At 42.2% G+C, this 71,454-nt stretch overlaps 1 protein-coding gene and 1 long non-coding RNA gene across 2 annotated transcripts in view; both read left to right on the top strand.

Moving 5' to 3' along the window:
* LOC132673818 (uncharacterized) overlaps window positions 1–3,400 on the top strand; it is a 3,995-nt gene extending 595 nt beyond the window's left edge. The window contains exon 2 of the long non-coding RNA XR_014138123.1: window positions 2,470–3,400. This is a non-coding gene — a long non-coding RNA (uncharacterized LOC132673818). The remainder of the gene's footprint in view (window positions 1–2,469) is intronic.
* Window positions 3,401–16,381: 12,981 nt separating this feature from the next.
* On the top strand, window positions 16,382–69,126 carry CDC42 (cell division cycle 42). Its single transcript, XM_078452236.2, has 6 exons — window positions 16,382–16,499; window positions 47,522–47,676; window positions 49,996–50,068; window positions 62,227–62,336; window positions 62,461–62,658; window positions 67,573–69,126. Exons 2-6 carry the CDS (start codon window positions 47,572–47,574, stop codon window positions 67,660–67,662), a joined length of 576 nt encoding a protein of 191 aa, XP_078308362.1. The 5' UTR covers window positions 16,382–16,499; window positions 47,522–47,571; the 3' UTR covers window positions 67,663–69,126.
* The last annotated feature ends 2,328 nt before the right edge of the window (window positions 69,127–71,454 follow it).

Below are 71,454 nucleotides of genomic sequence, written 5' to 3'. Positions count from 1 at the left end.
CATATGGTGGGAGGAGCCCGACGCAGCTCCCCGCCTAGAAGCCGGGAATTTTCTACGCGGTTGAGTAGCCCCGCCACCTCCTGGCCTTGTGATCTTGGGCAAATCCCTTCTTGTCGAGCCTCCGTTTGTTTACTTGCGAATGAAAATGTCATCCTGGGTTATCGGGAGGATTGCTTGGATGAGGGACAGCTTCCGCAGAGCGTTTGGCCTGTAAAATTCAACAAATAACATCGGCTGCTGCTGTTGCTAACAGAGACGGCCGGGGCAGTAGAGAGTCGTGTGGAGAGTTGAGAGTGGCTAAGAGGATCACGTAGAAGAGAACGTGAAATGCTCAGCATAGTGTCAGCTAGGAAGTAAGTGCTCAGTGAATAGGAATTATTAACTGATGAGGGTAAGCATTGTGTCTGGTCATTGGGTTTCTAAAACTGATAGGATTTATAAGCGGGGTGAGGCGTAGAGTTGGTCCATGTTTCAGAGCCAGCCTTGGGAACTGGCCTGACAGTTGAGACTATTCTTAGAAGTCCGGGTCGTAAACACCTCTGGTGCTAAGAGCTAGAAGAATTAGTAAAAGGGTGTTTTCCTAAGTGGGTTAGGGGTTTTTTACTCAGAAAGGTTTTGGGCAGGAGGGGAATGTTTGCTTCCTCTTGAGTTGTTATGAAAGTAAGACGTGGTTGTAGTTAAAAAGAACGCAGTATAGAAAGCTATGGAATGAAAAATGTTTCTGTCTTCTGTCCCTGCCCCTAAGAAGTAAATATAATTGAAGGTGTTTGTGGATAGATCAGGCCATGTATGCTTATGTGTATGTATTTTAACTTCCTCAGGTGGGGTCATATTACACGTAGTGATCTGCATCTTGGGTGACGTGTGGTGGACGTGTGGATGTATCAGCACTCACAGGCTGACTTCATTCTTTATAAGGCCGCACTGTATTTTCTGCTGAATGGTTGACGATACTTTAATTATTTCCCTGTTCATGGTCAGTTAGGTTGTTCCCAGGATTTTGCTTTCTCACATTCCATCCAACCTTTCTTTGACTAAATACTTCCTTTTTATCCAAGGCTCCCCTGAGTTATGGGGATACTTTGCTTTGATCCTCATTCACTCTAGGTTAGTAACAACTTACTTTTGGGGAGAGTCCATTCTGTTGATTGAACAAAAACCCAGATAATACGGGAAGAACAGGTGTCCTCCAGGAGTATCCAAACTGCAAGGTCTAGAATCAGTACGAGGCTCCTAGAAAATGGGTCATGGAACGTTTAGAGAAGAGGTGACTAGGCTCTGAGAACTAGTTAATGCGAAGCAGCTGGTCAGTGTTGGTGATTGTTGGCCTCTGTCAGTTGTTACCCAGGAAACTGGTTTGAGAGACTGAGGTGGGAGGGATTTTAAACATGGACACTTCTGCCACGTGGACTAAGGAGGGATTCGTTCTTGGGTGAAGGAGTTTGTTCATGAAAAAAGAGACGGTAAAACTGACCACTATTCTAGGAGTTACACTCTGTGATTGGACATACCCTGATACAGAAATTAATTTGGTCATTTCTGTACTGTCACTTGAAGTCTCTCTCTCTTTAAATAACATAGATTGCGGTTTTCCTGTAAATAACCCTTCTCTTGGACTGGGGCCCTAACCCAAATGAAGCAAAGCCTTTTTTTTTCCTGGCATTTTACAGGTATTTGGTGCGCCTCTCCCCCCTTCCCCACTGCATCTGGTTTGCTAATCGTAGAGCTGACAAGCATCCCAAGAGTTGGGAGTCTGCACTACCAGGATTCTGACTAGGTCAGTTTCCTGTACACTGATTAGAGGAACTTAAGATCTTAATCTTAATGTGGAGGCTTTTCTTTTCTAGTCTTTTCTTTCTTTGTGAAGAGGGGGCTTAGGCTCCATCCTGGGTAGCTCCCAAAGTGCTTTTAAACCCTTGTTACTCTTTGATCATGAAAGAGATGGGGAGGTGGGGTAGAAAAGACCGCAGAGTAGATGTAAATGAAGGGTAGATATACATGAACAGACTTTTATCTCTTACATTTTAGTCCTTTCTCATAACTTGCTTTTAGTCATAACATAACTCCATAAAAGACATTGGAGGACGCAAACACCCTGGTTTTAAAGATTTTTCCCCCTATAAAACATATGCATACATAGTTCTCTGTTTTAACATAATGTAAAATACTTTGTATTGAGGGGAAAATGGATGAAAGATTGTCTAGAAGGTTCTCTAGCTAGTGAGGCCAGTGTTCTCCATCCTTTGTGCTTTGAGAATCTACATTTTGGTAAACCACTGACATATTTTTCTCCGTTGTGTCAATTGATCCAAAAGAAACAAAAATAGAATTTCTAGGACCTTTATTAAGAAACCCTGTTAAGATTGGAAAGTGGATGGAACCTGGATCTGGACCAGATCCGTGAGATCAAGGTGGTTTTAACAGTCTCTGGGGTCTGTTTCGCTCAGCCTGTCTTTTCTCTGTGTTTAGGAGTCGGAGACATCCTTTTCCAGAGTCCCAGAATGGAGACTGAAGGGTACTTAGAGACACAAAGAAATAGAGAAGTCCAGAATGATAAAATAAGGCCACCGTCAAATGAGACGGTGGCCGAGGAGTCAGAAGTTGTCCTCATATCGGCTCCCCAGGTCCAGGTTCCGCGAGAGCCTTCCGGGCTTCCACCAGAGAGCCTCGATGAAGACTCCGCCGAAGACCTTGAGACCATGCCACGAAGGAATCGTCCCAACGCTGCAGCCTCCAGGCAGAGGTTCAGGAAATTCCGCTATGAGGATGCAGCCGGGCCCAGGGAGGTCCTCCGACATCTGCAGGAGCTTGCTGGACAGTGGCTGAGACCCGATATTCACACAAAGGAGCAGATTGTGGAGATGCTGGTGCAGGAGCAGTTCCAGGCTGTCCTGCCCGAGGAGCTCCGAGCTCGGGCCCAGAGATGTCAGCCTGGGGTCAGAATCACCGGCTGAGTCCTGCCGCTGGGTCCTTGCTCAGCCTGCGCGTGAGAAGTCACCGGAGGTGCTCGTTGTTGTTGCAAGAGCCAGTCGCGGTCATGGGGAAATGGGAGCCTCGGTTTTTTTGAGCTTGGCTTTGACTAGTTGTAATAATCCGTCAAAACCCATGTCTGGACCTCCCTCTGGCTGAGGCAGCTCTAATTCCGGGGACTGAGCTCCGGAAAGAGCTTCTCTACCCTCCTGTTAGGACAATCAGCCTGTTGCTTGTTTTTGCTCTGCCGAATGCCTCCTTTTTTGCACTTTCTGACATGCTTTAATATATTGTTATGTATCCAAAGAGCTAATCGCTTCAACTTTCAGAATTCTTGATTCTTGCTGTGGTGGCATGAATGGAAGCTTCTGTAACCCCATCCAGTAAACTCGTTTGAGACGCCCTTGAAATATTAAAGTTTGGTCCTTAATCACAGTGTCCTGTGGTGATTTACCAGTTTAGCTCTTACTCAGCATTTGAGAAAGGTGAGACAATTATCAGGAGTAGATGTGAGCTAGACATAAGATAGGAACAGCTCATGCCTTTGTGTTATTCAGATTTTTTTTTCTGTTTTTTTTTTTTTCTTAGAGAGAGTGAGCCAGGGGCACAAAGAGAGAGGGAAGGGGAGAGAGAGAAAGCGGGGCTTGTGCTTACCCGTCGTGGGACTCCAGGCACCCCAGAATTTTTTTTAAGTTTATTTATTTTGAGAGAGAGCCCGAGAGTGCACAAGTGGGGGTGGGGAGCAGAGAGAGGGAGAAAGAGAATCCCAAGATCATGACCTGAGCTGAAATCAAGAGTCAAGACGCTTACCGGACCGAGGCACCCCCAGTCAGAATTTAAATTAAAACTGAGGGATCGGGGCACCTGGGTGGCTCAGTCCGTTGAGCGTCTGGCTTCGGCTCAGGTCATGATCTCACAGTCTGTGGGTTCGAGCCCCACGTCGGGCTCTGTGCTGACAGCTCAGAGCCTGGAGCCTGCTTCGGATTCTGTGTCTCCCTCTCTCTCTGCCCCTCCCCTGTTCATGTTCTCTCTCAAAAATAAATAAACTTTAAAAAAAAATGGATAAAACAGGGTCCTAAGAGGTAACTCTTACACGGATCTGTTTGATTTGTTCTTGATCCATTTCCGTCACTGTTGTTCTATAGTTTGTCTCCCCTCAGAACTCACTCTACAGCCGTTTGACTGTTCTCTTCTGCTCTTCCTGAAACAGGGCATCCTGGCTTTGTGTGTGTGGAGACCCGTGCCCCAGCTGACCACTGAGAGAGCGGTCACTGTGGTTGGGACAGGCAGACATTAAAGGGCAGTTGCTTTTCCTGAGCATGACCCAGTCTTGAGGAACCTTTCTGCATCTGGCCTGGCTCTTGGATTTGTACATCTGCTCCTGGAACCAACTTGGTGCCAATTCAGAAACTAATCTTTGGTCGAGGGACCCGTTAGCTCCAAGCTGGAAATCCTGTTTATTCTGCTGGGGTTTTAATAACTTGCTGAGCCCATGGGACTGGTCTAGAAGCTAGGATACAACTATAAAACCCAGAATTAAGGAAATGTATAATTTTTGAGGGGAGAGGAAGACCTCGAGCTATATTGGTAGGGTCGCTTAAGTAAAACTAGTCTTCCCTTTTTGGTATCTGGTTTTGAGATAGCACTAAGAAGACACGTTTCCTATTTTAAAAATACGCTAACAGCAGAGGAGGGAGGAAATAGCCAAGTTAGGGAAGTGAGATTGTAACTGAACTTAAGCAGATCACTGGATGGAATCCCACCTTGAGCAAAAAAGCCTGGAAATGCTTGGGGAGTAGAGAACATACAGAACAGTGAGCTGTGCCTTTTATTGACTAAATTAAGCTTTTCTCTCTTTTTAAAACTTTTAAAGTAATCTCTACACCCAATGTGGGGCTCGAACGCACAACCCTGAGATCAAGAGTCGCACGCTCTGCTGACTGAGCCAGCTGGGTGCCCCTTAGGTTAAGCTTTCCTACCTCTAAGTTGGCAAAGGAATTTGTAACCGTGACAGGGTCAGAATATCTCCAATATTTCAGTTTGTTTGGAGCATCATGAAGGTATTTCTTTTAGTCTGCAGGGATCAGGGACTCCCGATGTTAAGAATTTCCTGGCCAGTACCAATTTCTCAGCTGCTTCGATCTAGAATACAGTGTGTAAGTAAAGCAGCCGACTTTACAGGAGGCCCAAAAAGTTACCACCTTAGGGATTTTATGGCCCTGAGGTGTCCTGAGTTGAGTGACCTTAGCACAGATTTTCTCAACATTGGCAGTTTGAGGCCAGACGGTTCTCTTTTGTGGGGGCTTGTCTTGTTTATTATAAGATGTTTAGCAGCATCCCTAGTCTACTCACCAGATGCCAGTAGCACCCCACTGATGAAACAACCAAAAACGTCTCCAGACATTGCCAAATGTTCCCTGGGGGCAAATTTGCCCCTAGTTGAGAACCACCGGTTTAACAGGACGGTTCGTCACAGATTTGCCACAGATGACCCTTAATGTTGAATTGAGGAAACTGTGGGAAGAGTGGTATAAATTTGGTTTCATATTGGGGTGTCTGGCTGGTTTGGTTGGTGGAGCATGTGACTCTTAATCTCAGGGTCTTGAGTTCAAGTCTCACGTTGGACGTGGAGCCGACTTTAAAAAAACAGGGTTTCGTATCCCTGCGTGTGTTTGGATAAGGTCACCTACTCTGACAAATCTTAAGTTCTTTGGTACAAAGATTAATATTACACCTCCAACCCCAGCCATGCTACTAACATGGTTTACTGTGTACCAGGATCTGGACTAGATGCGTTCATGATTCATTTAATCAATTCGTATAAATACACCTGCTTTATAGATGAGAGAACTGAGATTCACCAGTAACACAATATGGCCGATAAATGGTGGAGCTAGAATCTAAGCCTTGGATATCTGTCCCCCTAGTCTTGGGCTCTTTACATCATGTCTGCAAGTGTGAATTTAACAAGCATCTCTTGAAAATCTCCTGCATGCAAGATGTTTCTTCTTTGACTTTTCAATTTATCTCACAAGGTAGAGTAACATTTTTTAAGTTTCATTTGATGCAGGAAAAGTATGAAAACAAAAATGGTCCATAATCTCACTTCCCAGGGAATTCCCATTTTTCAAAGCAAAAGATATATTTGCATGTGGACAGAAAAGTCCAACAGTGTAGAAAGGGACAAAAGGAAATTTGATTTGATTGGATAGCACCTGCGTGTGCCAGAGAGCATGAGAAGGAGGGGCAGAGGGAGGGAGGGAGGGAAAGAGAGAGCGAGAGAGAGAGAGAGAATCTTAAACAGCCAGTGTGGAGCCCGACCTGGGGCTTGATCCCACAACCCTGGGATCGTGACCTGAGCCAAAATCAAGAGTCGGATGCTTAGCTGACTAAGCCACCCAGGCACCCCTAAAAGGAAAACTTAAAGTCTCTCCCCTAAATTAGCAGTTACGTATCCTTCCAAAAATATGAATTCTACAGATGTAAGCACATACCAGACGTATGTGCATAAACACATACATCCTTTTTTTATTTACACAAAATGCAGACCATGTCCGTTTAGGCTATATATATTTTTCTTACCCAATAAGTCTTGGGGTCTTTTGCTATCAACGTACAGAGATTGGCTTTATTTAAAACTAATTTTAGCAGCCACTGAGTAGTTCCTTGTATGGCTAAAACCTAGCCTTACACTGTCAGTAAAAAAAAATGTAAGGTCAGGGATTTAGGTATGTCGTCTAACCTCCAAAGCAGAAGAGGTTGAGAGAGGTAAGTGACAGAGCCATGACTCAACCTCCATGTCCTGAAACCGGGACTGATACAGTTCACAGTTTCCCAGCACTGTCTCCCAGCAACCCTGCGGTACCAGCTCTTTCCCATGGAAGCGAATTTACAGAGGAGATTCTTTGCCCCAAACAAACCCAGTAAGAGGAGAGGCTGCAGTTCATCTCCGTTTCATCTGGCTCCGGCCCCACGCCCTTGCCATGAGGTCACGCTGCCCGGATATCAAAGAGCAGACTGAGTCCAGTGTGTTAAGGGCTCTGTGGGGATTGGAGAGGACAGCAACTCCCTATCTCCGCTGCCACTCCCCAGGATGATCCCCACGCGTTCTCTGTGCAGCGGCACGACCCAGCTACCCCCAGTGCCTGACGTTGTAGTTTCTTTGAGTCCATTTAGAGCCAGGTTCCAAAGAACCCTGAACACTTTAATTCTGTGAGAGGAAGGAGGAGGAAAATGCAGAGCAGCCAGAGGGAAATACTTGTAAACTGTCTCCTGTGCCTAATTTTCCCACTGGGATTATTTGGACTCCGAGTTCCACAAAAGAATAATTTCATCTAGTTATTGAAAATGTTCCTGCCAGGGGCACCTGGGTGGCTCGGTGGGTTGAGTGTCGGACTTCAGCTCAGGTCATGATCTTTCCGCTCGTGAATTCGAGCCCTGTGTCAGGCTTTGCTGACAGCTCAGAGCCTGGAGGTTGCTTCAGATTCTGTGTCTCCGTCTCTCTCTGCCTCGTGCTGTCTCTTTCTTCTGTCTCTCTCTCTCAAAGTAAGTAAACATTAAAAAAAATTTTTTTTTTAAAAGAAAGAAAAGTGTTCCTGCCAGATGACTGCTGGTGAAAACGAGTGTTGGGACCACAAGGTAATTCGAGATTCCTAGCAACTGGCTGGTGCCATGGAAAAGTATGTCCTCTATTGGGCAGCTACTCCCTGAGCAGCGTGTGGGTGCCAGGGCCTGGCTGCTGGAGAGGAGGCCAACTCTGCAAGGTGTGGGGGGCCATGAGGAGTCCACCGTGATGGCGGTGCTGGCTGGAGAATTCAAGTGTAACTGGCCCTTCCAGGAGCATCACGTGTGGTCAGTTTCCACAGGCAGCTTAGTTCAATGCACTTGACAATGGCTTAACTATTTTGCTAAGCATTTTCCACCCACTGCCAGGCATTTATTGGACATTTTCCCTTGGTCTGGAATGCCTCTCCCCATGCCTCCCCCGATCTGCCAACCTACTCCTACTCATTCTTTGTGACATAGATAGGCATGGTCGCCTTCATGAAGCCTTCTTTGATTTCTGTCTTGAACTGACATCAGAGGCCCTCCTTCCTGTGAGCTCCTTTAACACTCTGGCTTTAGTTCTTTAGTCCCGTTCAGTCAGAAAATGTATGTTGTGTACCCCATATGTCATGTTGTATTCCAAGAATCACTGTGCTATAGCGTCCACTCTGTCCCCAGTCAGATCATGAGCTCCATCAAGAGGGAATCTCTATGTTCTTGGCCTCCAACCCAGGGCCTGCCCATGATGGATCCTCAAGGAACAGTTTGATTTTTGTAGGAGACACATGACTGCCGCCTGGTTGAAGGCTCTTCCTTCTAGTGAACACAGATAACTAGAATTCATGGGAGACAATGGGAGGGGGCAGGTGGGAGGGCTGGGGATGGAAGTAAATAAAACAAAACAAAAAAAGGAAAGCCTTCACCGGGTGGCTGGCTTCCCTCTCTGTTCTGCACCTGACCTTGCAGTGAGGCGAAGTTAACTGCCCTTGGCTGGCTCTGCTTGAAAGCTGGTGGGGCCCCTCCGGTGCCTAGCAACAACGTGACGGTCCAGAATGGTGATTTAGAAGCTGGGTGTGTCCCCTGGGCAGGAAGCCACCAACACCACCAAAGCTGGCTGCTTTCACTTCCTCTGAGCCAAAACTCCGCCTTCAAGTGGGGCCAGTGCTTAAGTGTTGGCCCTGTCTTAGCACAAATTGGAGGTTCTGGCAAAGATAACTCCAGCACTTATGAAGTGTGTGATCTCAGACCTCTCTGAGCTTCCGTTCCCACACCTGTCTCATTCCTGCCTTAGTCCCAGCTAGGCTCACCCCTTCCCAACACCAGAAGCAGAGAAACATCCAATGCATGCTATTGTGGCTGAATCTGCTAGGTTAGGGGAAGATTCAGTCCGTGATTCTCCCCTGTCCCTTTGAGCTTGTTCTGTCTTCTGAGCCCCTCTCTTGAACCCTCCATTTCTAATGTCTACACATTAAATCCTGGTCTTAGCTTCTCGTTCCTTCTATCTCTCTTTTCTGCTTTTTTTTTTTTTTAAGTAATTATGATTTTATTTATTTTTTTTAAAGTAATTATGATTTTAAAGTAATTTTCAAATAATCTCTACACCAAAAGTGGGGCTCGAATTCACAACCCTGAGGTCAAGAGTCACGCGTTCCACCGTCTGAACCGGCCAGGTGCCCCTCCTCTCTGCTCTTCTTTTTTTTTTTTTTTTTCATTTTTCTTTTTTTGTTAATGTTTACTTATTTTTGAGGGGGGGAGGGGCAGAGAGAGAGGATGACACAGAATTCAAAGGAGTATGACCGCTCTGAGCTGTCAGCACAGAACCTGACAGGGGGCTCGAACCCATGGGCTGTGAGATCATGACCTGAGCTGAAGTTGGATCCTCAACTGACTGAGCCAACCAGGTGCCCTTCTGCTTTTCTTATCTGCAGCCATTAAATCTCATCATCAAGACGCACAAAAATTCTACACCTCTTAAAAAAAAAATCACAAGTGGTTTGGTTTTTAGGTCAATACTATTGCTGAAGTGACCTTTAATTTTTTTTAATTTAAATATAACATGCATCCTGGAAATTGTATCACTGGATGAATTTGTACAAAGTGAGCATACCCCTATAACCACCTTGCAGATGAAGATACAGAGAATAACTAGCATCCCAGAAGACTTCCTAGGTCCTTTCCTAGTCAGTAATCCCCCGAAAGGTAAGCTATTGTGATTTCTACTGGCATAGAGCAGTATTGCCTGTTTCTGAACCAAGGGGAATCCTACAGTGTATATCGTTTTGTGTCTGTCTTCTTGTGTTCAACATTATGTGTATGAGACTCATCTACCCCCCTGACATCCTGCTTTTCCATGCCTGTGTACCTGCACATGCCTGTTCTTTCTGGCAGTGATCAGCGTGGCCTGCCCTGGCCCTTTAGATTGAGATCAAACCTTGCTCCCTTGGGAAACCTTCCTTTATCAGCTCTGGGTTTGAACCTCAGCTCTTTCACCTGCCAGCTGTACAACTTTAGGCAAGGGCTACTAACCTCTTCATGTCTTGTTTTTGTTGAAGATAATAGTTTCTATATTTCAGAGTTCTTGTGAATTTCCAGTGAGTTAATACATATTAAATACTTAGAACAATGCCTGGAGCATAGGAAGTACTTAGTAATTGTTAAGTATGTAACTTTTTTTTTTTAATTTTTTTTAATGGTTTTTTATTTATTCTTGAGAGAGAGAGCATGAGCGAGAGAGGGGCAGAGAGAGAGAGGGACACAGAATCTGAAGCAGGCTCCAGGCTCTGAGCTGTCAACACAGAGTTCAACATGGAGCTCGAACTCACGAGCTATGAGATCATGACCTGAGCCAAAGTCAGATGCTCAACCAACTGAGCCACCCAGGCGCCCCAAGTATAACTCTTTTGAATATTCTGCTTTTCTTGTTCTGCTAGATACTTGTGCATACCTCTGTCCTCGCACTTCTTTTGATTATTGCTTGTCCCGCTATGAGACCTTAACTCCTTGAGTAGAGATTATGTCTTCATTCATTGCGTTTCTTCAACAGGTAATTAGACTACATTCTAGCACCGAGGGTCCAGTGGTGGAAAGAAGACCTTGAATTTACTTTTTAATGGGGAGAGAATGATAGTAAGAATGCTAAAGGGGTGAGATTGTTTTGGATAGTGACGAGGCTATGAAGGAAATAAAGCAGCGTGGTGTTGTCATGGGTTGGAAGTGCTGCTCTAAGCTGCGTGGGGAGCAGGTCCTCTTAAAGAGGTGATATTTGAGCAAAGATGTGCAGGGTGGAAAGGAGCAGGCTTGTGCAGAGCAGGAGAGCTCAGGACAGCAAGTGCAAAGGCTCTAAGGCAGGCTCGGGAAGGTCAGTTCTGTCTGAGACGTTTCAAAGAGGGCAGCATCGCTGGAGCCCAGTGAGTCAGTGCATGGTTCTGAGGACATTGGAGAGGTGGACAAGAACCAGGAGAAAGCATTGAAGAGGTTAAGCAGGGGCATATCAGTTATCTTTGCATGCAAGGTGCCTAGCACATAAAATATTCACTGACTGTTGAATATTGGTCCCAACATGCCAACGTGAACCAATTGGCTCACGTGAGTGATTCTCCGATCGTTTTGAAATTAAAGCTTCACTGTACCATGGGCCTCTGGGTTCTGACTAAACCCTACCAATGCAGATGGAGTTGCTCAGTCATTTCTAGACTTTTCTCTCCCCTATCCCATCTCAGGCACCCTTCTTCAGTGACTCAGATTGTCTCCACCAGAGATGTGTAACAGAGATGAAGAGGGCAAGCCTGGGCCAGTTAGAGAAAAGGAAAATAGAAAACAGGTTTGGTCAGTTCCTCTCCTTTCTCTGACTCCAAGAAGGGTCTAGGTCCCTGTGCTGATGGACTATGGCTTCAGGTACAGCAGCCCTGGCCCCTTGAGGTGTGGCAGGCCAGATGGGGAGCACGTGCAGAATCCTAGCAGCAGAGTGGGGCTGCTGACATGACCTGAGCCATGGCCATGACCAGCCAGATGAGGGGAAGACCAACCGGTAAATCAGAAATGGAAGGGTAGGCCTGTGTCTTAAGGATAGGTATCTACCCCTTGGTAACAGTAGTGAGACTTCATTTTTGTTTTGTTTATTTCCAACCTTCATTTTTTATGAAATATGACACGTGAGGAAAAGCATGTGAAACAAATGTATAGTACAATGAATAATTACAAAGCAAACATCCACATGTAATCATCACCGAGGTCATGAAATAGACCACTGCCAACACTGCCCGCCCCCATCCCTCCCAGATTACAACCTCCTTTCGAGGCAGCCAGCAGCCGAATTTTTATAATAATCACTTCCTTACTTTTCTTTATAGTTTTATCACCTACGAATCACACGGAAAGTCTTAAATTAGGACTTTCTCATGTAAATCCTAAGACCGAAGACCACAAAGGAGAACCTCTTTAATGTGGATCCTCGTCTTCTTGAGTAAATCTTGGCAGGCCCCGGGGAGATGGTGGTGGATTTGCGGTCTTCGGCATTTGGCTGAGAATGCAGTTTCGAGACTCCTCTCACTCATTGCGTTTAAGGCACCTGAGGCGCACCGTGAGGGGCACAAAAGTGCACCCAGAACCGAGCGCGCCCCCGGAGCTTCCGGTAGGGCAGAGAAAGCACGGATAATGAACATGACAGAACAGGGCGAAGGCCTGAAGAAATCCTCAGGGAAATGCTACGGGGGTTCAGAAGCAGCAGACATCAGTTTTGCAGCACGAAGGAGGGCAGGCCCTGTGGAAAGTGGCAGTGTGCTCGTTCGTGCATTATTTATCAAACATTTTTGGGGGCTGGCAGTGTGCCAGGAAATTAGGTAAAAGGATACAAAAATGAATAAGCTAAGATCCTTGCCTGCTCATGGCTTGATGGTTTAGTTAGCACAGATACAACTGATTTTAATATAGTATGCTTTAAATACGAAGTGTAATAGGAACGATTGGTTGCCTGGGGTTGTCAGGGAAGGTGTAAGAGCTGAGGTCAATGGTGATCCTTGAAGGAGAGAAGGATAGGAGTCTGGCAGACGGGGAGGGGAACTGCTGAATCTGCCGAAGCACAGAGGTGGGAAGGGACACAAGGTCGCTGTTGGCAAAAGGTCCAGTTCATGGTGGGAAAGAGAGTGGGACTTGATAGGTAGGGTGGATGAGCGGGAAAGGTGTTCTAGGCAAGGGGAACAGCATGAGCAGGAGCACGGAGGCAAGAAATCATCATACCTGCACATATGATACTAGGTAATTCAGTCTTGCTTCAGCCCACACACAGACAAGGTGTGTGATTGACGGCGTGATGGTTAATTTTAAACGTCAACGTGGCTGGGCCCTGGAGCCCCAGATACTTGGTTGAACATTATTCTGGGTGCACCTGTCTGTCAGGGTGTTTTGGGGTAGGATTAACATTTGAATTCGTAGACTGAGTAGATTGCCCTCCCTGATGTGGTGGGCCTTATCCAATCCATTGAAGGCCTGGCTAGAATAAAAAGGCTGACCCTCCCTCAAGTAACAGAGATTTTTCCTGCTTTGAATTCAAACATCGGCCTTTTCTGGGGCTTGAGCTGGCTGGCTGTTGAACTGTCACAGAAACAGCAGTTCTTGTTCTCAGGCCTTAGGACTTGGATTGGACCTACATCATCAGTTCTCTTGAGTCTCAGCTTGTTGACTCATCCTACAATCAACTCATCCCGTCAATTTCCATAATTATGCAAGTTAATTCCTTAGAATAAATCTTTTTAGATAGATAGATATAGACCAATATAGATCAGTCTCTGTCTCCCTTTCCTTCTCCCCTTCCCCCTGCTTTTTCTGTTGGTTCTGTTCCTCTGGGCAACCCTGACTAATACAGAAGGGAAAGGGAAATAACTTTGGAAAGGCAAGCCTGTGCCAGATCACAGAGGATACAGAATGCCTGGCTAAAGAACTTTGAATCTTATTTTGAAGGCAAAGGAAAAAAACACCAGGGTTCCCGAGCCAGAAGGTGACTTAAAAGGAGCTGAGATTGAGGAAGACAAGAAGGTTGTGCTGTGTAAAATGAATTAAAACAGAGATTGTCAAAAGGAAGCATCTAGAAATTGGATATTACCTTTGTGGGTGTAGGACTAGTGCTGCAGAAATGTCGGGAGCCCCTGGGCGTACAAGGGTTCAGGAGTCCAACGCGGATGGAGGCACTGTAGGACCCGAAGCGGGTGGGGACTGGAGATGATTTCAGTGGTGCTAATGGGACTTCTGAGTAGCTGGAAATTTGGAAATAGGGATGGGAATAGGGGATGGAGGAGGCAGGGATTCGGGAATCATCTAGAAGATGGTGTCAACTACCACACCAGGGCAGACAAGGGGGAGTGGTGGTGGTGGTGGGGGGACAGAATCTTGTACTTGCAAGTGACAGAAACCTACCCAACTTGGCTCAGGCAGTAGAGGGAATTTCTTGGCTAATGTGACCGAAAATTGAAGTAAGGCTAGATCCAAGGGCTCAAACAATGCCACTGGGACTTGGTTTCACTGTCTATCTCCCTGCTCTGTGTTCCCCCTCTTTTGTGGTCTCCTTCTCAAGCAGTTTCTGGCCTTGCAGTGGGAAGATGGTTGCCAGCAGTGCCATGGTTACATCCTACCCTCAGCAGAGAGATTCATCAACCGGACAGTTCTGACCAAAGTCCCAGAATTGAGTCTTACTGGTTCTCATTGGGTCACATGCCTGTCCCTGAAAATGCTGCTAGAATTCTCTGATTGGCAAAGCCTAGGTCATGTGTCTCTCCCCACAACTAGGGGTAGAATCCTCTCCCCTAGAGCCACAGGGATTTGAGAATCAGGGAAGGGGCTGTTGCAGAAATGGCGGTGCTGTTGCCAGAAGAAGGAGGAATGGACACTGGGCTGGTAACCACAGGGGAAGGGAAACCAGAGCCCCCCAGGCTGCTCCTCTTGTTAGTATGGGGCGGCTGTAGCCAGTGGGGCGGTAGGGAGGAGGCTCTAGAGGCTGGGGTCTAGGCTGGCAGCAAGGGAAGGGATAGACTGGGGTCCAGTAAAAATGCTACTGCCTTTTGGGACCGTGAAAAGGTTGGGGAGGGTCATTTTAACAAAAACCTGACAACACAAAAGACAAAGCGCTAAGTGAGTTCTTGTCCTCAGAATAGAGGCAGGAAAAGCCAAGCAGTTGGGTGACACCCCATCAAGATATTGCTGCTCATGGAAAGGGCAGACATTGTCTGGGGACATTCATGGGATTGTGAGATGGGATGAAGGAAAGGTCACCGCCAACTAGTCTTGCAGAGGGAGAAAACACAACCAGTTTTCCTCAAGTTTATGAAACTAAGCTTATGCATTTACCAACAGTCAAAAGTTACAGTAGCCCCAAACAACCTAAATTCCAATAGCAGATTGATTAGATATATATTGCAATGCCCTTACAGGAGAATACAGCCCTTAAAAATGATGTTTCATTTGAGATGGAAAGATATTCACAATGTAGTTTTGAAAGGGAAAGGCAGAGCACAGTCTGTTTTGTGCAATAAATGTGTGTACATCTCTCTCCATCTCTATAAATCTGGAAAGATATACACCAAAATGGTAATAGTTTGTATCAGTAGGGATAGGGCTACACCTGAAGCTTATCTCTTCTGATTTCGCCTAACCTGCTGGGTAGTATGATAGTGTAGTGATCAATTAGGGCCAGTCTCTTGGGTCCAAGTCCCAGCTCTGCCACTGCCTAGCTTGGCAACCTTGGGCAAATCCCTTAACACTTCTGAGCCTCAGTTCATGCATCAGTAAATGGGGGTAATGGTTCTTCTTCTTCTTCTTTTTTTTTAATGTTTATTTTTGAGAGAGTCAGAGTGAGCATGAGCTGGGAGAGGGGCAGATAGAGGAGACACAGAATCCGAAGCAAGCTCCAGGCCCCGAGCTGTCAGCACAGAGCCCCAACTGTGAGATCATGACCTGAGCTGAACTCGGATGCCCAACCGACTGAGCTACCTAGGCACCCCTGGGGGTAAGTTCCTAACTCATAGAGTAGTTGTGTGTATTACATTAACTACTATTACATGCAAAGCTGTTAGCACCATGCCTATCATAAACACTGAAAAATCTAGTTATTCTTGTGCAACTGAAAGGCTCAAAAGAAAATACGACTATTATATCAGACGTATTGGAAATAGGTGTCTTTTTTGGCCAAATAGCTGTGGTGGTCACCGATAAATGAACGATTATTAACATAAGCGATTTCCCGTTAACACTGGGAGACATCTGAGACTAAGACACAGAGTTTCTATTCTCCTGCAGCTTGCACACTAGCAGGGAAGACAGATGACAAACAGGTGGGGTGATCAGGAAGGCAGTGACATTCGAGGGCCGAGAGGCAACCAACCAAAGGCTGGTGAAGAGGAGGCAACCACAGGAAACAGGGAGTTCGAGGCCTTGCGTCAGGGAGGAAGTCCCGAAGGCAAAAGACTGCAGATGTGGCTGGAACGAGGGACAGTGTGGTATAGTCAGATGGAAAGCGCGGGCGCGCCATGGAGGACCTGATGCAGGCCTGGGAGGGAGGTGGGCAGGAGACCACCCAGGCAAGACACTGCCCCTCAGGCAAGCCATAGCCTCCGTCTTTTTTGCAACATAGGAAAAATACTTTGCTTCAGAAGGTTGAAAAGATCAAAAGCATTGTCAGTGGCAGCGCTTTGCAAACGACTGTTTATAGTACCATTACCTACACGACCATCGGAGAAACAGGGGCAAAGCTTAGCAGGGAACCAGCAGCTAGCCAGCCGCGCTGGCCCGCGCGTGCGCGGTGATCTGCCCGAGCCGGGGCGGCTGATGAATGCAGGCCCCGCCTCCAACCGCGCGGCCAGGGCTCGCCTGCGGGTCCCTCCCACTTCCGCGGGCACCCAACCCTGCGTCGCCTGCGTGTTGACGTCAGGCGCGTGCCCCTGTCCGGCAGCCGAGGAGACCCCGCGCAGTGCTGCCAACGCCCCGGCGGAGAAGCTGAGGTGAGTGCGGGGCCCGAGGCTCCCCGCGGGAGCGGCTCCCCCACTGTCCCGTCCCCGCCGCGCGTCCCCCGGCTTCTCCCCGTCCGCGGGGGTACCCCGCCTTCTGGGATCCCGGGAACCCTGGGAGCGCGGGGCGTGGGAAGGGGTGCCTGGCTCGCGCGGCGCCGTCCGGGCGAGCGCGGGTCCGGGTTCTCTCCGGGAGCGGAGGGTAGAGGGTGGCGGCGGGGCAGGCGGGGGAGCCCGGCCGCGAGAGGTGCGCGGCCCGGGCGCGGGGTGCGGGCCTGATGGCGCGGGCGGGGCCGGGCTGTCACCGGGCAGCGGCGGAAGGAAGGGGTCACACCCATCCCGGCCTCCCCTCCCCCCCGGTCCGGCTCCGCCGGCCCCGAGGGCGGGTGGGCGGCCGGCCGGCCGGGACCGCGTAGCAGCTCGCGGCCGCCGGTGGCTCGGGCTCTCGGGCCGGGTGTGCTCCCTGCGCCCGGGCTTGGACTTCCTGCTTCGCCCGGCGCCGCCGCGGACATTTTGCGGCGGGCGGGGGGAGGGGAGCGGAATCGCGAGCGCGGCGGGGAAGTGGCGGCCGGGGAGGGGGCGGCCAGCGGACCGCCCCGGGGCTGTGCCTGCGACGCCCTTTCCTCCGCAGCCCCGCGGCCCGACTCCCCGTCCGGCGGGGCGGGCCTGGGAGCTGTTTCCCCAGGTTCCTTTATTCCGGCCTTAGGTTGAGTTCCTAGCACCATTTCCGTTTGCTTCTCCAACTCTCCCTGCTTATTCAGCTGAAGCTTCCCTTTCAGGGAGTTACCTAACCACCTCTCGAAACTGTCGTTCTGCCGCTTGCTTAATTCCTCTTATTAGGGTGAAATTTTCTTTGTTCGTTTGTTTTTTTCCTCCCCTTTAAGTCTAAGAGAAATGCAGTGTGGAGGATTACGTCATCGCAATATAAGGGGTGAGAGTTTTAACTCCTACAAGTCAGGGACTCACCGAATGAAGACAGCGTTTTTGCAGCCTCGTTTGGGGCACTCAGTGGCATATCCTGCCAGCTTCCCGAAGCATCATGTTCATAGACGGGGCTGTGAAATCTTTCGGCCGTCTCAAAGGCCTCTAAAAGCCGGGGAGGTTTGAAACCTCAAGATGAGCTTGTGCCAGGGAGTAAAGCGTAAGACAATACCGACAGCCACTTGTGTAGGCAGTAACTTTGAAGATCCTTTTATAGTCGAATGAAGGGATTTGTGGGAGCTTTTCTCTGGTCCAAAATGACTTCCAGGCTGTTTAACTTCTCCCACCTGACTTAACTGATGCACGGTACAGACCTAAGCCGGCTCACGTGCGCTTTTTTGTGGCCGAAAGCGAATCAGTTCATTTTACGCCTTACCTTTGCTTGCCAGACAGTTTAATTTTGTAGTTAAAAACGAATTTTGGGTTTTTAACCCAAAAACACTTAAGTACCATGTTCAGACTTTTGGGATCGCAGTATTTGTTCCCCAGAATATTAGGTACATCCCCAACTGTACGTCTTTCATTGACTACAGAGATACAGCACAGAAAAATGTTAGCATTGTAAAGCAAATGAGATCCCATTGTGTAATGCATTGTTGTAAGGGTAGTTCTTGTTGGAACAAGTACTTTCCTATTGTTTCTTGTGTGTAGAGAGAACATTGCTTGTTAAGAAACACTTAAAAGAAGTGGTAGGTTTAAATCAACTTTTTGTGGTGTGTAGGTGTCGGAGAGGATTGAATAGGTACTGAACTTGGATCTTCTGAAACACTTTGTCATGTGGTATCTTGTTTTAAAAACACCTTCTGCTGCCTTATTTCTTGAGAATTCTACATTTAAGAAGTTTAAACATACGTCAATTTGCGTTTTTTTTAAATATAGGAAAATAGTTTGAATTTACAGTTAAAAAATTTTTTTTAATGTTTACTTATTTTTGAGAGAGAGAGAGAAAGAGAGCGTGAGCAGGGGGAGGGCAGAGAGAGAGGGAGGCACAGAATCCGAAGCAGGCTCCAGGCTTGGACCTGTCAGCACAGAGCGCGACGCGGGGCTCGAACTCACGAACCGTGAGATCATGACCTGAGCCGAAGTCGGACGCTCAACCGACTGAGCCACCCAGGTGCCCCTGATTTTACAGTTTTTAGACTGAGATGAGAGATGGATAGTTAACTGAGTATTAAAAATGAGCTGTTTTCCAGTAATTTCTTCAAGAAATTAGGTATCACGTCCTCTTGAGATGTTTTTATATACTAATCAAAACCTATAGTTGGGGCGCCTTGGTGGCTCAGTCGGTTAAGCGTCCGATTTCAGCTCAGGTTATGATCTCACTGTTTGTGGGTTTGAGCCCTGTGTCCTGCTTTGCTGACAGCCCAGAGCCTGGAGCCTGCTTCGGATTCTGGGTCTCCCTCTTGCTCCCTGCCCCTCGCCCGCTTGTGCTCCGTTTCTGTCACTCAAAAATAAAGATGTTTTAAAAAAAAAATTAAAACAAAAAAACCTAGACTCAGTTAAATCTAATTTTTTGGGAATCTAAGGCCATTGTTATAGCTAGGGTAGTCAGGGGGCTTAAACTTCAGTGAAATTCTTAAAGCCCACCAAGACCAGATCTTTATTTATTAATTTTTTTTGGCAATTTCAAGATTTGTTTTCTTTTATTCAGATACTTTTCCGTTTAGAACTTTATGGTCTATTAGAAAAGTACTTCTAGTTATTTTTAAGATGGTTACACTAATAAAATGTTTTGGTCCAAAAGCTGTCCCATTTGGAAAACTTTGAAGTGCAACTTACTGTGCCTGTCTGGGAGTGGTATGTATAGGTGTTCTTGGAAGTAAAAGTCAGATTGTACTTTTATTTGTAGGTACATTTTAGATGCATTTATTTAGTGTTCTTAGGGTCTTTTTGAGAGGTCTATAAGGGCTTCCTCTGTGGGGGCAGGAGGGATTACTATTTTGTTAACTTATGTCCCATCAATAGTTTTCATATATCCTCCTATATTAAAAGGCTTCACTCTAGGCTTTTATGATAATACCTTATTCAGTGTTCTCTTTCAAATCTTTTAGTGCCCCCAGTAGAATGTAAGTGACATGAGGGCAGGATCTGAGCTGGCATGGTCACCCCTATATCCTTAGCACCTAGAATAGTGCCAGACGTATACCAGATCTCAAGAAATGCTTGTCAAACAAGTGAATTTCAGATGTCTGAGGGTTAACATTTTCATTTTCTGCATATTCCGTAGACTTGTTTACTGTGTTTCCTGAGACTTGTGCTTGGTCAGCCATATCCATGGTCGGGCCCATTGAAGTGATGATTACTAATCTGCTCTGGCTTGATCTTATCCATCTGTTCAGTCCAGTATCTTCTGCAGCTCTACTGTGTGGACTGTTCACCATTGCTTAGAAAGTTTTTTCCTAATGACCGGTTCTTACTTTTCTAAAAATTATTTAGACTTTAATGTTCGCTTCTTTTCTCTGCTTCTTTTGTTTGCATAGCAGCTTATTTTTGCCACTTTTTCCACTCTGCTCAACAGTATCAGATTCCTGGTCATGTTGTGCTTTGTCCCTTACCAGTTTCTACTTTTAGTTACTCATCCTTTCAGTCCAAAATATTTTTGCTAAAGCAATTTTCATTACTTGTTATTTCAGCTGTGTCGGCTGCTGGTGCTATTGTAAGTCCCGGATATCAAAACTCTTCTTCACTAGTTGCCCCTGGGACATTGGTCTCAAAATGCTTGTTGTGTGAAGTGAAACCAGGTGGTTTTTGTTGTTGTTGTTGTTGACTTGTTTATTTTTTTTATTTAAAACTTTTTTTTAAAGGGTTTCTTTTTAAGTAATCTCTGTACACCGCGTCGGGCTCGAACTCACAACCCCAAGATGAAGAGTTGCACACTCCTCCGACTGAGCCAGTCAGGTGCCCCATGAAACCAGGTGTTTTCTTCTAAAAAAATATTTTAGAGAAATATTCTCAGATGTTTAGCTGTTATGAAGTCCAGAACATTTTCTAATATAGGAAAAAACTGTATTGTTAAGTCCTGGGGTCCACTAATAATTGGCTGTCACCTCTGTTGCTTCCTCTGTTCTTTACCACTTGCGTTGTTTTTTTCAAAAGTAAGCCATTTTGATTTGCCATCTTAATTCTGCTGCTGAGTCTTCAGCTAGACTGCTAGTGTTATAATTAAAGGTCTAGACTCTGGAACTAGACTGCCCGGGTTCAAATCCAGGGTTATTAATTAATCCTGGGTTATTATCTATGTGCAACCTAATGTCTTTGTGACTCAGGTTTACCTTCTGTAGAATAGGTCCAGTAATAATCCCTACCTCACAGAGTTGTTACCAGAATCAAATCAGTTAATCTGTGTGAAGTACTTGAGACAATTCTGTGGCACATACTGAGTGTTCTGTAGGTGTTTGTTCTTGTTATTATTACAAGGTCTCTTAGGCTCCATATTTGAGAAGCTGAGTTTTCCCCCAAATCAGTATTTTAATAGCCATCCCTCCCCCAGATTAATCTCATGAAACCATACAAATTATTATTATTACCATTTTTAAGTGTTTATTTTGAGAGAAAGAGGGAGAGCGAGAGGAAGTGCACCGGTGTGCACGACAAGCAGGGAAGGGGCAGAGAGAAGAAACCCAAGCAGGCTCTTGTGCTCACAGCCGATTCTGGGCTCTATCTCATGACCTGAGCCGAAATCAAGAGTTGGTTGCTCAACGGACTGAGCCACACAGGTGCCCCCAAACCATAAAAATTATTAAATGGAGATTGTTGACTGTTTTAAGTTTTTGTCCACTGTCTTAATCAGTGTGATGTAAACAAGGGTGTAAAGTTAAATACAGTGTGTGGACTATGGACCAGCAGCATAAGATCAACCTGGAGCTCCATCCCAGTCCTACTGAATCAGAATCTGCATTTTAGCAAGATACCCACGTGATTTTTATGCACATTAAAGTTTGGAGCATCCTCTTTAGGACTGCTCGAGTGATATCTTGAGGGATTTCAGAAACAGTGTAGCGTGCTTTATTTCTGTTTTCCCCCTACGTAAGTATAAATTGGTTGCTTTTGTTATTTTTTCGAAATCTTTTTAAGTTTATTTATTTATTTTGAGAGAGAATGAGTGGGGGAGGGGCAGTGAGAGAGGGAGGGAGAAAATCCCAAGCAGGCTCTGCACTGCCAGCACAGAACCCGATGTGGGGCTTGAGCTCATGAAACCCTTGAGAGCATGACCTGAGCTGAAACCAAGAGTCAGATGCTTAACTGACTGAACCACCCAGAGGCCCCTGGTTTCTTTTATTTATTTTTAAAGTTTATGTATTTATTTTGAGAGAGAGAAAGTGAGAACGAGTGCCAGCAAGGGCGGGGCAGAGAGAGAGGGAGAGAAAATCCCAAGCAGAGCCTGGAGCCCGACTAGGGGCTCAATCCCACAACCGTGACCTGAACTGAGATCAAGAGTTGGATGCCTAAGCAACTGAACCACCCAGGGGCTCCTGAACAGGTTTCTCTTAGGCAGTGTACCAGAATTTATTGCAAGGATCATAATCTTGAGAGTGAGTGAAACCTGTTTGGCTTTTAAAGAAATTATAGTTTCTTGCCTGTTGTGTAGAATCACCTTGTTTCTGTGCTCGCTATCAACAGTTTAAAGTTTTTAAGTGCCATTGTCCACTTGGAAATAACTAAATCTTAAATTCTAGTTTGGTTTATCAATTATACTTTTGAACTCAAGAAATGCGGTTTTATTGAAAACATTGTAATGAAGAGCATATGATCAGGATAATTCATGTAATTGTTGGTTATGAAAACAGGTGAAATACAAAGTTGGCATCTAGCTGGTCAAATGTAAGAAATAATGTCTTTACTAAAATAAACCATATCTTTAATCTCAAGGGAAAACATTAATAACTAAAATGTGGTCTTATTTAGTTGCCATCCTGGAAAAAATTAGTGCTTTTTTTAAAGGACTAGATGGAATTTTTCTCTAATAACTTAAACTATATGCTGTAGGAGAAATTCACCAGCAGTATCCTTGTGTAGTATATGCTTTACTGTAGTGTTTCCTAATTCTTTTCGAATCAAGGCAGACAGAAGTATTTGTGTGCCACACTGAATTGAATGGATGAGGCTGCTCTCGACTGGCTAGATCTGTTGCAGACCCTATGGAGCTGGGGGAGCAGTGTCAGGCATACCCGTGTCCATTCTGTTTTACGTGGCAGTGTGAAACCATCTAGTGTTGGATTTTAAGCCACAGCCGACCTTTTCAGCTAAATACATTATCACTGTTGGCTGTTCCTTGTGGAAACTGAAGAGCTTGAGAACAGACCACATGAAGAGCAGACAAAACCAGGGGGAGAGATGGAGGTAGAACGCAAGAATGCTGTGTTAATTTGCGTTAAGGAGTAGAAGAAGATAGGCTGTAGAAGAAAGCATAAGCAAGATTTCGGCTACAATCCCATTTGTTTTGTTGATAGGCAGTTTAAGGATATTTGCAATTTTGGGGGCGCCTGGGTGGCTCAGTCCGTTGGGCGTCTGACTTCGGCTCAGGTCTTGGTCTTAGGGTTCATGGGTTCGAGCCCTGCGTTGGGCTCTTTGCTGACGGCTCAGAGCCTGGAGCCCGCGTCGGATTCTGTGTCTCCCTCTCTCTCTGCCCCACCCCTGCTTGCTCTCGTCTCTCAAAACTGAATAAACATTAAAAAAATTTAAAAAAAAGTATATTTGTAATTTTGGTTTTCTTTTAAAATTTGTTTAAAAGCAGATGAGGAATGGGAAGTAGTTCAGTAAAGTTTCTTAATAAGCAATTGTTGTTACTCGTGATTTCAGGAATTTTCATTATACAACTTCACTGTAGCAGCTGGTATTTATTTCACTAGCTCTGTGTTATTTGAAAGCTTGATTTTAGAATTTTCTGAAGTGGAATTAAACCATTTATATATCACTAATTAATTTCCCAGAAAGCCATATTTTTATTGTGGAGTTTAAGATTAACATGTTTTAAATAAACTGTTAGATTTTAGGATGTAAATTTTCATTTATCAGATAACTAGGAAAAAGTGAATTCCTGTGACTATTAGAGTCTGGGGTTTAAATCAATATCTAATACCCTTATTCGCTTCAGAAAGTGTCCAGACAGTATAAATCGTACAAAATAAAAGCTTTGGAAATGTTTGAATTATTTTAGGTCATATTATTTATTTGCTGTGCTCACCACAGGCCCAAAGGGAATGTTAGATCATTCTGAGGGTTTGTGTTGTTTTCTAGTGTGTTTCAGAATACCTGAGAGATGTTTCCAGTGGGGGTGGTGTCAAGTTGGAAACCCTAGTTATTATATCCCCATCTTGGAAATTCATAATGTATATGAGTTTATTAAAGGTTCATAGAAGTTAGTTGGGAGTCTGTTTAATTCAGTGTTTCTTGAACATGTTTGATGGAGCCTTTTTTTCCCCTCCTCCTCCCATGGAACATCCTTTAAAGTTTTGAGAAAATGAACTGGGAGATGTGGTGTCCAGTGGCTTATTGTTCTCTATTAGATTCAAGGACTGTTGGTGTGGCCAAACAGTGCTTGCTATGGATAGAAAAATGAGAACACATTTCTTAAGTTCCTGCGGCAGGTGAACAGTGACGACTTCAACAGAGGCCATGGGTGATGTTCTTGCCCCATTCAGGATGTATTAAGCCCCCTTAAGAGGTGCTGCTTAGAAATTGCGGATGGGATTGAACTGAGCATGTTATATATACAACACATCTTTGGGGACTCTATGGGCAAGTAACTCCATCTCAACTTAATGTTGGGACAAGGTTTTGGAACGGAGACACAGACCAATATTAGGGACCAGGGAAGTGATTGTCCAATGGCTACAAGGGAAACTTCTGAAACAGGGTCACTTCCTCCTAGTTTGAGTATTGTATTGTTTTCCAGTATTCTGAAAAACTTGCAGTAATTTCAAAGCCAGCATTTTAATGTTCTGAAAGTCCCAGAATTCATTAACTGTTTTATTTGTGATCCAAAGAATTTTTTTAATTTTTAAATACTAAAAAAAAAAATTTTTTTTAACGTTTATTTATTATTGAGAGACAGAGAGAGACAGAGATGAGCATGGGAGGGGCAGAGAGAGAGAGGGAGACACAGAATCTGAAGCAGGCTCCAGGCTCTGAGCTGTCAGCGCAGAGCCTGATGCGGGGCTCAAACTCACCAACGGTGAGATCATGACCCGAGCTGAAATCAGACGCTTAACCTACTGACCCATCCAGGCGCTCCAGTGATCCAAAGAATTTCTATGAAGTTTTTAAAAAATAATTTTTCACATATATGAGAAGTTAAGATTTTAGGAGCTTGTACAGTAATCTGTACATTCTTTGTATTTTACCATTTGACATTTCTTTTGCTTTCCCATCCTTGTCACATATACTGCAGATCTCTGCCCCCAAGAAACCCTCCCACCTCAGATCCTATCATTCATTCATTCATTCATTCATTTATATAAAGTTTATTTATTTTGAGAGAGAGACAGCATGAGTGGGGGAGGAGTAGAAAGGGTGTGTGTGTGTGTGTGTGTGTGTGTGTGTGTGAGAGAGAGAGAGAGAGAGAGAGAGAGAATGAATATCTCAAGCAGGCTCTGCACTGTTGGCACAGAGCCTGACGTGGGGCTCGAACCCACAAAATCGTGAGCTCATGACGTGAGCTGAAATCAAGAGTCTGACGCTTAACCGACTGAGCCACCCACGTGCCCCTATAGAGGTAGCTTTTAAATGTTTATTTTTATTTTTAAGAGAGAGTGCATGCCAGTGGGATAGGGGTAGAGAGAGAGAGGGAGAGAGAATCCCAAGCAGGTTCCTACCTGTCAGCATAGAGCCTGATGCAGGGCTTAGTCTCAGGAGCCATGAGATCATGATCTGAGCTGAAACTAAGAGCTGGACGCTTAACTGACTGAGCCACCCAGGCATCCCCATAGAAGCAACTTTTAAAATAGAACCAGTCAATGGAATTTTATTTTATTTTCTTATTATTTTTTAATGTTTATTTTTGAGAGAGAGAGAGGGAGGGAGGGAGGGAGGGGCAGAGAGAGAGGGAGACACAGAATCCGAAGCAGGCTCCAGGCTCTGAGCTGTCAGCACAGAGCCTGACATGGGGCTCAAACTCAGGAACCGCAAGATCGTGACCTGAGCTGAAGTTGGAGGTTTAACCAACTGAGCCACCCAGGTGCTCCTAGAACTAATCACTGATAAAGATTAGTGAAGACCTAAATTCTAGAGATAATTTTTTTGGGATTTGGTGATTCATTCAGTTTTGTGATTCCTTAAGTTCATTATATACTACTTCAATTAATTCAAATTTAAGTGGATTGTTCCAAAACTAGAGACATATTTTCATTATTTAAAACTACTGAGTGTAAGATGTGCATTAACTATTTCACTGTGGTATACTTGCAAACACAAAGTGATAATGTATAATTCTTAGAGATGCTGCTTTTTTAGTTTTTTTTTTCTGCCAGTTTATTTAAAAAAAATTTTTTTTTAACGTTTTATTTATTTTTGAGACAGAGAGAGACAGAGCATGAACGGGGGAGGGTCAGAGAGAGGGAGACACAGAATCCGAAACAGGCTCCAGGCTCTGAGCAGTCAGCACAGAGCCTGACGCGGGGCTCGAACTCACGGACCGCGAGATCATGACCTGAGCCGAAGTCGGCCGCTTAACCGACTGAGCCACCCAGGCGCCCCATTTTTTTTTTTTAATTATTTTTTTTTTTTTTATTTTATTTTTTTTTTTAATTTTCTTGCCAGTTTAAAAGTTGGTAGAGGGGTGTCTGGGTGACTCAGTTGGTTAAGCGTCTAGCTCTTGATCTTAGCTCAGGTCTTGATCTCAGGGTTGTGAGTTTCAAGCCCTGCAGCGGACTCTGTGCTCGTGTGGAGCCAACTTAAAAAAAAAATTGGTAGAATTGGGCATTCCCAGAACAGAAGACAGAGTATTGCCTAGAAATGATACTGGGTGGCTTCAAACACTCAGTATTAACTTCTTCAGCTAGTTCAAGTTGTGGACTTGACTTATGCTTTAGGAATATGATTTTCCCCTCTCAGAAGGGTAGCAATTAAATTGATTTTTGTTCTTTATCCAGATAGTAACAGAAGAAGGTTTAGGAGCCTAGAGGATCCATTAAAGGGGATATTCTAAATGCAAAGAACACTTTTTTTGACTTGCTGCATCTCTCACCCATACTATTTTATTAATTTATGAATTCAGCAATCCTTTTAGTGCCTGCTCTGTGTCAGTAACAGTTCAAGGGGCTGGGGATATAGCAGTGAGTAAAATAGGCCCCAACAAATCTCTGCTCTCATGGTTTACATAATAGTGTGTGAGTTGGAATTAGTGTTTGGAGAAAAATGAAGCAGGGGAGGAAGATTAGGGGAGGGCAGAGGGGTGGGGTACAGTGAAGTGGTTCAGGGTTGGGTTGAACTCGGGTTGCAATTAAAAAAAATTTTTTTTTACATTTATTTATTTTTGAGAGACAGAGACAGAGCACAAGTGGGGGATGGGCAGAGAAAGAAGGAGACACAGCATCTGAAGCAGGCTCCAGGCTCCGAGCTGTCAGCACAGAGCCCGATGCGCAGCTCGAACTCACAAACCATGAGATCATGACCTGAGCTGAAGTCGGTTGCTCAACCGACTGAGCCAAGGGGGTTGCAGTTTAAAATAAGATTGAGGAGTTCTCACTCCAGAATGACATTTGAGCAAAGATCTGTAGGGATGTAACTGAATGAGCCATCCAGGCAAGAGCATTCTAGATAGAGGGGGCAACTGTAATCACTTTTAATCGCAACAAGTACTGTTATGCTAAAGTTTATATGAAATCTTTAGTTAAACAAGTGTATTTTGTAATGCATTTGGAGGAGCATTTTAGTAGCTTAGTTTCCCAAAATACTGTGTGTGCGTGTAATTAACCATAGAAACAATTGATGGTCAAGGAAGAAGTTTGAGCTTTGATGGTGTTGCTTTCAGTTTCAAAGTGTGCTTGAAAAGGCAGATTTGTTGCTAACATATCTTGGTTATTTTTCAGAGTATTTGCAGCTCTTTGTTGTCATTTCTCTTGATCTTTTACTGGATAAAACTACAGTGTTCATCTGCAGTGTAACCAGACTGAAACAAACTACACTGTTCATCGGCAGTGTAACCAGGCTGAAACATGTGCAGTCACGCCAGCTATGCTACGTCAACGTGGACTTTGGTGCAGATGTTACAGCATCTTATTATTCTTTGTCAAACTATGCCTTAAAGTAGATGGTTGAATGCTTTTGTAGTTCACCCCGTTAACAATAAATTCTCCATCAAAATTGGATTCAGAGTCTTGCTAATCTTGTTCTTTTAAAATATGGCTTGTGGGCGCCTGGGTAGTTCATTTGGTTAAGCATCTGACTCTTGATTTGGGCTCAGGTCATGATCTCGCCTTTCGTGAGATCGAGCCTTGTGTCGGGCTCCATATTGACAGCTCGGAGCCTGCTTGGGATTCTCTCTCTCTCTCCCTCTCTCTCTCCCTCTCTCCCTCTCCCTCTCCCTCTCCCTCTCCCTCTCCCTCTCCCTCTCCCTCTCCCTCTCCCTCTCCCTCTCCCTCCCTCCCTCTCTCCCTCCCTCTCCCTCTCCCTCTCCCTCTCCCTCTCCCTCTCCCTCTCCCTCTCCCTCTCCCTCTCCCTCTCCCTCTCCCTCTCCCTCTCCCTCTCCCTCTGCCTCTGTCTCTCCCTCTCCCCGCCCCTCCTGTGCTTACGCGTTCTCTTTCAAAAATAAATAAGCTTAAAATACAGGTTGTGGTTTATAAGACAGATTTATGAGAATTTAAATGAACGTACCTCTCTGCCTCATCAGATGTAACACAGGAAATTGGCATCTTGCTTGGTATTTTTTTATATCATTTTATTTATTTATTATGTATTTTTATTTTTAAGATTACTTATTTTGAGAGAGAGAGAAGGAGTAGGGGAGGGGCAGAGAGAGAGAGGGGACAGAGGATCCCAAGCAGGCTCCACGCTGACAGCAGAGAGCCCGATTTGGGGCTTGAATTCATGAACTGTTGAGATCATTACCTGAGCCGAACAAAGTTGGACACTTAACCAACTGAGCCACCCAAGTGCCCCTATTTTATTTATTTTTAAAGTTTATTTATTTTGAGAGAGAGTATGTGCTCACCAGTGGTGGGAGGGTGGGTGCAGAGAGAGAGGGGGAAAGACAATGCTAAGCAGGCTCTGTGCTGTCAGTATGGAGTCTGATAATGGGGCTTGAACTCATGGAACTGTGAGATCATGACCTGAGACGAAAATCAAGAGTTTTGATTTTCCTGAACGACCCAGGAGCCCCTTGGTATTTTTGAAAAGAAAGATTCTCAGTTTGTCTTTCATTTACAGTGTATGTTGTTGCCTTGGTAATGTAGTGACTTATTTTTTGCTGAAAATGTATGCTTGTATGTGGGCTTTCTGATACAGGCTGGCACATGATTTCATCCTTGAGGGATTTAGGACCAAATTACTGTGTACTGATTCTGAAAAGGCTATTCTTTGGCATATTTTCTTAGAGCTTTAAGAACATATAGCCTGACCTTAAGATTTCTTCTCATTTCTCCATTCGTGGTACAAACCAGTCCTCTAATTTCCCAAACGGAAGAACTTCATCATAATTTACCATCTTCTTAAACCCATCCTCCATCCCCAAACCCATCAACTATTTCTTATTTATTTCCATTCTACTACCCTGGTGCAGATCCTTCATTTAAGTCTTGCATTACTAAAGTAGTTTCTTAGCTGAGTTGGTTTACTTTATCTGGTTACCTTTGGCAATTCGCCTTGCAATATAGGTACAAGATTAATAGCACACAACAAACCTGTTCTTCGTGAGTAAGAAATGGTAGCCTCCCGTGTCCCACCCAGGTTAAATTAAAACTCCTGCTTAGCTTTCAGAATTGGTATGACTTGGACTTATCCGGTGTTTTTGTTTGTTTCTTCCACTTTGCAGGTTGACACTACTTCTACTCTTTCTGTTGATAATTCCGTTTAACTAGAGATTTATTCTCACATTGTTTTAGATCACTGTGCCATATTTACTACTTTTTAAAAAATACATGGCACTTGCAGTTTGTAGTGGAATTTTGTAGCAGCCAGACGATTGCCATTGTGTTCCCCTGTTCTGCTTATAACCAGTAAAATATATAATGTGATATATGATGTATGTAAAGCTATTTAGCGTAATGTTTGGCACAGAGTAGGCATTCAGTAAATTACTGAAATGTTTTGAAGGCATTTAAAGGCAGGGTTTCTTTTTTACCCAGTGTAGTGCTATAACAGGCACTTAAATATATTGCTGACTTTTATAATTAACAGTCCTTTCTTGGAAGAACAGAAGGCTATTGTAACATGCTCTGGGTCCCTACTTGAGTCCTTATGCAGGGAAGATTGGATAAGATCTGTTACGTGCTTGGTGCTTGGGTCCTGTTCTTGAACTGACCCCCCACACATGTGCCAACACAGTTACTATTTAACTCTTTTTGCATTTTTTTTTTGTTTGTTTTACCCACATTAGAGCACAATGTTTTAACAGTTAGTGGTAATATATGTTTTTAATAGTATTGTGTTACTATGTCGGTACTTTTCACAACTATTTTTGATATGTATAGCATTTCATCCTGTGCTGTATTGTTACTTAACATTTTTCTCTTGCATTAGCTATTTTAATGTTCTGGCATTCCATTGTTTCTTGTTAAAGTAGTTTCTTCATTTTGGGTAGATTATCTGAAGTGGAACTATATTTATTTTAAAAGTTTATTTTGAGAGAGACAGCCTGAGTAGGGGAGGGGCACAGAGCGAGGGAGGGAGAGAACACCAAGCAGGTTCCATGCTGCCAGCACGGAGCCCAACCTGGGGCTCGAACCCACGAAACCTTAAGATCATGACCTGAGCTGAAACCAAGAGTCAAACGCTTAACTGATTGAGCCACCCTGGTGTCCCGGAACTGGAATTACTTTTTTTAAATGGGGACACAAATGTTCTAATTGTTGAAGTACATTGGCAAATTGAGTGCTTGGCATTGTAGTACTAAGGGCGTGAAGTGGAATTATTGAGACACATGATGTGTATGGCTCTTAAAATACGTGTGTAGGGCATTTAAAAAAACTGCCTGTGCTCAAAATAGATGGAGGATTTGGGTGGGTTTGGTTTATCAGGGCTCACTGCTTAGACCAGGTTTACTGATGGTGTTTTTCTTTTCCTTTTTTTCGAATGGTGTTTTTCTTAATTACTGAGTATGTCTTGGAGATCTTTTGATTTTAGTAGCTGGTTTCGTTTTTAAAACCAAAGAAATAATACATGCACCTGAAAACTTCAGTACAAAAGAGAACAGGGGGAAAAATGAGTCTGCCTGTTCCAGCTACCCTTGTCCCTTTCCCAGAAGCCACCACTGTTACCTAGCATATGTATCATTATAGTCTCTGCATCTGCATGTGCCTTTGCAGATAGTCTTTTGTGTCTTTGCACCTATAAGTATATATGTATCTCCTCTCCATTAAAAAAACTCAGACATGAGTTGACACCTTATACACATTGTTCTGTACTTTGTGTTTTAATTTTTTTTTAACGTTGATTTATTTTTGAGACAGAGACAGAGCATGAACGGCGGAGGGTCAGAGAGAGAGGGAGACACAGAATCGGAAGCAGGCTCCAGGCTCCGAGCCATCAGCCCAGAGCCCGACGCGGGGCTCGAACTCACAGACCGTGAGATCATGACCTGAGCCGAAGTCGGACGCTTAACCGACTGAGCCACCCAGGCGCCCTGTACTTTGTGTTTTAGAAACTTAATACGTTTTGGAGGTTTTCCATGTTCCCCTGTATTAGTTTGCCAGGGCTGCCATAACAAAGACTAGAATAGGTGATTTAAGTAGTAGAATTTATCTCCTGACAGTTCTGGAGACTAGAAGCTTCAGATCAAGGTGTTGGCAGAGCTAGTTTCTTCTGAGGGCTTCTTTCTTGGTTTATAGGTGGCTGATTTTTACTGTCGTCACTTGGCCTTCCCACTTTGTGTACTTATCTCCTTATAAAGACACCAGTCATGTTGGATTAGGGTCCACCAATATGATTTCATTTTACCTTCATTCTCTAAAGGCCCTATTCCAAATACAGTCATATTCTGATATACTGGGGGTTGCGATTTCAACATACAAAGTTTTGGGGGGGGGGCACAGTTTAGTCCATAACAGGCACTATAGTTCATTCTTTTTAATAGTTGCATAATATTCCTTTGTGTTATCACTTAACAGCCCCCTGTTCACGTGTAGTTTCCTGTCTTTGCTCCTGTAAGCAAGTCTCTGGTAAATATCCTTTGCTTACCTCTTGGCATATTTGGAGAAATGGAGTTACTGGGCCAAAGAATGTACATGTTAAATTATGATAGGTGCTGGCGTAGATGTGGAAGCCTTGTTTCTTACTGTTTTGTTGTTCTGAAAGCAAAAATTTGCCTTGTGTATTATGTCCTAATCTAAAACCAGATTAAAACAAAAATTTTTTAATGTTTATTTTTGAGAGAGAGAGAGAGCGCGCCCAAGCGCACTTCCACTGGTGTGCATGAGTGGAGGAGGGGCAGAGGGGCAGACACACAATCCCAAGCCGGCTCCAGGCTCCAAGCTGTCAGCAGAGAGCCCGACGTGGGACTTGAACCCACGAACCGCGAGATCATGACCAGGCGCCTCATAAAACCAGATTTTGTTTTGAAGAGAACATGATTGGCTTTCACGTAGCACTTTGATGGAGTTATAAACACAGCCTCCTATACAAGATTGTCTAGATAATCAGATTCTAAATTAATCGATTATCTGGGTTACTTTACAGCGATTAAAAAGAGCTCATATTTGAGTGTTAAGTGCTGAACAGAGGAGTAACTCCGTTAATTCTTACAACCTACGTCAATACTATTTCTGTGTTATTGATGGAGAGACAAAGTCTAAAAGAGGTTGACTAGCTTGCCCAAAGTTGCACAAGAATGGGGATATCAGTATGGGACTGCTTGACTAGAACGCTTCTGTGCTTGACTTCTGTGCTTATGTTGTCTTCCTTGGGCATATTAGAGACCCGATAAATAATTGCATACTTCAGTTATGTTAATTTATCTCTTCTTAAAATAGAGGTGGATTATAACCCTTTCTGTAATATTCTGAATCCTCTGACTACAAATAGGACATTTAGCTTAAACTGTTCTTTGAGATCAGAGTGTGGGGATTTTAGAAAGGATTAACTTTAGCAAATAAGTCTGTCAGGTAGAAGCGAAGATTTTTCTGAATTTATTATAGTGTTTAGATGCTTTCATTTTAACGGTAGTAGTTCTGATCTTTATCTTAGGGCCATTTTGATTTTTGGAAGTTTTAATTGGGGATGAGAATGCCATATTAGGTGTTTATTCTGTGCCAGGCGATAGGTTAGTTGCTTTTTAGATGTCATCTCTCTTTCTAGCAATTTTGTAAGTTAGATGTTCTTGTGTAGATGAGAAACTTAAGGTGTAGAAGTGAAGTAACTTGCTGGGGTCACACACATTGAAGTGGAGCTAAGATTTGAACCCATATTTGTCTGTCTTTAAAAATCCCATGCCTTTTTCATATTATTAACTTTAGTTAGCAAGGCTTTTAAAAAGTTTTTTTTTTAATTTTATTTTTTTCTTGCCCTTCATATATGCTTGATACTGCATTACGCACCTTGGGAAGGAGGTAAAGAAGTATAAGCCTAGTTTTTCAGAGAGCTTAAGATCTATTAGAATAAGCACGCGTGAATAAAGCCAGCATGATCAAGTACTCAGTTGTGTGATTTATTTGTTCAGTGAGGGCCTGGTGTGTGCTCAGTGTTGAATTGTTTTCTGGCAATGCAGCAAGCAGAGTCCCTGCCTTTGGAGAGATTTCCTTATTTTTTATATCTCCTTTACTGCATTAAAACAAGATAATAATAGCTTATGACCATACTATAAAGGAAATAAACAGGGTAACTTGAGAGAAGTAAGGAGGTTGGAAGCTGGGTATTGCTATGGATAGTGTGCTCAGGGGAGGGTTTTCTGAGCAGAGGATTATTTGAGCTGAGATCTGAAGAAGTCAGCAGCTTTAAGAGCAGGAGGGGCAGTACTAGCAAGTATAGAGACCTGCGGGAAGGACAAGGCATCTTGGAGGAATAGAAAGAAGGAGCCTGTGTCATTAGAGCAGAGAACTAAGAACTAAGAAGGGCTTTGCCATGGAGGTTCAGAGAGTGGGGGCAGTTTTTGATAGTTTGAATAGTTAGGGAAGGTGTCTCAGATAAGGTAGGAATCCGGGGGTGGAAAGTTAGGATAGAAATAGGATGAGTTGTAAGGCCAGACATCTAGCTTTTGGTGGAGAGGTGATATGAATAAAGGCTTAGGCTTTGAAATAAGTACCAAACCATATTGGATACTTAGTTTATTTTTATTTTATTTTATTTTGTTTATTTTTATTTTTTAGACAGAGGGAGAGCAAGCCAGGTGGGGGAGAGCAGAGGGAGAGAGAGAGAATCCCAGGCAGGCTCCACATTCAGCGCAGAGCTGGACGCGGGGCTCAATTGCACGATTCTGGGATCATGACCTGAGTCGAAATCAGGAGTCAAGACGCTCAACCAACTGAGCCACCCTCGGTCCCTCGCGTCTCCCCCTCCTGTATTGGATACTTTAAATAGTAACAGGAATTGGCAATTAGGGCAGAATAAGATGCATAGAAGCTAGTTGAACAATTTTGGTCCTGTTTTTCCCCAGGTTGTCTAGACCTCAGAGCTGTAGCAGATTCAGATTTGAGACTTGGGGATAAGCAAAATGCCCTTATCTTTAGTTATCAATCCTCCCTCCCCCCTCTCCCTTTCTTGTTCTTTTCTTTGCTTTTCTTTTTTCTTTCTTGTCTTTATTTTCAAGTAATCTCTATACCCAATGTGGGGCTCAAACTCACAACCTTGAGATCAAGAGTGTCGTGTTCTGCATACTAAGCCAGCTAGGTGTCCTTAGTTATCTCTTTTGCATGCAACTGAGGGGAACTTTGAATGTGTTTAATATCTCCTTGTCTTTTCTTCATTAAGAGGAAAGAATTAATATTGCCCTCAATTAAGACATCAGAATGGGAAAATTGCATATGAGGGTGTCAGTAATGTTACAAAAGGAAGGTTGTGTGTGTTTTGAGGGGGGGGGGGGTGTATGTGTTACTTATTTGTTTATTGTATGGATACTTCACTTAGGATTTTGCCCCAAGAGGACATGAACTTTGTTCCAGGCACAGGGGGGATATGGCTATGTATAGGACAATGCTGGCACATATTAGGTGCTTAATAAAGGTTTATTGAATGAATGAATAAATTTACAAGTCTTGAACCTTAATTTCTAAGTTAAAAAAATTATTTATTCTTGAGAGAGAGAAAGACAGTGCAGGCAGGGGAAGGGCAGAGAGAGAGAGAGAGAGAGAGAGAGGGAGACGGAGACACAGAATCCAAAGCAGGCTCCAGGCTCTGAGCTGTCTGGCACAGAGCCTGATGTGGGGCTCGAACTCACGAACCGCGAGATCATGACCTGAGCTGAGGTCGGATGCTTAACCGACTGAGCCATCCAGGCGCCCCTTGAACCTTACTTTCTGAGTGGAGAAGTCACTTCCTATGTGGAAAAGTAGATCAAGACTTATCAACTAAGCGAAATAAGTCAGAGAAAGACAGATACCATATGATTTCACTCATATGTGGAATTTAAAAAACAAAACAGATGAACATATGGGAGGGATGAACAAGAGAGAGGGAAACAAACTGTAAGAGACCCTTAACGATGGAGGACAAACTGAGGGTTGATGGAGGGGCCGTGGGTGGGGGATGGGCTAGATGGGTGATGGAGATGAAGGAGGACACTTGTGATGAGCACTGGGTGTTGTGCATTGTATGTTAATTAACTAGAATTTAAATAAAAATTTGAAGAAGAAATGTAAAATCACCTTTCAAGTAAGTTTGGGGGCACCTGAGTGTGGCTCAGTTAAGTGTCCAGTTTCGGCTCAGATCATGATCTCACGATTTGTAAGTTGGAGCCCCGCGTCTGGCTCTCTGCTGTCAGTGCAGAGCCTGCTTCGGATCCTCTGTCCCTCTCTCTCTCTGCCCCTCCCTTGCTCGTTCTCTCTCTCTCTCTCTCTCTCTCTCTCTCTCAGAAATAAACATTAAAAAGTTTGTGTTCTTGCACCTGACTTTAAGATCCAAAAATTATTTTTTCGCCAAGTTGTGCCTTTCCTCTTGGAGTCAAGTTGAGCACAACACTACTGGTGCCTGTTTACGCTGTGAAGTGGCTGCTGTTCCGGAGAACACGCCGGAGACTTTCTCACTGTGGAGCAGGTAGTGCCCTGTGAACACGCGATCTCTGGAGAAAGCCCTGTAGTTTTACCTGCTGATGCTGTCTGTCTTGTTGGAGAAGAAATTTTGGATGTCCCCCGCACCCCCGCCAAATTGACAAGTTTTGACTATTTTGAGGGAAAATCTTATTGCAATTTCTATTCTCTTCTAACTGAGAGAATACTCTTGGGGTGCCTGGATGGCTCACTGGGTTGAGTGGCTGACTCTTGATTTCGGTTCAGGTCATGATCTTGGGGCTGTGGGATCGAGCCCTGAGTCACACTGAGTGTGGAACCTGTTTAAGATTCGCTCTCTCCCGGTGCCTGGGTGGCTCAGTTGGTTAAGTGCCCGACTCTTGGTTTCGGTTCAGGTCATGATCTCATGGTTTATGAGTTCAAGCCCTGCATTGGGCTCCGTGCTGACAGCATGGAGCCTGCTTGGGATTCTCTCTCTCCCTCTCTCTTTCTCTGCCCCTCCCCCGCTCATTCTCTCTCTCTCTCTCTCTCTCTCTCTCTCTCTCAAAAATAAATAAATGAACTTAAAAAAAAAAGATTCTCTCTCTCTCTCTCTTTCTCTTTGTCCCTCTCCTTAAGATCCTGTTTCTCTCGGTCCCTTTCCTCTGCTTTGTGTCTCTCCCTCAAAAAAAAAAAAAAAAAAATAATACTCATACATTATTACATACTCTTCAGTTTTACCAAATTATTTGAAATGTTAAATTTAAAAATTACGTATCTTATTTAACTGTTTACTAATGGGATTTTTAAATGTTATTTTTTTGGTCCCAAGTGCAGTATACAAGGATGACTGTGGCTAGTATCCCTTTGTTTTTGCCAATTTGAGGAAGGAAAACTCAACATTATAGTAAAAGTAAGGACTTGACATTCTTATCAGATCAGACATTTTGGAATGAAGTCATTTTCAGAAATGAAGCTGATACAACACACTTGTAGCACTGTTGAAAATATCTGTTAACCACACAGACTTGCAGTCTTTGACTTTGAGTGCTGCCTGCTAGCACTTTTCCCCGACAGTTGCTTCTTTTTTATCATTTGAGGACCCATAGAACCTTAGTTTGATACCCCCCTTCTCTCTCATGTACTTTGTGATTTCACATGTATCAGTTTTTTTCATTAAGCGGCAGAAAATGGAGGAATTTGAATAATTCGCTTTAATGAGTGTGTTAATAATGTATTTAATTGAAAGCTGGAGATATTAGGAGTTTTGCAGCCATTCTGTGAGAGAACTATGTAGAACTCAAGATGCTCTTATGTATTTGTCAAAAACCCAAAGATATTTTTGTTTTATGCAGCATCTGAAACGTACAAAAGCCGTAGCAGTGCTGTTATCACTTACATTCTGCCTGGGCCTCCTTCTCTGATTTCTTTGACTGTCTTTTGGTAAAATATCTACGAATTTCACCAGTCTCAAAAATCAGCAAGAGAAAAGCAACAACAAGGCTCTTGGACACATACCATGGAGACCTTGTCCTTTAAATTTCTGCTATGATTTAATTCTAGGGGTAAATAAGTAGAATTTTGGGGGGGGGGGGGAAATAAGGTTACCTACAGCTTTTCAAGGATAGAACAAAATATGTTTTGAAAAGTTAAGATTTTTATTAGCCTTAGTACTTTAAAGCAGAAGAAATTAATAATACATAATTTCTCTCATTTTTACATGCTCGCCGTGGGGAGTCATGTTGCTTACCACCTTTCTTTATGGTAGGATTCTGGCCTTCACTAATTTCTTCCTGTTAGGATAGACACCTAGAAGACGGAACCATAAATGAACTAAAACAACCAATTTCTAGAGAAGATGTGCTAGCTACCTGGCTTGGGAGTGAGGAGGAGAAGGTGGAAAAAAATCTTTAAAATTGTTTCAGGAGGATTTTCAATAAGGAAAAATTTTGAGTAATAACATATTTAAGACCGCACATTCTTACTTCATCCCTACTCTAGTAATTAGTCTAAGAAACTAAGCTGTTTACATACAAAAACTGAAATTCACAACAAAATGGTTATATCTCACAAAGCTCGGTCAATCAAGTAAACAAAGTCTGGGACTTTATCTTACTTTCCTTACATGTTAATATGTTAGCCCAGTATTGTTTTATGGATGCTGGCAGAAGACAGGAGATTCCTGGGTCAGAGACAAAGCGTTTATATATAGTAAAGGCACAGCCGGCAGCAGATCAATGTCTGTGTTGCTTCCCTGTGCCCCTAAGACTTCCATGTGGGGGGATGCAAGGGGTTTGTGTCACATCTGAGGAGCATTGAGCCTAGGGAACCCGCTATTTAATAACAAGTAGGAGGTAAGCCTACTCTTTGTCTTAGAGGGAGACATTACTGTAATTCTTCAAGGTCTTTTGCTGCTAACATAACCCTACAGCATGGCCTGGGTGGGGTGGTCAGGACCTTGCATTTTTAGCATACCCAGTAAGATGTATAGGAGCACGAGAGACCCATGGGGGACTGTCTTTTCCAATACAAGGTTGTCTGCTTTTTAGTAGTTGAAAGATATTTTACAGAATTCTAATTCAAATTGGAATGGATACACTTACTGAGAACTGAGGCAAACTGCTGATCATATTAAGCTTCTTTGGGATTTTTATGAGGGCAAATGATTTTGAGCAGTAGCTGTATTACTTTGACTTTTTGAATGGCAAAGTTTTGTGAGATTATTTGCTGTTTACTGAGGACTCTGAAAACAAATTTTAAAGTTCGAAAAGAACTGTTTTTATGTGGTTTGTTCTTTATTTGCCTGAAGTCCAAAGAATATCAGGAAAAGAATATCAAGATACGTGGGTGTTAACAATCTGGCGTTGGGGTAAGTCCTTTGCTTTTAGGCCAGAATATCTGCAAAATGATGGGGTTAAGTTAGTTCATGAAAGGGTATTTCAATCCTAAATAAAATTATTTATTTTGCTTTTATGTAATATTGGGTGCACTCATATAATTGAGCTCTCTTAAGTTTCATTTCGAGCTTAACATTTATTTCAAGGTTTATTTTATTTTTTTATTTATTTAAAAAAATTTTTTTAAGTTTATTCTTTTTTGAAAGACAGAGAGAGACAGAGCACAAGCAGGGGTGGGGCAGAGAGAGAGGGGGACACAGAATCGGAAGCAGGCTCCAGGCTCTGAGCTGTCAGCACAGAGCCCGATGCGGGGAAGTCACGAACCGTGAGATATGACCTGAGGCGACGTCGGAAGCTCATCCGAGTGAGCCACCCAGGCGCCCCTATTTCAAGGTTTAAAAACAGTGTATTGTTTTGGGCGAGAAAGGTAATTATGATGGAGGTGTAATAGGATTTTGAGTAGGACTTTCTAAACAATACTGTATTTTTAATTCATCATATACGGTCAGTTATATCCTTTTTGGTCTGACTCAAAACCAAAGTGATACGTTAGAACACCTTTATACATGTGAATGCATGGGATAGGATCCATCTTTGTAGTTTTGAGTCCCTTGGATTACTTAATCGTGTGGGCAGATGTTTTAAAAATTACGCTTTGCATATGCTACTATAACTGATGTGGCCCTCAATTATATTAGCATAAACTCTTGTGTGATTGGAAGGAGTCATTATGAAAGATAAAAGACACTCCTGTCATCTAGGAAATTCCAGGGGTTTTAGGAGCTGTGTACCAGGAACCCAGGAGAAAGACCAAATACTTATTTTTACCACAGTGAAATTACCGAAAATTTTACTTGACTTATTTTGTTTATTTATTTATGTTTTACTTGCTTTTCATTCACTTTGTTTACTGTTAATATTTGACATAGTTTTCTAATCTGACTGAGAATACTCATTTTTGCAAGACTTACTCTTCAAATCTTTTCGTGCAACTATTTTGTGCTTTGTGCCTAGAATGAACCACAGGGTGCGGGGCTTCTCTAGCCAGGAGCCTTCCCCCATACAGATCTTTTCCCTGGGATTGGATTGTCTGATGGAGTTCAGCTGGGCAACCAGCCAATGATGATACTACAGAGAGGATTCTGTAACTTCTTTAAACTTAGAGCTCAAGGACTCCAGAAAACTTAAAGGGGTTATAGTCCTGAGATTCTCAAGAGGGAATTGGACCAAAGCATCTGGGTGTTAGTGTCACTGTCAGATGGAACAGTGGGTACTGGGAAGGAATGTAGAAGATACACCTTATTTCACAATTCAGTTTTCTTAGGATTGGCAGAATACCTTAAAAAAATATTTTTAGGGGCGCCCGGGTGGCTCAGTCGGTTTAGCGTCCGACGTCAGCTCAGGTCATGATCTCAAGGTCCGTGAGTTCGAGCCCCGCGTCGGGCTCTGTGCTGACGGCTTGGAGCCTGGAGCCCGCTTCGGATTCTGTGTCTCCCTCTCTGTCTCTGCCCCTCCCCTGCTCATGCTCTGTCTCTCTCTGTCTCAAAAATAAATAAAAACATTAAAAAAAATTTTGTTTTAATATTTTCAATTTTGAGAGACAGAGCATGAGCAGGGGAGGAGCAGAGTGAGAGAGGGAGACACAATCCGAAGCGGGCTCCAGGCTCTGAGCTGTCAGCACAGAGCTGGACATGCGGGGGCTTGAACCCATGAACCGTGAGATCATGACCTGAGCTGACGCTGGATGCTTAACTGACTGAGCCACCCAGTTACCCCTGGCAGAATCACTTTTTATGCCCAGCCCCAGTTTTAAGTGCTGGTATGATTGAACTTCAGTATTAAAGAGGTAGAGTGTTTAAGATGCAAAATAACTTTTCTGGCCACTCCGGATAGCAAAACAGTAATTGGTACCGCATAGCCTCTTTGCTGTTATAGTGAGTTGATACTTTTAAAAAGGAAGCTAACGTAGGATATACAGACATTGTCTGACCTAGTTATTTCTATGTCGTTGAAGCTGGCGTTGTATGTACTGCAAAGCCAAACTCTTTTCCCTGGTTGCTTGCTCCTTCCCCATCTCTGGGTCATCTGCTGACATTCTATTTTATGATTATTATTATATTAAACTTTTTTTTATTCATTTTCGAGAGAGAGAGGGGGAGGGAAGAGAGGGAGAACGTGAGCGGGATTGGGGCAGAGAGAGGGAGACATAGAATCCGAAGCAGGCTTCAGACTCCTAGCTGTCAGGACAGAGCCCGACGTGTGGGGCTTGAACCCACAAACCGTGAGATCATGATCTGAGCCGAAGTTGGACACTTAACCGACTGAGTCACCTAGGCACCACCCTGACATTTTAATAAATGAAATTATTAGTAATACATGTCAAATGCTTTGTAGAATAGTCTTAATTAAATTGCAACTTTACTCATTAAAGTGACCACTTTTGCAGTATAGCTCTAAATTTGACTGCATTTGTAGTAAGAACAATGAGTACTGTAATTACTTTGGAAATAAAAATAAATTATATGCTCCTAAGCAGGTTGGAATTGTTGCTCTTTTAAAATTTATATTGATTTAAAGGTGCCTTTAATCATTCAAGAGTAATAGTTAACATTTAGTAAACATTTACTGTATGCCAGGCACTGTTCTAAATTCTTTACATGTATTATCTTATTCAGTCAATGTACCCTGTGAAGAAGGTCTTCTAACTGTTTTCATTTTTAGGTAAGGGAAAATAGCCACAGAGAAGTTAAATAACCCGCCTATGGTCACATAGCTGGAGTGGTAGAGCCAGGGTGACTCTTGATCCAGTGCTTTCAACAGGGGACCCATAACCATTTTCCAACAGATTGCTGAGCTTAGGTCAGAAAGCCTAAGAAATGGAAGATTTATGGGTATATAGAAAGGGGAAGAGCAAAATCTTACTGATTCTCTCTTCTTCCCTTCTCCCCAGTAAAATTCGGTAGTTGTCTGTAGGGTAAAGAAATAGGAAGTGAACTGAATTCCTGTTTCTTGGTTCCTCCTCTCCCTTCCTCTTCCCAGTGTTGGCAACTATCAGAGGTATATTCTTGCCACTGCATTTGCAGTGATCATGTTTGTTTTTAAAACACTGTCATTTCTCAGGAGAGGGACTTGGAGCAGGGACTTGGCAGTCATACTGTTTGGGTTTAAATTCCAGTTCTGCCATTTACTGGCTGAGAAATCTTGGCCTACTTCACTTCACTGAGACTCACTTTTCTTACCTGCAAAATGGGGATAATATAGTACATACCTCATAGGGTTGTTGGGAGGATGAAATGTACAAAAATGTGTAATGTGTTTAGAACAGTATATAGCACATAGTAAGTGCTATATATATAAGTGTTTGCTCCTATCATTATTATTTGAGAAGACTTTTTAGATTGAAGCAGTAATTGGAAGCACCTCTGAACTATCTTGGTTCATGATCTTTCAATATCTAATGTGAGTTTTTTATTACTAAATATGTAAAATGCCTGTTTGATACAGTTAATTCATGTTGGTAATTTTTATTCTACTTAAACATTTTTTTAAAACGTTTATTTATTTATTTTCTTAATGTTTATTTTTTGAGAGAGAGACAGAGACAGAGCATGAGCGGGGGAGGGGCAGAGATTGAGAGAGACACAGAGTCTGAAACAGGCTCCAGGCTCTGAGCTATCAGCACAGAGTCCAACATGGGGCTCGAACTCACAAACCATGAGATCATGACCTGAGCCGAAGTCGAATACTTAACCGACTGAGCCATCCAGGTGCCCCTAAAACGTTTATTTTTGAGACAGAGAGAGAGCGAGGGATGGGAGTAAAGAGAGGGAGACACATATTCTGAAGCAGGCTCCAGGCTCTGACCCGTCAGCACAGATCCCAATGCGGGGCTCGAACTCACAAACCATGAGATCATGATCTGACCTAAGCTGATGTCAGATGCTTAAGCGACTGAGCCACCCAGGTGTCCCCGTCCTACTTTAAGAAATTCACTTCTAGGTGACCTAAAATGCCAGTAATGTTTATCTTAGCTTAGATTCTTGTGTTACTGGTATTCCTCATCTTGCTATCATACAAGATAGTAGTTCTCAAACTTCATTGTACATTGGAATTACATAGGGAGTATTGAGTTCTGAGTTATTAGATGTGGAGTGAGGGTCCGAGAATCTGAATTGTTAATCCATTCCAGGTAATTCTGGTGGTCTGCTAATTTTGGAATTGCTAGTTTAGAGACTAAATTCAAACATGTACACAGTGATGGTTTGTAAACTAAAAAAAAAAAAATTTTTTTATTCGGCAATTCACAATAGGGATCAGGTCTGTTCTTGTACCTAAATAATTTTGTTAATACCTGTTAAAGAACTTGATTTTTAGGAACCACTCTGTAAAATATAGAAATAAGATACAGGAAATACAGAAAAATGATACAGAAGTCTTCAGGTGAATAAGAAACATTTGGGTGGATTTCTCATTTAATTTTTGTGTGTGTGTCATTAGCTAAGTAGCAAGTATATTCAGTTCATTTTAACCTGTTTTTTGGTGTACCTGCTGGGTGCAAAGTGTGAAGAGTTTTCATTAGGTAATCGCTAAAGAGAGAAGAAACTACAGTGTAAGTTTTGACCCATTGGATGAAAATAGGTGTGAAGTAGGATTGATTTAACCAGTGCACTTGGTAGATGAACTCATGTATTTTGAGTATGTGCTGTGAGGTCCTTTTATGTTCTTTAATCTGCATAACAACTGTGCAAGGTGTTGACATAATGAGTTCTGTTTTACAAATGAGAACATTGAGTCAAAAGAGATTAAGAACCTTGCCCAGGTCACTAGTAAGCGCAGAGCAGAGATTAAAACCCAGGGTTTTTGTGACTTCAAAGTTAAGAAAATTATTATTATTTATGTGTCTATGTATTTTATAGTTTATAAAAATAGTTTATAGTATATATATATATAGTGTATAGTTTATAGTTATTTATAGTTTATGTATTTTGGATATTCCTTCTAGCTTTTTAGGCCGGACACACAAAGGTCCCAGTTGGCTTGCCTGTTTCTCCTGCTGGGACAGGCAAAAATACACACTTCTAAAAGTTCTCAAAGTAGTACTGTTTGTTTAATGATTGAGCCAAACTCTGTGCAGAGCACATCTCTGTTATATGGATCCATTACCTTCCATTGGAAAATCTTAAAGATCACCCTCAGAAAATTTGTCATTTAGGGGCACCTGGGTAACTTAGTTGGTTAAGCATCCATCCAACTCTTGGTTTCAGCTCAGGTCATGCATGATCTCATGGTTCCTTGAGTTCAAGCCTATATGTTGGCCGTGTGGACCCTGCTTGGCATTCTCTCTTTCTCCTCTCTCTTCCCCGCCCTCTCTCATGTGTGCTGTCTCTCTCAAAATAAACTTCAAAAAAAAATTTGTTATTAGTTTTCATGAATTTGTGTTTAATGCAGAGAGTTATGAGCCTGTTTGAAATATTGCTACCTTTGTTCCTATACTTACATTGTAGATTTCTTGTACTACAAATTGTGTTGTATTCATATGTTTTACTTTACAGTTGAAAGTTTTCTGGTGGCCATCATGAACTCATTTTTAACATTTTCTTATTCTTGCTGGTATCAGAGAAAGGTGCTGCATTTAATAGGTTGCCATAGAAAGAACCAATCTATTGTGTAATCTATTTGTGATGGGCTGCTGTGAAAATAGTTAATTTATAATACAAAAAAGGAAATCAGTGCAGATCAGATTTAAATTCTTTTTAAATGCAGTTACTAATGAAAGCTCTTCTTTGGAATGTTTTAGACCAGCTGCGACCTTCTCCGTCGCAGCTTGTGATAGTTGTGATTTAGCTCATGTGGCAGTCATATTCATGGCTCTAATCATGGGGACTTCTTGTTCTCACTTTCTTCTTTCTTATTCCCTGGGAAATTTATGTATGTATATATGTAAGTATGTATATTTTTGAGAGAGAGGGGGTGTGCGCAGGTGGGGGAGGGGCAGAGAGAGAGAAGGGAGATAGAGGTCCAAAGCGGGCTCTGCGCGGACACCAGTGACCCCGATGGTGGGGCTCAGACTCATGAACCGAGATAATGATTCTCAACTGAGTGCCCCTCCCTAGGGAATCTTAATGAAAACTTCAAGAAACTTCCACTAGAAGTTTCAAGCTTATAAATGGCCTGTTGATTTTGTATTTGTTTGTTAGTATGGGTTTTAAGTCTTAAAAGAGAATGCCAGCTATTGAATGAAGATGAGGAGCTTCATATTTAGGGATGACAATTCATTTGATTTCAACCACAATTAAAATTTACAAGGAGCAGTTTTCTTAGATGTTTTTGAGACAAAGTCTCAAAAGTGGTCAGCTTTACTGTAAAGTTACTTGATAAATCTAGATATTACTAAATTAGTGATTCTGAGACATTTTCTCCCACATTTAACTCCTCTAAATTTAGGATGTATTTAAAAATCATTGGCTTCTTAGAGTCTGTGAAATATAGTAATTAGGATATCAGTTCTGCTGCTGTCACAGAGAAATTCAGAATACTAGGGACTTAACGAAAGAGAAGTTTCTTCCTTTCTTGTGTAAAAGTCCTGGAGGCAATCCAGGGCTGACCCTTCCTATTTTGTGACTCATCCTTAACATCTCAGTTGTGTCTTGTGGTTCGTCGTGGCTGCTTCAGCCCTCGTTATCACATCTGCATTCTAGCCTGCAGGCTGCAACAGGGAGACTGTGCCCCTTGGTATTAGGGCTAGTCTCGAACGTTGCATCCATCAGTCATTTCCACTCCCGTTAATCACAGTGGTCACTTCGAGCTGCAGAGGAGTTGAGGAAATGTCGTCCTTTTACTGGGGACCATGTGCTTAATTAAAAATTCTATTACTAAAGAAGAAAGGAAGAATTGGCAGACCACTAGAAGTCTCTGCCACAGTTGTCAAATATTACTTTTTGCCAGTGTTTATGATTAAACTCTACATTAAAAAAAAAAAATCTCCTGAGGGCACCTGGGTGGCCTAGTGGTTGAGCATCTGATTTCTGCTCAGGTCTTGGGATCCAGCCCCACGTTGAGCGTGGAGCCTGCTTGGGAGTCTCGCTCCCTGTCTTTTCTGTCCTTCCCCCTGCTTGTGCGTGCATGCAAATACACACACACACACACACACTCTCTCTCTCTCTCTCTCTCTCTCTCTCTCAAAAAAAAAAAAAAAAAAAGATCACCCAGTAATAATGGTCAAGAGAAATAGAAGGTATTTGAGAACTGAACTTGAAATATATTTGTAGGCACCTGGAAAATAGTCTGTAGAGTGAACAGAACTCTCTGCTTACCTTTCCTTCACTGTCAATTGAAAAGAAATTCTACAGAAGACCTTATTTTTTTAGCAGAACATTATTCTTTTTTTCAGAGGTGGATTCAGGAACCATAAGATGATAGCTGTTTCTATTTCCTCTGCTTTATTATTATGTAAAAGACATTCTTTAGGAGTAATTCTCTGTAATTAGTACTCCCATGTGCTTGATTATTTTGGTAAATCTTGATTTAGTTTAGGGATTAAGATCTTTAACTAGTAATGCTGTACTAGTATGACTGCGTTAGTGCATTATAGGGAAAAGAGAAGGAACAAGATAAAAGGAGGTTAAATAAAGATAAATATAATCAGGAAGATTTTGATGAGGAATGGGAGAGTGTATATTTCCTGTAAGTTACTCCTTGTATACAGAGATGTTAACAGGCATTTGTAACTCATGATCAAGAGTTGTGATGCTTACTGACTGCATAGGCATGGCATCCAACCCAGAGTTAGATGGTTCTGACGTTTTTGTGTTTAGTAAGGTGGCACCTCTAGCCAACAAGAAATTGCATCCCCTTCAGGATTATAATTGAAATAGGACTTTGTCTTAAAATGTAGGTATACAGGGCATGAAGTTTCTTTTTTATTCTCCCAAAAAGACTTAGAAGTTTTCATTGACTCTAAGATGTCATTTATCCTAATTTCTTAGATGTCAAAATGTGGGGAAAAAAATGACTGGCAGTGATTTTAAGAAACTTTCAGTAAAGACATGTTCTGATTTTAGAGATGTTTAAATGTGAAAACAAGCATCTCGGAATTGATGAAATATAATAAATCTTTGGTACTTTTGTAATCGATAGCTTCTTAGAAAGGACTACAGTAAGAGAAGCTAAAGTAATTATATCTGTTTATAAGTCAGTATTCTGTAGAGTGATCGGACTCTTCATTATAAAAGTGTAGGTTTTGGCCTCTTCATGCCATGAATATTGAATTAGTAACTAGGCCACCTGGTGTTAAAATATGTGCTGAGACCGGGGATCATCGTGATCTTTGTTCAGTTCCTCATTCTGCTCTTCTTTTACAAGGGGTTGGTGGCGATACTCTGTAGCTCGTTGGTTATAGCTCTAAGGTTGGATAAACGGACCATTCTTTAAAGCAGTGATTTCCTATTGCAGTCTGGCACATATCATGTTTATGCACACACATGTACGTGCATTTGTGTGCACATACAACTGAAGGAAAAATTTCACACAATCACACTTGTTGGCACACTCTACGTGGGATTCATTCTGAAATAGCCTCTTCTCTTTCATTATAGAAATAAATATGCTACTCTTTATACTACTTTGGATTTAAAAAAAAACCCCACTTATATGGAAAACAAAGGGATCAGAGACTTAGAAATTTGACTCTTACTTATTACTGTGATTTTGAGCTAGTCACTGTTTCTCTTTTTAGGCTCTTTCGGCGGGGTGCTGGTTCTCTTGTTGCTCTGAATGAGCAAACCTGTTGCTAGTTGAAGAAAAAAAAATACACAACTACAAATGAAACAAATATTTTTCTTCTTTTTTGTAGGTCATCATTGAATTTGAAATATTTAAAGTGGATACGAAACTGTTTCAGCAATGCAGACAATTAAGTGTGTTGTTGTGGGCGATGGTGCCGTTGGTAAAACCTGTCTCCTGATATCCTACACAACAAATAAATTTCCATCGGAGTATGTACCGACTGTAAGTATGAAGGCTTCCATCATCTGTTGGTGAAATACGATCTCTTTTGATATCTTTTGAAAACTATGTGTGTGCTCAAGATTTCTCTGTTGTCTGCCTTTGTGCCCTGTTTTTAAAGATCTTCTGATGGGTATGTTATATACACTTTAAAATTAATAGCTGAAAAAAATCAGTGAAAATGCTGAAAAGGTGACACAGGGGTGTGCAAGAAGTTCTGGGAGGCAAAACTCCAATAGACAAGATTCTAAAGAGCGGTGGTCTCAGTTTGGGGAAGTATGCCCTGTATCTTGGAATGAAGTGACTTTCTTTTTGATAACTTGGCCAATGAGTAGTCAGTGCTTGGAGGTCTTCTGGGATGCTTTTTGGGGTCTTGTAACTTCAGAGAAAGTATGTGTCTCCACTTACTCTCCTTAGAGGATAGAAGAGAATCTCACGGAGCTGTTGGCTTAGCAATAATGGAGCTGCAAACTGGTATTTAAGGGCAGAGAACTGTTTTGGTTATGAGGACATTAACAGAAGCCTTTGGGGTCCTCTCCCACAAATGTTTTTTATCAGCTCCTTAGAAGAGTAGAGGGAAAATGGGAATAATAAAGATCATGACGTGAGAGAAGAGTTAGAGTAATACTTGTGAAAGAATGTGTTTGGGGATCCAGTGTTTGTCCCAGGTTGGGTGACCCAACCCAGTGGTATAATTATGTTAAACACAGATTTTCCTTCAGTGGTGGGGGTGAGCGAGGGTTGGCCTGGCTTGGCAGTGACCACCTCTGTTAAGTGAGCTATTTTAGGAGTTATAAAGAACCTATGCATGATTAATATGGGATTTGTTTGGAAGTAAAAGGGAAGAAAATGTCTGAATACTTCAGGTTAATCTTGAGAGACATGAGCATTGTTAAGAGGGTGAATGAATACAGGTTAAAGTTTTGGTAATTATGTTTAATAGAATTGACAATCTGTAATGTCCTGAGGTAGACACAATGATTGAGGTAGGTCAAGGCTGTGGGAAGAAATGTTAGGGTTCTTGGAATGGGAGAATTTGAAGGTATAATTAAATACAAAAATCATACTTTGGGGTTGGCCCATTTGGGGACATGGTAAGTAAAAGAAATTCTGAGATTGAGGGAGACTTTTAGGGGACTTTCAGAGATACATACATCTTGTTTCAGAATGAGGGCAGCTATCAGAATTTTGGTGTTTCAGTGTCCATTAAAGTTATTTTCTTGTAAACACAGTTTCTGAGTCTGTTATGACTTTGGTCATGAAGTGTTCTATTTAAGAGGGGCTTTCATATATGTGTTTCTGGATCTCTGGAAGAGAGTTAGGTATGACTTAAGAAAAATAACCTGCGTTGTTGGAGAGCTTAACCACATTCATTATATTTCCTAGTTCTTGTTATCAAGAACCAACTTTCCTTTAACTACCACCTCCCCTATGCCCTTGATTCCACTCCTTTTTACATTTCAACAATCCATTAAAACATGAACTGGAAAGTTAAGAGTTAGAAAAGAAGGGGTGATCTGAAAATGTAACATCCTTCTAGTTGGAAAGATTGATTTTTATTTGTCAATTCAGAGGAATCCATGAATTAGTGTTGGGTCTTTTCCCATTTATCACTATTACCTCCCATTTTCACAGATAATTTAGTACAACCAATATTAGTATATACGGAGTTTGTCGTGGGTTGTACAGTCTGTTTGCAAATAAAAACATCTAGTCACAGAAGATCTCTTAGGTCATGTGGTTTGTACCCAGTAACATAAGTTTTATTCATGAAGTCTCAACAAATAATCTGCTAGCCCTTTCTTGGACATTTTCCTTGACCTTGAGGGAACCTTTATTTCTCTCTAATGGGCTTATTTACAACAACGTGCTTCTTGTCTTGAACCCTGAGAGGAAAAAAGATTATCATGGATCTAGGATATTTAAATTCTAGATCAAAATGAAATAGTCTATAAGAATTTCTTAGAAATCGGAGTAAACATTAAGGTAAACTATAAACTTACTGTCTCAAAAATAGCAAATTGAACAGCATCGTTTTGTATAGCTAGAGGACTCTGTTTTTATGGCACCTCTAGCCTTCCTGTGACTTTTAATCCAGGCTACTGGGGTAGAGTAGACATCCCAGAGTACATCCCGTCACTTTTTCCAAGAACCAGTTAGTTCATGCAAGGGTTTGGTTGGCAAGATTGGTTACCTAAGAATTATATAGACTAAGAGAAGGGGAAGTCTCAGGAAGGAAATACTGCCTTTACTTAAGAGTTGTCCTGTCCCGTTTTGACCATCCCCTTGCATACTAACAATGTTGTATTTTTGTGTTTTTAGGTTTTTGACAACTATGCAGTCACAGTTATGATTGGTGGAGAGCCATATACTCTTGGACTTTTTGATACTGCAGGTGAAAACTTGATGTCTTTTATGTTTTGGTCTGTAACTATTAACGGTTGCTGGTTGTCTATCTTTTTTGGTGGACATTTTTGGAAACTAGCTTATTAGCAAACCACTTGTCTTTTGTTAATAGTTAGCAGGATTGAATATTGTGATGGTTGATGCTTGATTCAAGGGACAGTCCCAGACCTGGAATGGCAAATAGGAGTTTGGAGTTCCCTGGGTGGATGGTGTGGAGAGAGAGAGTAGGGCAAGAGCAGGGTACATTAGGCAAGCTGTATTATCAGCCTCTGAAATTTGAAGGCATATTTAGGATTTTTGTCTGTATAATATGCAGATAAGATAGCTTCTTATAGAGATAGCTTGTTATTGTTTACTGTATCTGAAAATACTTTGAAGTTGAGCCAATATGTAGCTCACGATATTGACGTGGTTACCTTTTTAAATTAAAGGAATAAATTGCTTTCTTTCTTTAGTATACCCAATTCCTCAGTGTTATTCTTTTTTTAAATTATTATTTTAATTTTATTTTTAAAATGTTTTGCATGTATTTTTTAATGTTAAATTTTTTTTTTTTTTTTTTTTTTTTACATTTATGTGCTTATTTTGAGAGAGCACAAGCAGGCCAGGGGCAGAGAGAGAGAGGGAGAGAGAAAGAATCCCAAGCAGGCTCCACACTCAGCTTGGAGCCTGATGTAGGGCTCGATCTCACAAACTGTGAGATCATGACCTGAGCCAAATCAAGAATCAGATGCTTAACCAACTGAGCCACACAGGAGCTCCTGTTTCCTCTTTGTTTCAACAGTAGCTGCACATCTTAATTTCTGACTTCTGTCTCTGTAGTCTCTGTTGTTATCAGCTTAGTTAGCCAAAGAAAAATTTCAGAAAGGTAACCTTTTTATATTTAGGAATTCTGAGTGCTTTGCTTTTTGTTTTTTTTTTTAAGTTTTAATTATTTATTTTTGAGAGAAAGAGCATGTGTGCAAGCGGGGGAGGGGCAGACAGGGAAGGGGACAGAGGATCCGAAGTGGGCTCTGTGCGGACAGCAGAGAGCCCGATGTAGGGCTCGAACCCAGGAACTGTGAGATCATGTCCTGAGCCTAAGGCAGACACTTAACAGACTGAGCCACCCAGGTGCCCCTCGGTGCTTTGCTTTTTGAGTTACGCTCTCCCTGCCTGCCCGCTGACCTACTCCTCTTAAGGAGTATCTTGTACTGCTCACTTTGAGGGACTGTCTAGATTTAGTTGGGAGGATGAAATGGAGACACCGTAGTAAGCAGTTCAGTTTCGAGATCAGTGGCTTTCTGTGGTGTTTTAGACCTTTAAAATGTTTACAAGTTAAAAATTGTATGAGTAATGGTATACTGGAAGAAACTTGGAAATAATAGAAAAAATAAAATAATGACCCATATCTCATGATAGGTGAGGAAATTTTCCGTTTATGTTGCCGTTGGTGGCAATATGCACACAGAAAAAAGATAATTTTTGGCTCCTTGGGGTTGAAAATTAGTTTAAAATTTTATTTTCAAATTTCAGATCAGTATTTTTTTTTTTGTTTTTACCTTTAGTGAAGTATAATACAATAGAATTCAGTCACTTTAAGTGTTTGATTAATTTTGCTGACTGTATAGTTATGTAACCTCCACCATAATCAAGGTCCATCACCTACAAAATTTCCTTATGCTCTGTAACAGTCAGTCCCCTCTTGATCTGGCCCCAGGCAGCCGCAGATCTGCTTTCTGTCACTCGGCTAATATGTAGTCTTTTGTGTTTGACTTCTTTTGCTTAGCATAATGTTTTTGAGGTTCATCTATCTGTATCAGTTTTTTTTTTTAATTGGCTGAGTAGTATCCATATTGTGAATATAGCACAATTTGGTTATCAATTTACAAGTTGATGGATGTTTGGGTTCCAGTTTTAAGCTATCTTTTAATCAGTTTAATTTGCCTGACCTGACAAGTGAAACATTCCCAAGTTTTTACATACATAACTTCAATAAACCTGATAACTTGTGATTTCCTGTATTTATGTTTTAGCTTATCACAGCTCACTTTCCCTCCCTCCCTCCCTTCCTTCCTTCCTCTCTCTCTCTCTCTCTCTCTCTCTCTCTCAGGGAGCGTGCACATGCCTGTGGGGGAGGGACAGGGGGAGAGGGAAAGAGAATCTTTAAGCCATGTGAGGCTTGATCTCATGATTGTGAGATCATGACCTGAGCTGAAATCAAGAGTCAGACGCTTAACAGACTGAGCCACTTAGGCATCCCATAAACAGCATTATTTATAACCTTATAAACAACATTTTTCAACCAAAAAATCCCAAGGTTAAGACCAGTTATAGACCAATTATACACTTTAAACAGGAATCAGAACAAATCTATCATGTTCTTTCTTTATTTTTAATTAGGCTGCATGTCCAGCATGGAACCCGGCACGGGGCTTGAACTCACAACCCTGAGATCAAGACCTGAGTTGAGATCCAGAGTCAGACACTTAACCGAGTGAGCCACCCAGGTGTCCTATCATGTCCTTTAATATGGCAGATTATTTTACATACTGTAGGCACTGGGTGTTAAATATAGATTATTCCTAAATGTAAGTGAAAATTAACAATAATAGTATTTGACTTATTTCATCTTTATATTAGATTCTGAGTCTTTCTGGGGGTTAAAAAAAATTCACTAAGGAAATGATTTTTACCATCCCAGGCAAGTTGTGGGTTTCCAACTTCACTGTTAAGGTCACTTTAAGCCAGAGAGAGAGACAGAGGGGGGGAGAGAGAGAGAGAGAGAGAGAGAGAGAGAGAGAGAGAGTGTGTGTGTGTGTGTGTGTGTGTGTGTGTGTGTGTTTGGACAGACATTGGAGACCTGGGGTTGTAGGCATCCACAATGAGTCTCTGTCTTTGACACACTTAAGAGGAGACTTGCTATTCTTCTGCAGAGGCCTTAATCTTAGAGTCCCTGTTCCTGATTCTAGTCATGCCATTAGCTTAGTTTTCTTTCTTCTAAAGTTTTGATCACCATGAGATGCCCTTTGACTTCCTTTAACTGTTCGATTACATTTAATCTGCTGACTTTTGGTCATTTTGTTCTCAATTAAAATTTTTTTTTTTAACGTTTATTTATTTTTTTGAGACAGAGAGAGAGCATGAACAGGGGAGGGTCAGAGAGAAGGAGACACAGAATCTGAAACAGGCTCCAGGCTCTGAGCTGTCAGCACAGAGCCCGACGCGGGGTTCCAACTCACGGACCGCGAGATCATGACCTGAGCCGAAGTCGGCCGCTTAACCGACTGAGCCACCCAGGCGCCCCTGTTCTCAGTTTTTTTAATAGCATTCCTATCTCACCTCTGGCTACAATTCTCTAAGTGTGAAACACAAAGTGACAAAGGAGAACTGTAGTTCTCATACAGAGTCTGTAAACAAAGCTAATGGGTGATGTATAAGGGGCTTGGGAGGTACTGGGGTGCACCTTTTACAGATGTATTTAATACCATCTGAGGTTAGAGATAGGGGGACGCCTGGCCAGCTTAGTTGGTGGAGCGTGCGACTCTTGATCTTGGGGTCGTGAGTTCAAGCCTCAGGTTGGGGTAGAGCTTTACTTTAAAAAAAAAAAAAAGATAAGAGACAGAGCTCTCTCTCTCTGTCTCACAGCTTTTATTTCTGTCTCTGTGGTTACAACACTAAATTCTTGTTTATGAGTTCCCCCCACAGTTGTTTTCTCCTGTTTTTTCTTCACATGTTGTACTGTTGTGTATTTTGTTCTATATTTAGCTTTTTTTTAACTTAACGTGTTTATATCGTATGCTCCTTCCCATGTTGAATAATCCTCACCCCACTGTCATTTCCTTTCTGTGTCAGCATTTAAAATTTTACTCTTTATTACAAAGATGCAGGTTTTACTTATTATAGGAAAAAATAATAAAAATACAGACAAACAAAAGGAGAAAATGAAAAAGCATCTGTATTCAGAGACAGTCACGTCTTAGTGTATGTCCTAAGCAGAGTTCTTCCTATATAGTCATTGTACTTATACATAAGGAAAAGGGATACTATTATTTTTTTCTCCCTCTCTGTACCTTCCTTTTTCTCTTACAACAATATGGGGACATCTCTCAATGTTGTACTTGTATGTCATAGTCCTCATGGTGACACAGTAGTCTGTTGTGTGGCAGATCACAGCAGAGTTTAGTTTCTCTGTTATGTTTGCAATCCATTTACAGTATTTTATATTAAGGTCTTTTCCTGGTCAAACATTTTTATATTTTGACACCCATTCTTCTTTGTCACTTTTTTCCTAGTTCAATTTTAGACTTACAGAAAAGTTGCTAGTAGCAAAAACACCTTTCCGGTTTCAGCAGTTCTTAATGATTTGTGACTTTCTCTCCCTCTATGAATAATGTTTTTCTTTCTTTTTTTTTAATGTTTATTTATTTTTGAGAGAGAGAGCATGAGCGGGAGAGGAGCAGAGAGAAAGGGATACACAGAATCTGAAGCAGGCTCTGGGTTCTGAGCTTTCAGCACAGAACCTGACATGGGTCTCAGACTCATGAACCATGAGATCATGACCGAGTGAAGTCGGATGTTTAACCGGCTGAGCCACCCAGGCGCCCCTCGTTTTTATTTCTAAGCCATTTGAGAGTAGGTTGCATACATCATGCCCTTTTGCTTTTCAATGCTTCAGTGTACGTATTTCTTAAGAGCAAGGATATTCTCTTATGGTATACTTACCAAATTCAGGAAATGTAACATTCTATATAACATTTAAAATTTTAATAGTCAATGCCTAATAATGGCCTTATAGCATGTTCTGATCTAGCATCATACGTTGCATGTAGTGGTTACTTTCTTTAGTGCCCTTTAGTATGGAACTTCAGCCCTTCACGCCGTCGGCATTTTTTAAGGAAACAGGCCGGTTCTTTTGTATAATGTTTCTCAGTTTGAGTTTGCCTATTTCCTTACGAGTGGATTCAGAATATGCATTTTTGGTTGGAATACCAAATGAGTAATGTTGTGTCTGTCCTAAAGTATTACTTTTTTGTTAAAAGTAATTTTGATCATTTGGTCAAGGTGTCCAGTTTTTCTACCATATGTTTAGAATTTTTCTTTTTGTAGTTGGTAATTGGTGAGAAGACACTTTAAAACCATGTGAATATTCTGGTCTTATTAAAGAGCCTCTCTCTAGATTTAATAATGATTGACAATTCTTGCCAGAACCAATTTTTCCTACGGTGGTTGCAAAGTGGGAGCGTAAGTGTGTTCCTTGCTGTGGAGGTCTGGCCAGAGAGGCGACGGCGCACACAGATGTGACGCGGTGCAGAATCTGGTCCTGAGCATCGGTCGTCCGCTGGGGGAAAACAGCAGCGTATTGCATCTGGATAACGAGCTTTTGGTGACACCCTCAGTTCAGACTGACTCTAGGAGTCCTCTTGGCCTTCACCAGTTCCCTGTTTTCCTCTCCTTTCCTTCTGTAGTCCGAAGCTTGGTTCCTAGAAAGGGTTTCAGTATATTTTCTCATCTTCAGTCCTAAACTACACATAAAATAGTTTCAGACTTGCTGTATACCACACCGCTGTGAAAGACAAGTGTTCAGGATTTGCCTGCAGTTCTTTTTTTCTTATTCTTTTTTTTTTTTTTTTTTAATTTTTTAACATTTATTTATTTTTGAGACAGAGACAGAGCATGAACGGGGGAGGGGCAGAGAGAGAGGGAGACACAGAATTGGAAGCGGGCTCCAGGCTCTGAGCCATCAGCCCAGAGCCTGACGCGGGGCTCGAACTCACAGACCGTGAGATCGTGACCTGAGCCGAAGTCAGACGCTCAACTGACTGAGCCACCCAGGCGCCCCTTCTTACTCTGATAGCAGACAAAGTTTTCTGTTCAGAAGCTACTTGGATTTGTACCCTGCCCCTCTTTAGTGTGCTTATGTTATCTGGAATTCCTTTGTCAGTTTGATTTATCTTTACATTAAATTTTACATTGTTTTTCCACATCCCCATTTATTTTATTTTTATATACAATTTTTATAATTGTTTTCTTAGGTTCAGTTTTCAGGGAAGATCTCTTCACTTTTGAACGTTAATCATTGTAATTCTATTAGTCATTTCAGGCATTACCATGAAAAAGAGAAAGCTTGGGCTTTGATGCTAGATAGAGCAGTTAGCTAGACAGCTGGCAAGTTTCTTGACTGGATCTTAATTACCTTGAAATGTAAAATGTTTAAAGTAGTTTCCTCTTAGAGGTTCTGTGAGACTGAATGATAAATAATCAATTTTAAAAAGTGTAGGGGCACCTGGGTGGCTCAGGTGGTTAAGCGTCCGACTTCAGCTCAGGCCGTGATCTCACGGTTCGTGAGTTCGAGCCCCGCGTTGGGTTCTGTGCTGACAGCCCAGAGCCTGGAGCCTGCTGTGGATGCTGTGTCTCTCTCTCTCTGCCCCTCCCCTGCTCGTGCGCGCTCGCTCGCTCTCTCTCTCTCTCTCTCTCTCCCTCTCCCTCTCCCCCTCCCCCTCCCCCTCCCCCTCCCCCTCTCGATAAATGAACATTAAAAAAATAGTTAAAAAGTGTATACATATACATGTAAACTCAGGAGCTGTATATTTATGATTCATACACTTTGTATATTAAAAAAATCAGAATAGTGACTTGGATGTTTTTGGTGCAGAGCTAATATTTTTCTCTTTGTTTAGCAGATGAATAATACTCAGAACAAGTCAGAGTAGTTTGGTCTGGTTTACCTGATTCTGTGTTTTTGTTTTGTTTTGTTTTTAAATAAACTCCTTTCTAGGGCGCCTGGGTGGCTCAGTCGGTTAAGTGTCTGACTTTTGATTTCGGCTCAGGTCATGATCTCACAGTTCATGAGTTTGAGCCCTGAATCAGGCTCTGCGCTCACAGTGGTGGAGCCTGCTTGGGATTCTGTCTCCCTCTCTCTCCGCCTCTCTCCTGTGTGCATGCGTTCTCTCTCAAAATAAATAAATAAACTTAAAAAAATATATAAACAAACTCCTTTCTTTCATTGAGGCATTTTCTAGTATCTGAAAGCTTTCTGCACTTACTGATTAATTACATCAGCAGGAAGACTGTGCTCTCCACAGAGATTTGTATAGACTTCTCGGTCTCTAGTTTAGTGCCATTATGGAATCTTCGGAGGGCCATTTTGACTAAAATTTCAGTTTTTAGTAAATTCTGCATTAACATGCAATAGTCTAGATTTTTGCAGATGATCTACATAAAATGGTAGGAATCTCAGGTTCCAGGGTGTCCCCATTTATTTTCAGATTTTTTTTTTGTTTGTTTTCCAGCAGATGTTCTAAAATTATTTAGGAATGGGCCTCATGTCACAGATGAGGCAGGATCATTAAATGCCATTAAATTTTGAATAATCAGTTGGAGAAAAAAATGTTGAGGTTTGAATCTGTAGCGGTGAATACTGTGAAATGTTTAATTTGCTTTCTTGTGTTTATAGTGTCCTGCTGGAGCTCTCTAAAAATGTTGCTTTTGGCAGTAAATTCTTATTTTTCATACCATGAGGTTCTTTCAGACTTTCATATAGGTCAGAATCTTCAGTGCAAACCGAGTTAATTTCTCTTGAATTTAAAATTTTAATAGGAGATTCTAAGCAAGAGGAAGATCAGCAATCCATGTGAGATGTATCCCTGCTTTTTGGCAAGTGTTGGAAATTGAGCAGTGAGCTGGTGTGGTGTTAGAGTAGGTATAATTTAAGACTTGTAGTCAGAACCTGACTTACACATAGAGTGAAATTTTCTTTAAAAAAATTTTTTTTGATCTTTATTTTTGAGAGTGAGAGAGAGAGAGAGAGAGAGAGAGGGAGAGAGAGGGGAACAGAGGGAGAGGAGAGAGAGACACAGAATCTGAAGTAGGCTCCAGGCTCTGAGCTGTCAGCACAGAGTCCGATGCAGGGCTTGAACTCACAAACTGCAAGTTCATGACCTGAGCCAGAGTTGGATGCTCAACTGACTGAGCCACCCCAGGCGCACCCCAAGAGTGAAATTTTCTTGATCATGTTGTGTATCTTAAAGGATGCTGAATGATAACTTTGTCTCTGTGGAATGCATTATAGTTATTTGTGACATACTGAGAGGATACAGGATACATTTTAGCTGGATAAATGATGCTTGGATAGTGAAAGATCTTGCTCATCTTAAGGGATCCTGTTCATTGTGTTTCCTTAATTGTAGCACTTGTGGGAGAAGTAGAGGTAAGGTAGCCTACTTTTTGTTTATTGGGCAGTTTCATTTCTGATTTTTTTTTTGTTTTTTTTTTTTTTGCTCTTGGGGAAGGGAAAAGAAAGATATGTAGCTTCGAAGGCATCCCACAAATAAACGGACTGACCAACACTGCTTTGGACCCAGTATTCAAAAAGAATGGGTATATTTGTTACAATCCATCTGAGCAGAAGGTTGGTTACACATAACACATGTAGTGTAGCACATTGGACATTCATGTAGATGCTCTTATTGGTGCTCAGGAATATAGAGTTGGATCTATATATTTTTTAATGTTTATTTATTTTGAGAGAGAGGGAGAGTGAGAGAGTGTGCATGAGCAGGGCAGGGGCGGAGAGAGAGGGAGAGAGAGAATTCCAAATGGGCTCCCCACTGTCGGCGCAGAGCCACATGTGGGGCTTGATGTCACAAACTGAGATGATGACCTGAGGTGAAATCAATAGTCAGATGCTTAACTGAGCCACCCAGGCGCACCTTTTTTTTTTTTTTTTTTTTTTAAATCCGAACTTACACGGATTGATTGCAGTGGCTGCATGACTAAAAATGAAGCCGTTTTTAGTCTTTGCTAGACTTGATTTTTTTGAAATATATTCATTCCCTTTGAATAGGGAATAGAGCTAAGGAAAGGTGTATGAATAGCTGTACTTTTTTGTTTATTTATTTTTTAATGTTTATTTTTGACACAGAGAGAGACAGAGCATGAGCGGGGGAGGGGCAGAGAGCGAGGGAGACACAGAATCGGAAACAGGCTCCAGGCTCTGAGCTGTCAGCACAGAGCCTGATGCGGGACCGGAACTCACAAACCACGAGATCATGACCTGAGCTGAAGTTGGATGCTTAACCGACTGAGCCACCCAGGCGCCCCTGTACTTTTTTTTTTTTTTTTTTTTTTTTTAAACAAGACTTGGCTAATTGTTTTGTCTTATTTTTTAAATTTATTTTTTGTTTTGTTGTTTTATTGGAGCTTTGATATGCGATGTGTCAAAGCTCCAGCCAGTGTTAAAGCTCAGGCAGTTTAGATAGAATTAAGGAGTTTGCTGATTTTGTTTTAAGCCCATTCTTTTCTTTTTAAAGCTTTTCCATGTCTGTAATTTTATATTATACATTGTAATTTAAGAAGTGAAAATTAGGGGCGCCTGGATGGCGCAGTCGGTTAAGCGTCCGACTTCAGCCAGGTCACGATCTCGCGGTCCGTGAGTTCGAGCCCCGCGTCAGGCTCTGGGCTGATGGCTCGGAGCCTGGAGCCTGTTTCCGATTCTGTGTCTCCCTCTCTCTCTGCCCCTCCCCCGTTCATGCTCTGTCTCTCTCTGTCCCAAAAAAAAAATAAATAAAAAACGTTGAAAAAAAAAAGAAGTGAAAATTATACTTCTAAGTGCATACCTTTAAAGCCTTTGCTTCTGACCCTAGCAAATTGTTAGTCAGTATTCAGTAAATATTAGACATGCTAATGGTGATTTTATTTATTTGTAACCTCCTCCCTTATCCCTTTTTGCTTAAGCTTCATTGAATCTCTGTATTGTCCTGAAGATACCTTTATTGTCTACTCACAGTGTATTGCTTTCTTAAGTGGCAATAGCAGTAATATCTTTAATTATTATGTTTTAGCTACCCTAAATTCTTGTCTTCTCTCTTAATGCTGGCAAAAAAAAAAAAGTTTTTACTGGAATACAGAATATTTAACTTCCTTCCCCCCTCCCTCCCCTTAAAAATGTTTTTATTGTGGTAAAATATCCATAATATAGAATTTATTGTTTTAGCCATTTTTAAGTTCATTGGCCACTAAGTACTTAAATGTTCTTTTAATACACAGGATTGCTGGGGCACCTGGGTGGCCCAGTCGGTTAAGTGTTTTGATTTCAGCTTAGGTCATGACCTCATGGCTTGAGGGTTCGAGCCCCGTGTGCCCCTGTGCTGACAGTCCTGGAGCCTGCTTCGGATTCTGTGTCTCCCTCTCTCTCTGCCCCTCCCCTGCTCATGCACTCATTCTCTGTCTCTCTCTCTCTCTCAAAAATAAATAAACGTTAAAAAAAAATTAACAACAACACAGGATTGCTGTAGCTCATTTTAAAATTTATTTATTTACTTACTTATTTTTGAGAGACAGAGAGAGAGACAACGAGACAGCATGTGAACAGGGAAGGAGCAGAGAGAGAGAGAGAGAGAGAGAGAGACAGAATGCGAAGCAGGCTCCAGGCTCCAAGCTGTCAGTACAGAGCCTGATGCAGGGCTCGAACTCACGAACTGTGAGATCATGACCTGAGCCGAAGTGGGACGCTTAACCCACTGAGCCACCCAGATGCCCCTGCTGTAGCTCATTTTAGAAATTGGAATATTAAACCCAGTCTGGCAACTCCTCCCCTCCCTTCAGTTTTGGAAATGTGTATAGGTGTTTTTAAAAACTTTTTATCTAGAAATAATTTTTAAGCCTGCAGAACAGTTGTATAAATAGTACCAGGAGCCTCCTTTAACCAGGTTTACAATTAGCTTTTTGCCCTATTTGCTTTATTATTCTCTTTCAATGTAGTATGCACAGGAATTGTTTTTCCCTGAATTTTTTGAGAGTAAGTTGCATACACATAGCCATTTAGTCTTGAATAAGTATGTACTTCCTAAGAACGGAGATGTTCTTGTATAATAGTAAATAGCTCCTGGAAATTTAGCATTGATACAGTACTTGAATCCAACATCTATATTCCAACTTTGTTAGTTGAGCTGAGTCCAGTGTTTTTTGCTTTCAGTAATGGATCATGTATTGCATTTAGTTGTCATGTCTTTTTAGTTTCTTAATTTGGATCAGTTCTTCAGCCTTTTTGGTCTTTAATGGCATTATTTTTATAGAATACAGGCCCATCCCTCTCTCTCCTCCCCTTATAAAATGTTCCTCACTTTTGAGTTTGGTCTGTGTTTCCTCATGATTAGGTTCAGATTATGCAGTTTTGGTTGGAATAGTCCATTAGTGATGTGTCTTTCTCAGGATCTACATCTAGGGGCACACAGTGTTCATCTGCTACTCATTGGTGTTGGTAATTTTAATGACTCAGTCAAGGTGATGTCCAGTTTCTTCACAAGATAGTTCTCTTTTTCCCCTTGCAGTTTATCAGCGGTGATTAAGACCATAAAAATATTCTCTTTTCAACTGGATTTTTCTCATGTAGATTTTGCCTTCACTGATTCTTGCTGAGTTATCTTTTCTGGGTGTTCTCAGTTTCACATGATGGTCTTACACGTTAACTAAGCCTGTGAGCGTGCTTTGGTAATCATGATGGACAGTGAATTTTGTCTTCTGGGTTTCACTGAGATTTTTGTTTCCTTAGATGGTTTCACTGTGATTCTTTTTCTTTTTTTTTTAAGTTTATTCATTTCGAGAGAGAGAGCGAGCGAGCGAGCGGGGGATGGGCAGAGAGAGAGAGAAAGAATCCCAAGTAGGCTCCGCACTGTCAGCACGGAGCCTGACACAGGGCTTGAACCCACAAAACATGAGATCACGCCCAGAGCCGAAACCAAGAGTTGGACGCTTAACTGACTGAGCCACCCAGGCGCCCCTCAATGTGATTATTTCTTAACCAGATTTGAGTAGGATTGATTTTAACCATTTCTGTAGCAACAGTTTATTTTTTTTTTATTACATCGTTGTTGGGTTGCTAATGGACTCATAGACTGAAAACTACAGATTGGTAATAAACACACCTAATGTATAATGAATTCATTGTTGTTCTCAGGGCTTGAAATATTAAATAGAATTAGCTGAGTAAGAATGTTCATCAAAGATTATTTTACAAAAACCATACATTTTATTAGATCAGTAAGTTGCTTTCTTAGTAATGGTCGGTATACTGTTAGCCGCATGCTTAATCTTTTGACTGACTTGTGATTTTGAAATTGTGAGGACGCCAAGATTCAGTTGCTGACTTCTCCAATTTCCCCCACCCAGGGCAAGAGGATTATGACAGATTACGACCGCTGAGTTATCCACAAACAGATGTATTTCTAGTCTGTTTTTCAGTGGTCTCTCCATCCTCATTTGAAAATGTGAAGGAGAAGGTGAGTTGGTCAGATTTTCTTGCCCTGAAAAAGGTGGTCACAGAACTTCTGTTGAGTTGTCCTGAATAGCTTTACAGGCTTGTGGATTAATGCAGGTGTATTTTTTAAAATACCTTTCCTCTAGTGGGTGCCTGAGATAACTCACCACTGTCCAAAGACTCCTTTCTTGCTTGTTGGGACCCAAATTGATCTCCGAGATGACCCCTCTACGATTGAGAAACTTGCCAAGAACAAACAGAAGCCTATCACTCCAGAGACTGCTGAAAAGCTGGCCCGTGACCTGAAGGCGGTCAAGTATGTGGAGTGTTCTGCACTCACACAGGTGAGGACTGTGCCATCCCCATGTTTGTGTACAGTTGGGTAGTTTCTGAGCATTAGGATTTGGGGGTTATTTTTAACAGTGGTCTGCAGTGCTTACGAAAGCTGCCCGGGTCCCATTAGGACCAGCTTCCCAGTACATATTCTTTTGCTAGAGGTTCTGTGTTTATGGAGAGAAGTGTTAATCTCTCAGTGAAACTCTTGTGTTGGTGAGCTTCCATACTGTACTGAATCATTTGTAGTGGTCAGGGATTGTGTTAAAAAAAAACCAATTTTATGGGGAAGTTCCAGGTTAGCACAGACTTACAAGAGAGGATATGAATGATTTTTTCCCCCCAGACACTTAAATTTTTATCTAAATGTATTTGATCTTTTCTCATCAATTCTGACCATTGACGCCACAGTTTCTGGGGTAATTCAACTGACATAGGGAATTAATCATAATAATTGAGACTTTCGTGTCAGAGAAAGCTGCCTTGGCTATTTTTCAAGCATGTGTTGTAGGGAGTCCGTGCCTTTTTTTAGTTTATTTATTGATTTTGAGAGAGAGAGAAAGAACAAGTGGGGAAGAGGCAGAGAGAGAGAGAGAGAGAGAGAGAGAGAGAGGGAGAGAGAGAATCCCTAGCAGGCTCTGCCGCAAGTGCACAGCCTGATGAGGGGCTCCATCCTGCGAACCGTGAGATCGTGACCTGAGTCGAGACCAAGAGCCAAACGCTTAACCAACCGAGCCACCCAGGCGCCCTAGTTGTTCTTAGGTTTTTAGAGACATTCCTTCCTCATGTGGTCCCCTTGGTCCCTCCTCTGTCCCTGTCTGAATAATCTAACCGGAGCTTCTCTCCTAGTTTGATGGGATGCATCAGATTCTGAGGGTAGGAGTGGTGCTAGAATATTTAGAGTGAGAGTTGCGACCGGCCTGTGCGCTTTTGCCTTCTCCACCTTCGAGGTGTGCCTGACCGGCTGTCCCTTCTGAGTACTGTTCTGGAGGCAGAGGGAGAGGTTCCGGAGATAGCACAGAGCTCTTCAGTTCTGGTGGTGCTGGTGCTTTGACATCGGAACGGCGGGCAGATGTGTCTCATTAAAACAGGGCAGGGCTGAAGAGATTTACTGTAATTACGTTAAGTCCAGTTACATCTATCATGCTTACATTTGTAGGTGATTGCACTTTCAAGTTTTTAAAAAAGCACTACTGGATTCTTGATGATCTGTAACTGAGGCAAATGACCTACATAATTACTTATTATGCATGTACTTGGGCATTTAGTATGGATGGCCTAGACATAATTTAATAATCTCCAATTCAGTGCTAGTTTGGATATTTAAAGATAAAATTGTTACGCTTAGCTGGATGTTCCACAGGATAGTTTCAAGGTCAAAAATCATTCTCCCAAACCCAGTTTTCTTTGGCGGTTCAGTTCTTTTAAAGTCAGAAGATTTTACCTTCCCTTACACATGTAGCACCGACTGAAATTTAAAAAACAAAAAAAGCCTGATGCTTCTGTGCTTTGATACCATCAGAAAAGTGTGTGTGTGTGTGTGTGTGTGTGTGTGTTGGGCAAGGATCTATGTGGAACATGTGTGTCAGGTTATAACTAATCTATATGCATCATTTGCATACCCCTGTTCTCTAAATATGGGTTGCTTTTGGGGAGAAATGGAGGTAAATAGACCAGGTGGACTCCACTCTAGGTCACTGGTGAAGTTTATTTTAAAGAATTGGATGCTTCCATCTAAGATTTTTTACACTATGAACAAGTTTATATAATAAGTCTGCGGACAGTAGGAATTTGAAAAGGCCTTAGCAACTCCATTTTTCTTACCAGATTTTGAAGATTGGAGAAGTCAAAAGAGAAGATAGAAAATGGGGTGTCTGGTTGTGTTTGGGAGATAAGAGCTCAGGACTCCAGATTCCATTTGTTGGTTCCTCTAAGACTGACCTCTTCATGTAATCAGATAGTGGGTAAAGCAAAAATTAGTTTTGTTTTGTAAGGGATTAGTTGATGTTGTCAATAAGCAAGAAAGGATTTGCTTTTTGGGAAGGGGTGCCCTAGTTTCTCATGGATGTCCTCCTCTTTTCTCCCTTATAAAATGCATTGCCCTTTCTGCCCTCCCTGTTTCCTTTTGTATGTGACCATCAGAGTTTGCTCTGAGACACGTAGAAAGAATTTCATAGGAACTTTACTTTTGTTTACCGTTCCTACTTTGTCAAAGACCTGGAAGAACACTTTTAAACCTCTTTGCTTCTTTTTAAGTACTTCATGTTCTCATTCTTTTTTTGTACCTCGTGGAGTGTGTGGGTGCCAGTCCTCTGGGATGCCTAGGGTGGGGTGGAAATACCTGGGGTAGGCTGGGGCTGGCACTCGTTACTGGAGCTGTGTTCCGGGGTTTGGAGAAATTTTTATTTGGGATCAAACTGACTTAAAGAACACGTGAAACCTCTTTGGGTGGTAAACCTGTGGCTTCAGATTTAGGTGAGTTTAGGTGAGTCTGTAGACCTGGGCCCAAGGTACCAACCATTGCTGCTGAGTCACACTGTCACGTTGGAGTTCTGCCTGAGGTGTAAGTGTATTTCTGCGTCTTAATCCCTGTATATCTGAGAGTGTTCTTTGTTTTCACTCCATGCTTTATGCTCTGATACCCATGCAGACATCTTAAAGCATTGGACTGCTTGCTGAAACTCCTTCTAGACCCCATTCTTTGTTTTCCTATGACTTGGGTGGTGGTTACTTGCTCCAATAACATTACTGAATAACTGAGGTGTATGCTGTTTCTAGAGTCTGTTCTTTAAATTTCTCCCAGTTGGTCCTGTTGAACAATTAAATACACTCTTTCTGAATGCCTGAACCTTACTGTTCTGGGAAACCGATTTACTCTGAAATCCTGATTAATCCCATCCAGATAAGTCATTGAATCTAGAAACATGTAGCATGCCTGTGCGTCTGCCGTTCGTGTCCTTCAGTTATTCAGGGGCTGAATTCACAGAAGCCTGAAACTGTATTAGATTTAGTTCCAGAATGTGTGTGTCCTTCTTCTCATTGGAAATACTGGGGAATTCTACAAGGCTTACTTATCCAGTGCGCCCCGCCCCGTCTTTTGTTTACAAATGCGTTTTTCTCTCCTGGCATTTTCATTAACACGTTGTAAGATTCGATTTCAAAGCGTGATTGTTTTAGAAGTCAACATCTAACATTTCCATAAAAATTGCTTTCTTGCTTGGTTAACGTTTTTTAAAATGTAAGAAGTTCCTATTTAGTTACCTACTCTCCTATTAATGGGCTTGAGGTTTAGCTTCGTGGCAGTTATTTTTCTCAAGGCGCATTGCTTCTGTGAATTCAGCCCATTTAATCCGGACTGCTATTGGATCTGCTAGTCTTTCTAATCCTCTAACCTGGCTGCTATTCTCTCTCCTCCCCTCTGTCTTGTAGAGAGGTCTGAAGAATGTGTTTGATGAGGCTATCCTAGCTGCCCTCGAGCCTCCGGAAACTCAACCCAAAAGGAAGTGCTGTATATTCTAAACTGTTTTCTCCTTCCCCTCTTTGCTGCTGCTTCCTGTCCCACTACTGTAGAAAGAGCATTTAAAAACAAAGGAATAAAACCATCCTGTTTGAAAGCCTCTGCGTCTTTGTACTCACCACCTGAGAGCAACCTCTGTATTAGTTTTTGATCAAGAATGCAATATCTTATAGAATATTTTTTGTGATTAGTAGTCAAGTTGGACTTGCTTAACTTTCTGCTTCTTGAGTTGCCTGATGCTTAGAGCTTTTTGGTTTGGAATACTATTGCAAAAGGGAACTTGGTCTGGCATAAGAATGTTCTCTTGGAAAAAATAAGAAGAGTTTTAACACTTCTTAGTTCTAGATGAAGAAAATAACACAAACATCATTTTACTCTTATGATCAATTGTAATTGTACTTGCATGACAAACTATGGAAAAAGGGTGGCCTACTAGTAGAGTGTAACGGGGAAGGGAGGATTCTCGTCTGGTTTTCCTTTGTGCAGTGAAACTTTGTGTTGCTATCGCTTTGGCTGTCTGTGCTGTAGTGGAGTATTTGTCGGTCTGGGGTGGGAAAGGTATTAATGTATCTGCTACTGCTTTATGAAACCATTTGTTACACTATCTTTTAAGAACAGCATCCATTTTAACAGTTGACTTAAGGGTTTGTTAATGTTGAGATGTAAAGCTGCCGCCTTTATATTTTCCTGCTTCTGATTTTATTGTTGTGAGGGAAACATACAATTGTGGTTGCCTTCAAATTTTGAAATTAAAAATATACAATTGTTTGTATAAATGCCTGATGAAGCTTTATTCCTGTTGCACCGACTGGTTCTAGTTTTACATATGTATCGGGTGCCCACATTTTGCTTCCTTAGCCCCCTGGCTCTGTGCGATTGGTGGGATACAGGGAGTTCAGAGTGAATGTCTTTGACGCAGCCGCAGTAGCCGCTCTCCCTCCATCCCTGCCTGCGCCCTCCATGTAACAAGGATGCCGCTGCCCACTGCCCACTGCCAGCCCTCGCGGTCCTGGTCCATGCTCCGCTGTTTCATTGGGATGCAGAGCTGCTTCACTCGTGTTTATGTGAAATGTTGTAGCGGCATATTACACAGCTCACGTTGAATGAGCAAATGACACATGTGGCTTGTTTGCTTCTCGTGACATACATTGGTCTGCAGAAAGCTTTCCCAAAGGACCACTGTCTCATTCATGAATATCTGCTCCTCTGCTCCTGAATTGCTGGATCCTTCCAGTGTCCTGCCTGGACAAAACTTGGTGAAGTGGGGGGGTTGTGTGGAGATTCAGGGTTGTTTTTAACGTTTCGTTCTTTGCCAACTCTCGGGGCTTTGAATGTTTGTAATTTGATCTTTGGCTTCAGTATACTGAAAATCAGACTGCCCCTTTTTTTTCTTTCTGCCCCTTTTCAGAAAGGCCTAAAGAATGTATTTGACGAAGCGATATTGGCTGCCCTGGAGCCTCCAGAACCGAAGAAGACCCGCAGGTGTGTGCTGCTATGAACATCTCCAGAGCCCTTTCCGCACAGCTGGTGTCAGCGTCGTACTAAAAGCAATGTTAAATCAAACTAAAGATTGAAAATTAAAATTCGTTTTTGCAATAATGACAAATGCCCTGCACCTACCCACATGCACTCGTGTGAGACAAGGCCCATAGGTATGGTCCCCGTCCCCCTCTCAGTACTCGTTAATTTGAGTAATTGTGTATTGTCAGAAAAGCGGTTAGTACTAGTTTTTGTTCTGTCGTTTCAAAAAAAAAATTTTTTGTTTTTGTTTTTGTTTTTGTTTAAAAGCAAGGCATGCTTGTGATGACTCTGTAACAGACTAATTTGGGCTGTTGAAGCTGCTCCCGGGGCTCCATCCACTCTGGAGAATAATCCGGGACATTTAGGGGTTTTGTTTTTGTTTTTGTTCTTTTTGTTTTTGTTTTTTTCTTTTTTTGGGGGGGGGGGGAGTGTGTGTGGGGTTTGTTTTTATTTAGTCATGTTTTTTAAATTCAGTAACCATTGGACAGCCCTTAAGGGGAGGAGGATGGATTGACTCCACATTCCACTTCCTAGATCTAGTTTAGAACACTTGTCCCCCACCTGGTGCTCTTAGGAAGGAGTATAGTAAATGCCTCATTTAATAACATACTCCTTTTTGAAAGTTGCCTTTCTCTCCACCCTTGAGTAGGTCTAGTACTTGATGAAACTCATGAAAGCGGGTGGAACCTGTCTTGCCCCTCCTCTTTTCTAGGATGCACTCTATATGTGACTGTGACTTTCAAGGAAATTTGTTTGCCATTTGCTGATTTTTTTTTTTTTTTGAAGTTAATTTCTAACTTCGTTCACTGATAAATGAAGAAAAGTATTGCACCTTTTGAAATACACCAAATGGATTGAGTACGTAATTAAAAACCGTTTTTTTCCCTGTCAGTCATTGTCTTACATGCTTAGCGTAGATGTCCAGCTTAATGGCGTATGATACGGTGTTCCTAGAACACAGCCGGAGACCTGGTAGATGGAGGAAGTGTGAGGGGTGGTGCTAGAAGACAGATGTCTGTGGAATGATGCACATCCTCTTTCAAGTTGGAGGATGGAGACAGACCTGCTTCATGAAGAAGCTGGGGGTGCGTGTGGGGGTGGGGAGGACATTTAACAACGTGGGGACCAGTCAGGGGAATCCCCTTACTTCTGTTTTGCATACGAGGAACCCTAGAGTAGCTAGTTACGGCTCTCTAGTTTAGTAAAAAAAAAATCATGGAGTCTTATGAAGACTCTTCATAAGTGTTAATGGGGATTTTATCTGCTTATTTTGGTTGCAGTTCCCAATTTTTAAAAATGTTTAGGTAATCTTCTCCGCCTTCCCCAAATCCTAATTCTTGTAGATTCATTAGTGTCGAACCAATGCTTTCACATGTCTCAATTCTTTGTACATGCGTTCTTTTCAGATGTATTAAACAAACAAAAAACCCTTCACAAGCCAGCCTGGGGGTTGTTCTTTTCCCTCCGCCTCTTTTTAGATACTTAGGAGCGGGAACTGGACTCTTAGTAACATCAGTTTCTAACAAATTATGGGATGAGATTTTAAAGTTTTATTTATTGATTTTTATGTACTTTTTAAAATTTCCTTTCTGGCCTCCAGGTCGATGCCTTCTACCCTGAGTTTGGCAGGTGCCCTGCAGATTCCTTCTCTTTAAAACCAAGTGGGTGCATAGCGGCCCTTAGCGAGGGTGACGCTCAGGAAGCCCACCGCTCGTGTTGTCGGGAGGGAATGGCAGCACACCTGTCTCTCATCCATCGATTAATTGGGAAGCAGCCAGTTTTCTTCCCAAGTTTTCCGTTTTAGTGCTTTTCAGACCTTGTTAACTTACTGGAGTGCACCTTGAGCAGTGAGTATTTAAAAGCCTTCCGTGTATTTCTAGAATGCGGCCGAGTTGGAGAACCCATTGCTCCTAGATTGTTACCCAAACTGCTTCCATCAGATTCCAGATCTGTACTGTGAATCTTTTTTTTTTTTTTTTTAATTTTTAATGTTTATTTTTGAGAGAGAGACAGAGAGACAGAGAGAGACAGTGCAAGTGAGGGAGGGGCAGAGAGAGAGGGAGACACAGAATCCGAAGCAGGCTCCAGGCTCCGAGCTGTCGGCACAGGGCCCGGCATGGGGCTCAAACTCAAGAACTGTGAGATCGTGACCTGAGCCAAAGTCGGACGCTCAACCGACTGAGCCACCCAGGCGCCCCTGTACTGTGAATCTTAACATGGGACACATTTTCTTTAAGTGATAGGAATGATTCATTACTTTAAGGGCGTTCTGCTGAACTGTATGAGAATCTTCGAAACTAAGAGCTGTTAGTAAAGTGTAACCTCATTTTGGTAGTCTTCTAAGTGAAGTCATGTTTGGCTTGATTCCATGCTCTTCTGGAGAGAGGCTGGGTGGGTTGGCTGGGAAGGGCTAGGAAGAGGCAGGTCTAAGCTTTACTGTTTTAACCAATGTGTCGTACTTATTCCATGTCGACCATGCTAGGGAGAGGTACCTGGATCGTGCTCTGAGACCCTAGGGAGCAGGGACTGTATGTCTCTTGTTCTTAGTACAGTGGCATATAGATCCATCCTGATACCTGCTGTATCCCTGGCTGAGAGTAGTGTTTGACATATGAGAGATGGCTTTAAAAATAGTCACTGGATGGTACATGATTTCATAAATGAATGAGTGAATGAAATAAAGCAGGTCATGTAATTGTGTCAGTGAAATATCTGTACATCAAAACAAAAAAGACAAGGGGTTTGATTGAAGCTAACATTGTTTTCTAATTAAATATTTTTAATTTGGCTTTCACGTATCAGAAGAAATGGGTGGCGAATGGATGAAGCTAACATTGTTTTCTATTTAAATACTGTTTTCTGTTTGACTTGTCTGCTATGTTATCTTTGTTTGGTGACTGACACTACTCAGGGAGTGTGATCTAGATGTTGGAAAAGGATTATCTAAAACAGTCCTTTGCAGACTTAGCTTGTGGCAAGGTGTACAATATTTAGGCCAGTATGACACTAATACATCACTGGTTTTCCAAAATATCAGTATTTTACCAAAGGTGTCAGAAGTATGTTCTGTAGTTTGTTAAAATTGTACCCTTTGAGCTGGATTTTATGCCAGGAAGGGTACATATTCCAAGGGTGAGGAGAGGATAATGGTATGAAAGCACCAATTACAATATTTCCTTTATTCTAAGATGTATTTGTCCTCATTTTTTTTTAAAGATTTTAAAATTTTTACTTATTTGCTTATTTATTTTGAGAGAGAGTGTGAGTAGGGCAGGGAGAGAAAGAGAGAGAGAGAGAGAGAGAGAGATAGAGAGAGAGAGAGAGAGAGAGAGAGAGAGAGAGAATCCCAAGCAGGCTCTGCACTGTCAACGCGGAGCCTGACATGGGGCTCAAATTCAGGAAACAGATCATGATCTGAGGCAAAACCGAGAGTCAGATACTTAACTGACTGAGCCACCCGGGTGCCACCCCCCCCTTATTTTAAAAGTTTATTTTGAGAGAGAGAGAGAGAGAGAGAGAGGGAGTGTGAGTGTGCTTGGGGAAGGGGCAGAGAGGGAGGGAGAATCCCAGGCAGGCTCCATGCTGTCAGCAAGGAGCCCAGCTCGGGGCTCGATTTCACAGATCGTGAGATCATGACCTGAGCTGAAATCAAGAGGCAGATACTTAACCAGCTGAGCCATCTAGACGCCCCTGTTTAAATACTTTTAATTTTATATAGTATATTACTTTGAGTTTTTCCCAAAGTGCCCTACCTTTTTTTTTGAAGCTC

Source organism: Panthera onca, chromosome C1 (assembly GCF_046562875.1).
Source record: "Panthera onca isolate mPanOnc1 chromosome C1, mPanOnc1 haplotype 2, whole genome shotgun sequence".
In the NCBI taxonomy this organism is placed as follows: domain Eukaryota; kingdom Metazoa; phylum Chordata; class Mammalia; order Carnivora; family Felidae; genus Panthera; species Panthera onca.
Note: the sequence above shows the minus strand (reverse complement) of the source record. Positions and strands in the feature narration are given on the sequence as shown.

Excerpts from the sequence above, each read along its gene's own strand:
- CDC42 (XM_078452236.2), top strand. The coding sequence starts at position 47,572 with ATGCAGACAATTAAGTGTGTTGTTGTGGGCGATGGTGCCGTTGGTAAA. Across the intron at positions 62,337-62,460 it reads TTGAAAATGTGAAGGAGAAG|TGGGTGCCTGAGATAACTCA; the intron begins GTGAGTTGGTCA and ends CCTTTCCTCTAG. Across the intron at positions 62,659-67,572 it reads AGTGTTCTGCACTCACACAG|AAAGGCCTAAAGAATGTATT; the intron begins GTGAGGACTGTG and ends GCCCCTTTTCAG.